Source organism: Lissotriton helveticus, chromosome 3_2 (genome assembly GCF_964261635.1).
Source record: "Lissotriton helveticus chromosome 3_2, aLisHel1.1, whole genome shotgun sequence".
NCBI classification, from domain to species: Eukaryota; Metazoa; Chordata; class Amphibia; order Caudata; family Salamandridae; genus Lissotriton; species Lissotriton helveticus.
In genome coordinates this window covers 419172217-419244305 of record NC_136062.1, presented here as the reverse complement: position 1 = coordinate 419244305, position 72089 = coordinate 419172217, and positions in this window count along the sequence as shown.

Below are 72089 nucleotides of genomic sequence, written 5' to 3'. Positions count from 1 at the left end.
GCACATGTTGCCTGTACCAGCCAGCACTCAAGATGGCCACCACCACCACCCACATGGCCAGTCCACATCAACAGTACACCCCCAAAAAACAGAAAAACAGCCAGAAATCACCACAATCCAATGCCATCCATGATGTTTACATCAAAGAGAGTGAGACCACACCACAGGCACACTCAGTCCATGCACCACCACCACCCCTGGGCAAGCAAAAGGCCACACCAGCAGCCCCCCAAAAACGACAAAAAACAATAAAATAAGCACAATCCCAGCCCATCCATGGCCTCAATTATGTTTAAATTCAAGAAGACACCCCACAGAAAGACTAGGCCCATGCAACACTCACCACCCCTGGGCAAAGGGCCACACCAGCAGGCCCAAAAAACCGACAAAAAACAATAAAATCTGCACAATCCCAGACCATCCATGGCCTCAATGGTGTTTAAATTCAAGAAGACACCCCTCAGAAACACTAGGCCCATGCAACACTCACTACCCCTGGGCATAAGGGATGAAAAGTAGGCAAAATAAGTGCAGGCCCCAGACACTGCCTCTCCTCAAAATGGCCCCCTTACACCCCAAGCACATGTTGCCTGTACCAGCCAGCACTCAAGATGGCCACCACCACCACCCACATGGCCAGTCCACATCAACAGTACACCCACAAAAAACAGAAAAACAGCCAGAAATCACCACAATCCAATGCCATCCATGATGTTTACATCAAAGAGAGTGAGACCACACCACAGGCACACTCAGTCCATGCACCACCACCACCCCTGGGCAAGCAAAAGGCCACACCAGCAGCCCCCCAAAAACGACAAAAAACAATAAAATAAGCACAATCCCAGCCCATCCATGGCCTCAATTATGTTTAAATTCAAGAAGACACCCCACAGAAAGACTAGGCCCATGCAACACTCACCACCCCTGGGCAAAGGGCCACACCAGCAGGCCCAAAAAAACGACAAAAAACAATAAAATCTGCACAATCCCAGCCCATCCATGGCCTCAATGGTGTTTAAATTCAACAAAACAGTTGTATCATGCACCCATAACCAACCCTGGTCCTACTGGATACTGTGGCTACCCACAATATAATTTATTTAATTTTCTGAAAAAGTTCAAAAATTGTACTTGCAGCAACTGTAATGCCCCAAACAAACTTACTTGTGAAAGTTGATTTCTAATCCAAAAGTGATCCAAAGACAGTCAAAAAGGCCTCAAATCCAAATATCCAGCAGCACCCACAAAAAGTAATCCTTCCAGCTCCAGATCCAAATGAAAGTGACCAGGAGATGGACAAAGCACTGGGAGGAGCCTGCTGGACAGGAACAGGAAGTTGGAGACTGTGGGGCACTTCCTTCCTCCCCCCCCCCCAAAATGGACTCCTTGCAAAAAAAAAGGCCATGCAAATGTCAACCTGAGGAGTGATTCTGATAAAAATCATAATTTTCTGAAGGTTTATCCTGTTTGCTGGTGATTTTCTTGTGCGAAATTGCAAAATCTCTATTTCGCAAGTGCGAGATTGTTCCTTTCCGCCGCAACTACGTGTTCGCAATTGCGAACTCTCGCGAGGTGTGCTGTGCAAGGTGGCAAGCCGCGAGTACGTATTCGCGGGCGACAAACTCCCGCGGGAACACGCAGCAAGATCTAAAATGGCGCATCACTCGCAAAGAAAAACAACTCGGCAAACGCTAAAATGACGGAAAGTGAACGCCGTGCACCACGCCGCGCGCCGCAACCAAGCAAAAAATCCGCCGCGAGCGGATTCACGGATTTTCGACAAATTCGCGCGCGTTCGCGGATTGCGAATTTGCCGAAAATCCGAAAAATCCGCGAGCGGAGCGGATTTTACGCCCATGCTTATCCGCATCTTCCTGGGATGACTCGAATCACAAGGTTGCGTGTGTTGTCACGTGTTTGTAATTTTGTTTTAATTAACATATCTGTTTGTAAAGATCTCAAAATTTCTGTGTGTTTTTGAGTCCAGTTGATTCTTTTAAAATCTGGTTTTATTAGATCATAGAGAGGTTTAATTCTCTCTGCATAATTTATGATGTAAGTTCTTCCGAAATTTAGGAAGCCTAGAATTGATTGTAAGTTTTTCAGTGTTCTAGGTGCTTGGATTACAGCACATTTCTCTAGGAAATTGTCGGCCAGGCTTTTGCCTTCACTTGATAGTTCATATCCTAAAAACAGGACTGTTAGATGGGCAATTCTTGACTTTTTAAAGTTGAATTTGTAACCCTCTGCTGCGAACCCAAGTATTATGGTGTTCACTCTCTTCAAGTGAGTATCCAAGTCATCATCTGTTAGATAGAGGTCGTCGACATAAGATAATGCCTCGTCATCATATGTTTGAAGTAATTCTGTTACTCTCGCTGAGAATAATCCTGGGCTGTTCTTGAACCCCTGGGGCAAACGACAGAAATTTTTTTGCGTGCCATTTATTGAGAACTCCGTCAAATATCTGCTCTCTGGTGCTATATTTTGACAAAAGAATCCATTAGAAATGTCTAATGTGGTTTTGTATTTTTTGCGCACTATGTTATTCATTAGTGCAGCACTATGCGAGTTTTGTACTGCAAATGTTTTGCAACATGAGTTAAGATGTCTGTAATCCAAAACAAGACGATATGAATTGTCTGGTTTGGAGACAGGAAACAAAGGATTGTTCATTTGTGAGGTGCAAGTTTCAATCACCCCCTGGTATTCAAGTTGATCTAGGATCTCTTTTACCTGTTTTTTTGCTTCTTGCTTAATCGGGTACTGCCTCTGTGCAGTAGGTTGTGATTTTAACTGGATTTTGTGAGGAGGAGAGTCCTCATCCCATCCCACATGATTTTTATATAAGGCAGGGGCTTGAGCTACTGCCCATTTTCTTGCAAGTGTATATTTTTTATGAATTGGAATATGGTTTGAGAAGGCAGGCATAATTATTTCTTCGCCATGTGGGCACTCCCTGACAAACTCTGGAGGCCATTCTCGTTCAGCTAGAAGGATGTCATAGCCCTTGGAGAGATTATCCCAAAATAGACCCCTTATTTTTCTAGTCTTATCCCCCTCTATACGCAATGTTATTTCATATATTTTATGAGGTTTGCTAACTCTGGTATCTGCAGTTTCCACCTGAATGTATTCATTCGTGTCCACTGTCTCCAGATGATTCATAAGGACTTTGCGAGCTATGCTCACTTCTGCTGCGCTGTCTAGCATTGTCTGAGCCCATTCTCCGTTTTTCAGCTGTGTCCTCAGTATTCTCGGCATTGTTAATTACTTTAATACTGGCTACCTTCTTTTTTGGAAATTGTAATTTTTTATTCAGATGAGCAGGTTCTTTGTCTTTGGACTTGACGTGCTCTTCCCTGTGTTCTGATCGTCCTCTTCTTTCCGATTTCTGCGAGGAAGTCGGAAAAGATTGAGAGGGACGTGTATCAATATCTTGATATCTATCAGGTTTTTTTATATTATCCCTATTTCTAAGGTTGTATTTTTTCACAGAGGGCTCCCTTTGGGGAGACTTGTGTCCTTGGTCCGGAGATCTTTCTCTCCGCCGAGGAGACCTTCCTCTGGACTGGAATCTTTTTTCTTTAGGATTGGATTGTTTATTTCCATCCCAGCTCTTTTTTTGAGTGTTTAAATTATTTTTAACAAATACTTTCTCAGGACTTTCAACTAGTTGGGGTTTCACTGGTATTCCACCCAAACTATCTCTTCCTAGTTCTTCATAGGATTTTTCTATGATTCTGGCAATTTCAGATGGTTGGTCTGCTATATTTGTCTCTTTTAACCTCTGGCGAATCGCCACATTTGCTGCTTCTCCCTTTATGTTGGCTAATAATATTGCAGAGACCTGCTTGAAGTCTTTCAGTAATTCCATACCGAGAGTTAAAGCAGGTTCTGGACCGTATTCATCTTGAATCTGTTTTAGCACATCTGGTATTACTGACATGGATGGTACACCATGTGTTTTTGTGTAAATGGAAGCAAAGACTGTTCCCCAAGTGTCACAGTCCTCCACATGTGGTGCGATTCCCATTGGAAGACAGATAGTCAGAATCCTATGTTTCTCAACAGGGGTGGTATCTGGAAACACCGCCTCTATTTGAGTGATTTTTTGTGCTAGCCAGAAAGGAATTTGTTCCCGTTTTGCGGGTACTTTACCTAGACAGGACTGTATGTTCTGTGGTGTAATTTTATTTGTGTTCCCCTGATGACTGGTCAGCTGTGGAATTTTGATTGCTGGTTGGATTGTTGAAGTCTGTATTACATATTGGATTAATTGTCTATGTATTTTTATTAATTGTTTTAGCTGTGCTAAAAGATCTGGTGCAGGCATTTCTTCAATTTCTGGATGTGGTGTGTATCCGGCTAGGACCGGCCACGTTGCTCCTGGTCTACCTAGTGGACCGAGCCTGGTGATGTGATTATTATGTTTTAGGGCGCCATTAAACAAGAGCAGGTGCTCTTGGAATTTGAGTGGTATTTCCACCTCCTCGAAAGGAGTGTACTCATTAGGAGGTACCTCTATTTTGTAATAGTGGAAGTCCTTTGTTACAGCGTTTGCTGCTGGAAAGTTTATCCATGAATAGAATACCTCTGTCTGCCGATATTCGTGTGCCTCAATTACGAATATGACTGTACCACCTCTTGGTGTCAGTCCATTTTCTATTAGTTTTAGGGTTATAGATTTCCATATGTTGACCGGGATGAGTATTATATCCGGGTCATTTTGCAGCAGAGTATTGTCTGCTACTAGGAGTTCAGCTGCTATTCTAACTGTCTCCCTTTCTTCTTCACTTTCTGTCATTTTACTGACAGGAAGGTTATTCTGTTTGTTTGCAGATCAGGTTTCTATGAAAACAAAGATTAGATGCACAATATTTTGGAACAGTGTATCCTTCAACGTTGAATAAACCAAGAACCATACATAGGAGTCTCCTCCTGCGAGGTTTGGCGGATATGACCTTTCACCCATTCCAGACGTCTTTGGAGTATTATGGGAAGAAAGGGGTCTGTGTGAAAAAGCACGACTGAGTTACTCTAATGTCTTGCGTTAGTTTTATCGCCTATCCAAACGTTGGGCGCCATGTAGTGTAGTTCCTATTATCCCAATAGGCTCTGCGCATTGGAATAATATCTTCAATAGTATAGACCTAGGGCAGAGGTTAACTAGGTCTTCTATCGACGATATTAGACTTAAAGTTTTGTGTTTGCCAGCTAGCTCAGAGTTCACTAGAAACTTTCTCGAATAGGCAAGGAGGAGTTTAACCTCCCTGGAGAGACAAGAAGGGATTTAGCTTCCGACAACCATAGAACATGACAACTTTGCTCTCCCCTAATCAAGAGTGTATCTCTAGAGTCGTGTGAAAACAAAAGACAACTTATTTTACTCAGTCAGTTCAGGGCATTCTTAGTTTCACCAGATTGTAGAGAAAAGGAAGAGACGGGCGTGTTCAATAAAAAGATGTTATTTATTGATCAGTCTCCTTTCTCATACAAGAGAAATGAATCGCTATTATTGTAATACTGATAGTTAAGTAAAGTGCATACAGTAAAGACAGAATTATAAAATAATACTGTAAAAGCATTGATATGGTTTCTGAGCCATATGATACTTTAAAATGGATAAAATAGATACATACATATATACATTTGACTAATCGTAGTCAACTGGTGCTTCTAACCACGCCTACCCCAGTGTACCTGACCTAAGCCTAATACGTGGGCGGGAGTAGATAAGTAGCAGTTTAAGTTAAGTTTGTTTTGCCAAGGGACTGACTCAAGAATTCTCTGCAAGGGGTTATTCAGTTCTGTACCTGAGATCTAGAATGATGGAGGGCTGGTATCTCTTTTCCCAGGTCTTGATATTCCAGCTGCCTGCGAGGGCTGCTTGGAAGCGCCGGAGCTGGATTTCTCAGCAGGAGAAAGGCAGCGTCTCGTTCTCAGCGCGTCAGGAAGGCGGGTCAGCGCCTGTGGGCTTCGCTCTCTGCTGGGCTCCTCGGTCCGTCTCGCTGCTCCAATCTCGTCACCACCGCATGTGTTTGCTTAAGGCAATGTCGGTAATATTTATACCTGAAAGGTGCCGAGATTGACGTAAGGATGGACATATATACGTCAATAAGGATGTCATATGAACGGGCTCGTTCGCACATTCTTTTGCTGAAGTTCTCTGTGAAATCAAAACAATGGCTATGGGAATTTCCCAGGTCGCTGTAGGTTTGATTTGTTTTGAGAACTCCGTATGCCTTATCAGGGGCTGGAGGAATATCGCTTGTCTAATTAGATTGCATGCGTTATGACCTAATCAGATAACGCGCTTCTGTGCCGTGGTGTGGCTTAATCAGATAACGGTTTTTGCACCGTTGCATGGCTGCTAGTTAATTATTAACCAAACCAGGGTCAGGAATAGGGGAATCGATACAGTACCTATAGGAATACATCACAGTTTCAATTACAAATGACTTCAGCTTCTCTCTGGAGCTTGTCATGTGCAGAAGGTCTCTCAAAATGGAGTAATAACGTCTCCCAAGCACGAATTTATTGTTTCATAAAAGAATAGAAAGAAACAGTTGTAGAACACAGAATAAATGAATACACTGTATACCATGTATTTCTGCTCTATACCCATTATCTTAATTTTAACTATAGCATTAGGATTAGACAGAACGAACAGCTTGGCAAAAGCGGCAATGCAAGCTTCTCGCATGTGAAAACATAGAGCAGCCATATTAGCCCTAGTGCGCAGAAGCGGCAGCTTCACTCCACAATAATGAATACGGCATGTCACGTGAGTATGACAGACGCATGCGCAATAGAAACCCTCGCGTAGCAGCAGCCATATTAGATGCAAGCGTATTATGATTAGCAAACACATAAGCAAGCTTCACTCGGACACCCCGTGTTGATGTAAAATATGCAAAATTAGTAAAACAAACATGTTGGTTATTTTTTTAACGTTATTCGAGGTTCATGAGTACAAGCAAGTCGCTTCATGTGCGAATCCTTGCTCCATCAGATACATAGAGATTTTTTTTAAATCTATGTGATTGATTTTTTAAATGTATGAGTTGCACTTAAAGTCATAATTGGTCTATTGTGTTTTTTGTATACAATTGTGTGTACTGTAATATAATATGTACAGTTTATTTTATGTATTTGTATGTAAATAGATTTGTTGAAAGTGTTTTTGGAATATTTGTAAATTATGCACCATCTTTTCCTTTTCATAAACAATAGCCTAATGAAAAAACAAAATAAGACTAATGAAAAGGTATAAATAAATAGAGGTACAAACATAAAGAAATGTGTTTGGCTAATGAGCATAAATTATAAACGCTTAGAAAAAGTACAGATCCAGGCAAACTTCGTTTTTTGCATCCTTAGAAAGGTGGGCATAGCAATATGTGGGATAGATGTGTTGCATAAACCACAGGCAGACTATTATGAAAGGCAGGGTGGATTATTCAGGAGTTTTTCTATGAATTCCTTGAGCAATTCAGTTAACAACCAGTGATCCACACTTATAAACCATTCCTGGCAACACTCACAGTTCAGAGGCCTGACAGGAGGCAATTGTACAAACCTGCTAGGGGGTCTACCTGCTGTTAACACCTTGGGCGTGGCCGCAATTTTGCGCCTGTGCCGTGGTTTTGGAGAGTGGACGCGATTATGAGGGCCCCCAGCCGTCATCAGCACACGCCCACCGTGATGCATGACGGCCGCGGGCCGTCATGAGCAAGGAAGGGGTTAAATGGCTCGTCGTGAGCGAGGCGACTCCTGTTTACACTGGGACAGCAATACTATTCTGTGGCGAGCGGAGTCAAATCTCTTGTTAATCCCAAAAGGAGATAAGTATATAGACATGTCTAGACGAGGCAGTCTGTATGGAGTTTCTTGGGAAGTGTGAAAGTTTTTCATGAAAGAGGGAACTGCAACCACCTGAGAAACTCCCACAAGACCAGTTGAGAATAGACTCGTGCCTAGGAGTCATACTAGAAGTGAGGCACGTTGTCCTTACTTGAACCCATGAGTTGTTGCTCAAAAAACATTCTGTGGGTGTTACAGAACTTTGGGACAACCCAGGAAAATACAAAGAACGTTTGCTGTGTGTTAACTTAGTCCTTACTTTTATTTTTAATGCCATCATGGATATAAATAAATCTGTTTTAAAAGCACACTATTTTTCCAATAACTATTTTTATCTTAAACTGGGGTATTGCTTTGTTATAGTAGTAAAAAAAAAATGTACTTCTGTCCCAATGGCCGTTTTTGAGAAATCCAAGTAGAGTAGTGGCGTGCCTAATTTTTCACTTGCACAGGCAATTAAGCCAAATATGTCAGTTCTTGTATTGTTATGTCTCCTGATCTGTACGTCAGAATTGCCTAATTTTGTGTGATTTTATTAATTAATAAGTGTTTTCTTTTAAACTAAATGACTTTCAAAATATTATCCAGTTAATTTCTTAAACTCTACGGTTGCTTTGGTTCGGTTGTTCATGTACAAGCACATTTCACTGATGTAGACCTTACTGACTGTGCCCACTTTCCAAGGGTAAGTTCATGATTCCTTGCTGAATCTAGGGGCATATTATCCAGGGTGGCGATAGGGAATTTTCGCCGCTTTAGCTGCCGTTTTCGGTCGCTAAGAGGCGATAATTCTATCACCCTAATAGCAAGCAGTCGCTAACAGCAGTTAGCGACAGCTTTTAGGTGATAGCGAGCGGTTTGGGGCCCGCTTTGTATGTTAGCGATAATTATCGCAAATGACATGCATAGTGGGCGTACCCAAACTGTTAGCGACTGGAAACAGTCGCTAACATCGCGATCGCCTATTAGCAAGGCAGGGGTAGCGATGGAAATATTCGCGCTAAGAGCAAATATCTCCAAATACTAACACCTGTCCAGACCAGTTCTTAGCCATGGTATCCAATGGGAGGTTGATAACATGGCTAAGAGCATTTCGTCGCTAATGCGTGAATATCACTGTATTCTCAGCGATATTCACGCATTTCACCGCTATCGCCGGAAAATGTATCGCTTTGGAGATAAACGTTGCTAATAGCACGTTATCTCAGCGATAAATTCCGGCGATGCTCAGCGATAAAAAAATCGTCGCTAAGCCTATTTAGCGATAAATATCGCTACTTGTTGGTAATATGCCCCCGTGTTCTTACTTTTACACATATACATTCAGGCAGTGTTTGGAGAAAGGTGCAGTGCTTACTCCCAGAAGAGTGGCCGCTCCTGCTGCATTAAAGCTGTGCACTGTATCAGATGTGGGCATTCAAACATACAAACAGAGCACCTTTTGGGTGATGCATCATTACAGAAGGGCCCCTGCAGTCCAGGCTGTGCATCCGATGCACATACCTGTGATTTGCATACCATGCATTTGATTCAGGAAATTTCTAATTCCATCTAGCTTCACTTGATGAAATTGCATGATTGTCCACAAATCACTTTAACTCCTTGTACTTCAGTTCCTTATGGTGTCTAAACTTGTAACTTAGAGAAACAAGAAAAGCACCAGGACTGAGGTATATAAAAATCTGTACATTGAGAATGTTTAGATTGACTCTATTTTCCAGGCGAGGAGTATGTATATCAGCACAGATGCTAACCTCTGAAATCCAAAAGGTTTTAGTGAGAGATTAGAATAGAAAAATCTCAAAACGCTACCTGCATAATTTAATAGTATCTAAGAATCATTGAACCCGTGGCCACTTGCCCACAGCAGGAGAATGTAATTAAAAGTCTATCCAATTTGCTCTGTGATAAAATTCAAAGGCATGAACTAAATTCCAGCAGAGTCCTTGGTCTTGCACGTCTGGCATAACAATATTGTAAAGGTCACTGTGTTCCTACAGATCCGGAGATATAAAGGTTTACTTGTTAGGTTCTCTTGGATTTCTTGTGCAGGCATTTCATTTAATAATGTTTCTTCTTTAACTAGTGCTGCTTGTACCCAAAGTTTCCAGTATCATTTGCCAAGGCTGGTGAAGTGAGATGGGAAACAGCCATTACAACGCAACTTTCACAATGCACTACCATTACAACGAAACATTTACAACGCAGAATCCATTACAACGCATGCCATTACAATGCATGCCATTACAACACAGATGCTATTACAACGCATGCCATTACAACGTAAATATGGGTAAGTATTTAATTTAATTTCAACCCCTACACATACAACACTTACCCTACTATTACACCCCCCTGGAGTTAGAATAGTAATTGTAACCCCTACACTATCCAACATTTACACTTCTATTACATTCCCATGAATTAAAATTAAAAAAATTCTTAACCATACTTACGTTGTAATGGCATGCATTGTAATAGCATCGGCGTTGTAATGGCATGCATTGTAATGGATCCTGCGTTGTAAAAGTTTCATTGTAATTGTATGCGTTGTGCATGTATGCGTTGTAACGTCATACACTCTGTGAGATAGACTCCTGAAATATTAAAAGGGTATGGATATCCATTTAGAATGGACCATGAAGCAGCTTTCTTCACACTGTCTTCGTCACAGATCATGATAAGTTTGATTGGAAACTTACGCTTGTGACAATGTGATTCCCGGCAGGTGTAAACCCATTTATGGGAGCAGATTTTTTAACAATGAGCGAGGAGATCTCTGTAGTAAGTCCACCAAGAAGGTGGTTAAATGGGCATTTCAGGGAGTGACTGGCCTTGAAACATACTACAAATATGGCATTCCCAAACTACAGTTTGCCCCATTTGCACGATAGGAATGGTAGGAGATTTACTGCAGTGTGGGGCTGATATACTTCACCTTCCAGGTCGGGAAAAAGAGGGAATTACCTCCACTTTTGCGCCATAGGAACATCACTTTTTTGACGGTCTTGTGCTGAGGCATATTTACAAGGCCATGTAAAGTCACTTTACATGGCTTTTCATGGCCTTGTAAATATGTGCCCCTTTTGAACAGAAAACTGCGCTAAAGGGGCGTTCCTTGGGTGTTGCTGTTCCAACGCAACACCAATGGAATCAGAAGAATTCTAAGTGTTTCGGTAAATCGTAAACCTGGCAATGCGTCAGATTCTAACGCCACCCCAGGGGTGGCGTTAGGGAGTCGCAACGAGGAGAAATGTTTCATTTTCTTTTTGGTTTTTTCTTTTTCTATGTGTGCTGTATTCTGCAGGACACATAGAAAAAGGAACTTGCCTGAATTGCTTAATTTTGTGCAGGGAGGTGTCCCTTGCTGCACAAAATCAATCAGACCCACAATGCAGAAACCTGTGCAAGGACAGGAATGTGCGTTATGTCCAAGATACAGCACATTCCTGTCATTTTTTGAAAGATTCCTTTATGCGCTGCCCTGCGCCAAAACCTCATAAATGAGTCCCTTGGGCAGGCTGCAGGTGAATATTTTTGACATAGAGAAAAACATATAAAAAGTGCATTTACATGAGGGTATCCTTTCCCTCAGTATGCTGTTTTGTGCCATATTATTCCACACAGAAGGACTTGAAACAAATGATTTTAATCACGTGATTCAGAGTGGAATTAAAATGGAAACCATCACTAGGTATAGATTCCTATAGACTGATGAATTCTAAACATTTGTTAATGTGTATGCATTTTGATAGGACTCTTCGAATAATAATAGTAACAGCACTAATATTACTACTACCACTACTACTACTAAAAACAGTAATACCAATAACAACAATAGTAATAATTATTATTAGTAGTATCATAATTATTATATTTTTTATTAACTCATGCACAGAGACAAGCAAATGAGCCAGCCATATAAGCTTAACAGAGACATTTTTGCTCTTCTACCTGATCTGAAAAGATCTTTAATCTCAAAGTCAGGTGTAACTACCAGGAAGTAATTACAGCATATAGGAGTGTTACAGCTGCTAGACTCTGCAAACTGTGACTCCTGCCCTGCCAAGAGGTTCTAATCCAGTCTTGGGCCTTCAAAAAGGGTTCTATAGCTGTCTCTGCCAAAAATCTATGCAGCGCCTGCTTTGTGGCAGTCAGAAAACAATGCATTTGCCTGCGACAGCAATACACTGTGGCTTTGGAAACGCAGCACCTTCATCGTAAGAAATTCGACGATGATGCGGGACCCGGGGCTCGACGATAACTCAGTGTGTTCATCGTAAGGTGTTCAATGACAACACAGTACCGAACTGCAAAGGCTCAGCGATGATGCAGTTTCTTCATAGTAAAGGGTTTGATGACAATGGAGGTAACTCAATGCGTGACTCAGAACAGATGCAGTTGCTCCTCGACCTCAACACATCTTCCGTAAAGACCTGTTTACAGTGTCGCCTGCATGGTTTCCGTATTTGAACCACGCTCCATTGTGGTTGGCTGGATTTTTTCGGATTTGACCCGGTCCAGCACAACCAGATGTATCCTGTTGGCACTTTATGCTTTTAAGCACTATATTTCAAATTCATTTCCAAAAAATTCAAAACTTCGGTTCTACTTTTGGATTTTTGTCGTTTGATCTTGTTTTAAGTGTTGCACAAAAACTTTACAAATTGTCTCTTTAGGTTAAGCCTGACTACTCTGTTCCAAGCGACCAGAGGTTAAGCACTTGTTAATGTGGTGGTCCCTACTTGGACAGGGTGTAAACATGAGACCCCAATTCTAACATTGGTGGCAGCTGTAGGATAGGACTTGTGTTTGTGCAGTGCCTTACAGTAATTTAGTGTACACTACCATCCACACAAATAGCATGAAAGGGGTGCCATGTAGAGACCCCATTTCAAACAATCCTCCTTCAGGATAGGGTTTAGTGGGAGGAAATACTTGATTACTCATGTCTGGGGAAGGGATAGCTTCCTTAAGAATAGCATCTATAATGGTCTCAATCGTTCCTCATGTTATTTTTATGTACTTGAACTGAGTCACAAGAAGGCTGGCAACACTTCCTGGTTTGAAGTGTTGGCAGCCATTCAGATCTCGCCCAAAAAATTGGGAGGGATCGCGCATTGCTGTGGCCACAGTTGTGTATCTGAGAAATCTTAAGATTTCTCAGCAACTACTGAATTTATTTACACTATTTAAGAAAAAGGTTGCTTTCTGGACTGAGCGCTACCTTTTTTCCAAATTTGGTGTAATTCCGTTCAGCAGTCAGGCTGTAGCCATGTCTAAAGTTTCCTTTAGAAATTAACTTGGAGAAAAAGTGTTTTGCCCCCCCCCCTTTTTTCTCTGCCCCGCTTGACGGACCACCCCAAAACTTTTATGACAACAGCTGTAGTGACTGGCGTATTAGTTTTGAATATTTTGCAAGGATTCGTCCAATAATAGCAAAGTGATTGGCAAATCAAAGAACACTCTTCCTATGGAAGCTACATACTAATTATAACTACCTACTGGTGACCGCTAGCTATATATATATATATATATATATATATATATATTCACTGAAAAAAACATAGGCCCCTTTGGCCAGGGTGGCAGAGGCCTTGGGGTTTGAAATAATATCGTACGCCGATGACACCCAGTTACTATTTAACCGCGGACAACATGCTGAGGCGGACAGACTTCGCTTTGCTACGGGGTTATCGGTGATCTCTAACTGGATGACTAACAACTGTCTCCAGTTGTACCCGACCAAGACGGAGCTGATGCTCCTAGGAAAAGCCTCAGAATTTTGGAATAGTGACTGGTGGCCGGCAAAATTGGGCTTGCCCCCTACGCCTAAATCTTGTGTTAATAACTTGGGCATTAAATTAAATCAGTCTTTAACCATGCAGGACCATGTGACCGCAGTATCTGGCGCATGCTATTATAGGCTTAGACTACTTAGAAAGATCCCCCCCTTCATCCCCCTAGAACACCGTAGAACAGTCACGCAAGCCTTGGTCCTGAGCCGCATCGACTACGGGAACGTGCTGCTGGCTGAAGTGGGAACCACCTCCCTGAAGAAATTACAGGTCATTCAAAATACGGCAGCTAGGCTGGTCATGAATCTGCCATCTGGCACCCCTTCGCAACCTTTACTGAGAAGGCTTCACTGGCTCCCTATAAAACAGAGGTCTTTTTTTAAGATCTGCTGCCTCACCTACTGTGCGTTGCAGGGGCAAGGCCCTGAGTATCTTCAGAAGAAACTGGGAAGATATATCCCCTCACGCTCTCTGAGATCGAGTTTCAAACAGTTATTGGTGGTCCCTCGGACCAGACTTCGCAGATCTGGGGGCATGGCATTTTAATGCCTTGCGCCTAAATACTGGAACAGTCTGCCGTTGTCCCTGCGAGAATCCCCCTCCTACCTGATGTTCAGGAAACATCTTAACGCTCTACTGTTCTAATTCTCTCCTACCTTCTGTGCTCCCTGCCTTTCAGGTTGTCCTAGAGTTAAGCGCCGAGATTCCCCCAGGTGATTTGTGCGCTATAAAAGAGAGACTAACGTAACAATTAGCTTTTAAAAAACCTTTGAAATTCACACAAAAAACTATAAGTTTTAGGGGTGTTATAGTTAGCTGGACATTTCACTCATACAAAACCATTGAAATTGCTCCTATATAGTTAGTTGTGCTAACTATATTTCGCGCACTAGCAATCCACTGCTGATGATGTCACATATTAGATCATTCATGACATGGTCAGTGACATCACTGATGACATCTCAAATGACATCACTGATGACATCATCCAGTGAATGTGGTTTGCTTCGTTATTTAAATATGCATTATATATATAGCAATTTGCATTGAAGAAGGAGTGGATATATATAAATAAATATTTGGATAGAGGATTTAATAGCAGTGTAATTGACTGTTTACTTGACCAATTTATAATGTCTCACTAAATATAGTGGATAGTGACTAAACTGTGTGAATATCTGTATCACTTTGTCAGTTGTTGTGTAAACTGATTCTACAGTTGGTTACTAGCTATGTGAAAGTCTATATTAGTTATTGATTAGTTAACTGAGTATTTGTATGGAAGTGTGAAAGTTTGTGTGGTTCGGTGGGGGGGGGGTGACTGTCCAAAGATGTGTGAATAGTTGATTCAGTAGATATATGAAGTTAAAACTACATGTTCTAACAGTTTGGGTGGGTGAATCTCTTTATGGGTGTGGTGATGAGCAAATATATTTCTCAATGGTACATGTCCAACAAACTAGAAAAATAAAAGGCAGTGTATGTGTCAGTTGTTGTATATAAATATGTATACATAAGACTCAATGATTGTGTGAGTGACTGTATGGATAACTGTATACTTGTAATAATGATTTTATAATTCACTAAGTATGACTTACGATCTAAATGAATAGATGAAGTGGTGTTTGTATAAGTGTTTTGCTAAGTAAATATGTGAGTATGGTCCATTGTTTGCATAAGTGAGTAGGATGACTTCATATGTGAATAGGATGTGGACTGTTGTTTAATCTCGATATAGGTGTATAAGTATTTTTGATAGTATTCTATTGTTCATTGACAGCATGTATGAGTGAATCTACAGGTAAGTGATTAGATGTGTGTATACATCTATGAATCACTGAGTGGATTTTTAGATACTTGCTGTGACAATGGATTCAAATATGATACTCTGTATTTTACAAAGAGTGATGAAAAATTTTAATAGTGTATGAAAAGGTGTATGTGATTGTCACGTGGATGATGTCATCAGTGATGTCATTTGAGATGTCATCAGTGATGTCACTGACCATGTCATGAATGATCTAATATGTGACATCATCAGCAGTGGATTGCGGGTGTGTGAAATATAGTTAGTACAACTAACTATATAGGAGCAATTTCAATGGTTTTGTATGAGTGAAATATCCAGCTAACTATAACACCCCTAAAACATATAGTTTTTTGAGTGAATTTCAAAGGTTTTTTAAAAGCTAATTCCTAACTATATAAGGCCTGAAACCTATGGTTTTTTCAGTGAATTTCAAAGGTTTTAAATTAGCCCACCAGGAGCCTCCAGTATAAGCCAGGGAGCTGCATTACAGAGAGGTGTAATGAGGCCACACCCTTTTTTACACCTCTCTGCAACGCAGCCCCTGGGCGTGTTTGCAGAGGGGGAACTAATTCCCCTTGCATACTGCGGGTCCCTGGGGGCCAACTAGCCCACCTGGAACCCTAATTTTTCTTTCTGAAGCACTAATCATACTTTCTATGGCAAAATTAACCCCCTCATTTTGTTCCTTTTTAAATTAAATGTTTTCAGACTTACCACTTCATTCCAATCAAGATGGCTTCTGGTGTGCCATACTTTTGTCATAAGTAAGACTGTTAGCGCTCTAGCTGTTCTTTAGAACACTCTGGGACATTCTGTCATTGGGCTATACTTGGGCTACATCTGGGTGCTATTTGGGCTACATTTGGGCTCTTTTGTCTCTGGTGGCCATCTTGGGAGACTGCATGTCAGTTTTTCATGAAATAGTAGAGGATTTGAGAAGACACTCAAAATGTGCCCTAATTTTTCTTTCTGCAGCACTAATCATACTTTCTATGACAAAATATACCTCCTCATTTTGTTCCTTTTTAAATTAAATGTTTTAAGAGTTACCACTTCATTCCAATCAAGATGGCTTCAGGTGTGCCATACCTTTATAATAAGTAGGACTGTTAGCGCTCTAGTTGTTCTTTAGAACACCCTGGGAAGCTGTAGTAGAACACACAGGAATCAACTGACAGTTTCTGTCCTTGTTGGTTGTACATGTTTTACTGAGAATGTCAGACTTCATTCTCACATGACTGAGAAAGATAATGTGAATTTACAGAAAATATGCTTTCAGTTTAGCTTATAGACCCCCTTCCAAACCACTATGGGAAAAGCATGAGATAATAGTTTTCTTTCAAACATGATTCATGATATTCCAGCAGAAGGGTTTTTCACATGGTAAAATCACCTTAGAACACACCACAATTCCTAAAATGAGTATGGTACCATCAACAAATGATTATAATGTAACTAAAGTCCTAAAACCTTCTATTAACTGCAATGCTTTTTTAATGAGGTGCTATCATGTATATTGGTCCCAAGATGGCTGCTTCTTGGATGAAGTGCTGACAGCCAATCAGATCTCACGATGAGATGTGTGGTTAGGCTCCGCCCAGATATATACATTTTTTTAAGTTAATTTTCGTAAAAACCCCTGGAGCAATTTTCACCAAATATAGAAAAGGCACTTCTGCGTACCAGTCCCTACAATTTTGCAAAGTTTGGTGTAATTCCATTCAGCGGTTCAGGCTGTAGCCTTGTCTATTCGTCCTATGGAATTTAACATGGGGGAAAATGTTTTGGGACCCCCCTTTTTTCTCAGCCCCCGCATGACAAACCCCCTCGAAACTTCCAGGGAAGAAGCGGAGCGGAGCTGGCCTAAATTTTGGAAATTTACACGCAAATTACTCCACCGGCGCCAAAGTTATTCCCAATAGAATGTTGCGGATTTCCTATGGTAGCTACGTCCTAACTATATATACCTACTGGCTATCGCCATATAAATTAAATGGATTACAAACATGGGCAAATACTCACCTTCACAAAGAGATTTGAATCCTTGAAATAAAACTACTCAACACAAAAATACTAACCATACTGGGAAAAATAACAAGCAAATCAGGTATTAGCGATGGGGAAGTACATCAACCCTCACAGTGAAAACTACTTTTTTAGAGGAAAGGAAACTGATGCACCTGGATCAACCCATGAAAAGAGGTAGGGGGATAGGAAGAGGAGTAGGCAGCGGACATGGCAGAGGTGATATAAAGTCTTCAAATGCACAAGAAAAACAAGAAGATCACAGATGAAAAAGACAATATCCCCTGTCCATAGTCTCATTTTAACTAAAATAGATCTATACAAGTAAGTAAGGAAATTAAAGTTAGCCAAAATACATGGGAACAAACAAATTGGAAATAAACCAATGATAATAGAAGAACAACAGGAACATACTGGACTGTCTATTGAACAGAAACCCGATCTTAAAACCATGTTGGACCTGATGTATTATCTCGGAGAAGACGAGATGACCGAAAAGGAAATACAACAGGAACTTACAATAGGAACTGATCAACACAAGTTCAGCAAGTTAAGGAGGAAATCTAAATACTACCCCAGCCTTTCACCCGGTAATAAGTTTGACATGTTCTCTGAGGCAATAACAAGAGAACTGAAAAAGTTAACAGAAACCAGACAACCAAGGAATGAGAATCTAACATGCAGTGAGCGTGCTGCTCTGAAGGAACTGATGAATAATGATCAAATTATAATCAAGCCAGCAGATAAGGGAGAACATATAGTCCTTCAAAACAAAAATGACTATTTGCTGGAAGGTTACAGACAACTGGATGACCAGAAAATATACATTAAATTACCATCTAATCCCATCAATCGAATGACTACAGAACTAGAAAATCAGCTAAATGAATGGGACAGCTTGATACTAATAAATAAGGAAGAACATCTATTCCTATTAAAATAACAACCCACAATGCTAACAATAAACTTCCTGCCGAAATCCCCCAAACATTGGTAAACCCCCCAGGAAGACCAATTGTGTCATCATGTGAATCAATTTACGAGAATGTATCAACTTATGTGGATTCATGTTTAGCAACCATAGCACAGAGTTTACGTTTTTACATTAAAGATACTGGAGATTTTCTACGGATTCAGAAACAGACTGGAATGAAAAATACATGATGGCAAACGTCGACGGTGTCTCCCTCTACAAGGTAATTGTACTCAAAGTAGGATTGTAGGCCTGCACCTACTTTTTGAAACAAAGAAATATAAGTGAACTGGAGCATTCGAAAATGCTTTTAAAGATGATCTAAATGTGCCTGACAAACAACATCTTCCTATTTACTCATGAATTCTTTCATCAAAAGTGTGGGACCGCCATGAGCATTTAATTTTCTCCAAACTATGCCAACATCACAATCGGATGGTGGGAGAAGGAAGTGGCATAAGGTCCAAAATATCAACAGGAACTTGACAAAATCATATTATAGGTTAGATATATCGACAACCTTTTTATAATATGGAATGGGAGCAAAATTGACTTAATGGAATATTTTGAGAAACTGACCCAGAACAACATTGGATTATCATGTACATGTAAGACAAGTCATTCAAATGTAGACTTTCTAGATACACATCTCTATATGGAAATAAGAACAGTCGCATCCACGTTTCAGAAAAAAGACATCTTCCAACAGTATACTACACGGAGAAAGCTTCCATCCCAAATGTCTTCTAAAGAGCATCCCTTATGGGCAATTAATAAGAATGCGTCAAAACTCAAATGAACATCAATTTAAAGAAACAATAGCGTAGAGGGAAAAGAGAGGACACAAAGAAAAAGGCCTTGCCACCTGCCTAGAAAAAGTAAGAAAAAAACACCTACTGAAACATTGACCTCTAAAAAACAAACAGAAAACACTGAGAATGAAAATCAGGAAGCATATAGGCTAATCATAAAGTACAGCAAGGAAAGCAAAAAGATCATAAATGCAATGCATAAACATTGGCACTTGATCAACCAAGATCAAGATATAGGAAAGCTGTTGGACAATCGACCATCAGTGACTTGCAAGAAAACTCAATTACTCAAAGACAAGTTAATAGGAAGTCACTTACATACAACGACAACAGCCACAACAACAACAACAAAAAATTGGCTAATAGATGCAAGAAAAGGGTTCATAAAATGCAACAGTTGCAAAGCCTGCAAGATTGGGGAAAATAAAAAAGCAGTAATCGACGAAGATGGAAAGACAATATCCATAAAACACAACATCACATGTAAGACTACACAGGTAGTCTATGTACTTCAATTCCAATGTGGTTTGTAATACAGTGGAAGCACTACGTGTGTGCTGAAAAAAAGAATTTTGGAGCATATACGTGCAGTTAAAAACAAAGATGCTACCTATGGAACAGCAAGACACTTGAATGAATGTCAAAATGTGGATTGGAGAACAATGCGTTACTATGGACTGGACACAATCCCCCTGCATGAACGTGGGGGAGATAGAACGAGAAAACAAAGACAACTTGAATCGCAATATATAATAAGACTCAAGACTAAGGCGCAGACAGGCCTCAATGTCGATGTGGAACTTTTCGAGCACTTGTAAATAATCATTGAGGGACTTGATTGTACTAAATCAGATACAATGATTTTGAAAAGTACTTTTGTAAACTGTTTCTAGTTAGTATTTGAAGCCATTGTACTAAACCATAATGAATAGAAAGCCGCTATGGCCTTATCATGTACTATACATTCTAAAAAGTCATTATCTGTATAGGCTCTAACGGTACAACACCGACACACCCCTACCTTTGAAAAGCAGATTTAAAAATCTGAGTACTGTTGGTCCCCGTTATGCAACAATCACTGTATCATGCAATGAATGAATAATTGATCTACAATGTGAATTGGTAGCATATATATATATAAAAAAGCCACCACCAATGGCGATACACAGGGACGGACCACAAAGTAGGTTTTTTCCAAAGTGCAGTGCTTTTTTAGCATATAGATTTTAGAAGTTTTGGGCTTGATAATGTCTTCAGAAATGGGATCATTATGTAGACATTTTTAGAATGCACAGCATGGAAAAGAGTCTTTAATCCAATGTATTAATAATATTTTAGCCAGAGCTTAAGCGGTTTGAACTGTCACAAGTTTTCCGCTGCAGTTCCTGGGCATTACTCTGGTCATGCTGGTCATTTCACTGTGTTGGATAGCAGATTTTTAGTAGTCATTTACTTGGCTTTGGCAAGGTCTTGTTACTATCTCCTGAAGGGTGTTTCTCATGTGTGTAACTTGAGAAAAGCCCATCCTGCCTTCTTTCTGGCTCCACAGCACCTCATTACATGAATTGTAAAAAACTGAGCAGTCTCATATTGTTTGAGAGTTCTACACCAGTTATGTCATCAGCCGTGTTCATGCAAAAATATCTATTAAAAGATAAATATTGTGCTGTTGCTGTAATGAGACCCAGCATTGCTATGCAGTATTGATTTCTACTTGAGGTACACCCACTTGTACAAATTCCAATATGAGGATGACCTCACAGGGTAGCAGTACATCATTTTTAGATTTCTGATAATTACACATTGTAGGCCTAGGTCACAAATTGTTAGTAGCAGCCAGGTCCCAATATTTTCGTAGATCTGAGCACAGCATGAAAACCTTTCATTGTTTGTGCTGTTCCTACCTTATTACATACCCTCCCGACAACTTTTCAGAATATACAAAATATACTAGTTGCAAGAAGTCTGATTAGTTCTGCAGTTTGTGCCACTTTGTGTTACTAAGTAACGGTTAGCTTCACTGGTAAGGTAAGGTAATTTTATTTGTACATGATTAATTAAAACCTTTACAAAAGGTTGGGAACATTGCTAAAAATAAATAAACGTTCATTTTGTGCGACTTTCTAAAACTTAAAAATGTAATTAATGTCAGTTTATAATCATCATTGCAATTAAAAGGTTAGATGCTTCAGGGCGCTATCGCGGAACAGTTTGGTCTGGCGTTTATTGAACCGCATTCGGTGTGCTCCTATATTTTTCTGCTACTAATTCAAAAAATGTTATGCCCGACAGTTCAATTTTGCTTTGGTTGGGTTAAAACACAGTTTGACCATTTGCCTGCATGTTCCAACACCATGTAGTTTAAAAGATGGACGTAATAATTTGTATCTCAGGTCCTTTAATTTGGGGCAGATGCGAGTTACATGAATTATATCTTCTTTGCCAGCTTTGCACAAGCGACACTGTTGAGGGCAGTTTTTTCTTTCTCAAGGCGGCAAGTTAGGGGCAGCTGGTATTACCCGAAGGCGTAATTTTAATAACTTTTGTCTTCATCTTTAGGTTCATTCCAGTGCTAAGGTACGGTTGAGGTTGCAGTGTTACATAATCGCCGAGTGTGATCCAGCCATGCGCTCTTTTAGATAATGTCTCCATATCCTCAATGGAGATGATTAGTGCTGAGTTTTTTGTGACTCTAGATGTTTGACAGTCCCAAGGCTCGGAGTGAATCAAATAAATAATCTCTGGCTGCGGATTTTTGGTGTTTGAGCAACTCTTCCCATTAGTTTGAATTTCAAGAGCCAATCTCAGTGCTGCAAATCTTGTGCAAGCTAGTAACATACGCACTCCGTCTTTCCAGTGTTTGTTTTAAAAGGCCAAATTCTAACCGAATTTGCGATGGAGAAACATATCTTCGTATATTAAAGATTACCCTGTATGAACTGGCTATCACTATATCCAATAGTGCAATGTCTTTACCTTGAAGGGGTTTACTCCCACATGTCAAGGTCGGCTGTAACTTTTCTCGCATTACTTGGAGCAAAGGGTTAAACGTTAAGTTGGGAAGTTTGACTTTGAGGATTTTATCGCTGGACAAGTCACAGTTCCCTTCCCTCGCAAGGACTCAAGTTGGGGTTTTAACGAGTTCTTGAGGTCCATAAATACTCACAAGTATTTGTAAGTGGTTTCTAAATCCAGCCCTTGTCCGTTTAGATGCCAATTGAGTTTCCTCTTTTTTCGGTAGTTCACTGCCATGATTTTGGATTTGGCAAAGTTTATTTGCAAGCAGTTTTTTCCGAAAAAGCGTGAGTTACATTCAAAAGGTGTTGGAGGCCGATCAGAGTCTGAGTTATTAGAACAAGGTTGTACGCGTACAGCAGATTGGACAGCTGAGTTTTCCCCAGTTTTGCTGCATGGCGACGGAGATAGCATTCCACCCTTCTAGAGGGAGAAGACATGTTACTTTACTGAAATGAGGTTGATTTTTAAAAGAGCCTCAGATCCACAAAATGGATGCTTCTGCCTCAGACACGGGTCTGACTCCCTGCAGCTGACTGAAACTCAGCCAAGGGGGCCTGGACAAAGGGTTTCCTGTCGCAGGGAGGTGTCCCACCTCCCCAGACAGGAGATAGTGGATTGTAGCAGGGAGGTTTGAAAGAAACCAGACACTGCATGGGGAGCACAAGGCTGCCCCTTGCATAATCCGGCCAAACCGGTTCTGGGGCTCACCAGCCCCCGTCCCAGCGTGGCCTGGATCAAAGGAAAGGGGTGTACCCACCCCCTTCCTGGGTCCCACCCATAGGAGGGGACCTAGCAGGTAATCCAGCCCCCTAGATTGGTATAAGAAGGGGAGCAGTGCCAATGCACTGCAGATTATCCTGATGAAACATAAGAAACAAAACTCTGGACCCTTCGACATCCTACTCAACGTAGAAGACTGAAGAAACTCCCTTGTGGTACAGGAGTGACCACCCTGTGCAAACAGGCACCATCCAGTACCTCGACGTCTGCTTTGTTGCAGTTCCTGCCGGAACTCGAGCGGCAGAGATCAAGGAGATCAAGCTTGCCTGCCTTCTTACAGCCCGATCCACAGTCCCTGCAGAGCTGAGACCCGTGGAGGCGACCGGAAGCGTCGGGCACGCCATCTTGGAAAAACGACAAGACGCTGACCGTGCAGCCCACGAGTGACCCTCGAAGCTGTACACCGGGGTTTGAGAAGCCCCAACCCTGAGCCACTCTTGCACCGAAGTTCAGCCCTCCACACTCGACGAGTGCTGCGTGGGGCCCTTCTGCTTCTTTTGGCTCAATGCGTTGGCCTGGTCACTTGCCAGCTGGCTTGTGGCCCCTGTGCCGACGAAAACTGAAATACGACTTGTGACTCTGGTTGCTCCAGATTTGCACCCGCTCCCCTGAAACGCAGTACCCACTTTGACCCTCCTGGCCCGAGTGAGAAGCAATCTTCCAGTTCCGCATGGATTGCTTTTGCCAAGTGTTGTTTGCTCCAATCTTGAAGCCGACAGCGCCAACGGTGAGAGCCTACGTGGGACAGCTCGTGACCCGCTCCTGGATGCCGCAGATGCCCCAGAGCCCACGTGGCAGCGGAGAGAAGCTCCTCGACAACCACCTGATTGCCCCCGACATTGCCTGGTTCCGTCCTGGTTCCACCCTGGTCACTGCTGAGTGACCCAGACTCTGTCCCCTCTGCTTTCAGGTACTGTCCCTCCCAATGCCATTACATCCATGTCCCCCCTTGTCCTCTTCCCTTCATCACAAGTGAGATCATCTATTACACCGCACAGAGAAGAGAACAGAGGCAGAGGAATACTGGTATGTACTGCCCCCCCCGTGGGTATGTGAGTCGTACCTACCCAGCATCACTCCTGTTATTTTTTCTTTCAGCCAACAGGATGATGGAGACAAGGAATGAGGGTTGCTCCTGTGGGGCTTGGGCAATACATCAGTGTTATTCATCACCGGCCGGCATTCCCAAGTGGTGTAGAAGTCGGCTTGCGGGATAGCGCTTCTCCCTGCCTACTGGGAGAAGAGTGTATGACCAGGAGGCTTGGTGCAGCATGGTTTATAGAGGAGGTACCCGGGTAGTTTTCAATGTTGGTGTAAACACCCCAAATGTCCCCACTTGACTGTCACCTGAATGACATTTTGCAGTTTTTGTGGGAAGGATATGAGAAACATCTGGTGGGTACTAGGTCCCCTTGGGTGAATTTGGCTGATGTGGAGGATTTGGTAGCATTTGCGCAGTTTTCATCTTTCCTGCCCTCTGGTGAGACCATTGTTTCCTTTGTGGGTTTTGCTGTGACTGTTAATAGCCTTGATTTCTCCTCCCTGCGAACCTATGGAGGTGGGGGATATTACATTTATGACATTCAAAGTCATGTTTCTGGTGACCATCACTTCTGCTCACCACAGTTGTGATTTGGGGGCTTTAATTGCTAGAGAACCCTTTCTGTCCATTTCAGATAATGGTGTTGTTCATCATTTCGATTCCTCTTTTGTGCTAAAGAAGAATCCCAGTTTCATAGGCACCAAGAAGTGATTCTTTCAGCTCCTTGTGCTGAGGCTGATGCTTGCTCGGGGAACCAGTGGTCCTTAATGGATGTGAAGAGGGATTCGCTGGTCTATGTAGATAATACTAAGCCGTTGAGAAAGACATACTCTTCATTATTTCCTTATGGCTAGAGCGGTCGACCGCGAAGCTGGGGAACCGTGTTCGAGTCTCAGCAACATCCTCTGATTCTGCGCAAATCATTTAATCTCCCCGTGCCTAACAAAAATGAATGTGTCCATTTGTAACGAAACTGTAGCGCTCTGATACCCGATTTCTCGGGTCTAGTTCGCGCTATATAAAACTCAAAAAAAAATGTTCATGTGGTGCATCTTCTTGGTGTGTTAAGGCTTGGTCTTTGTCCATCGGTAGGTGGATAAAATAGTTGATTTCTCTGGCATATTATTTGTCCGGGATTCCTCCACCAGAGGGATTCAGGGAAGTTCCACCCAAGGTGTTGTTGCTACCTAGGCAGAAATGAAAGGGTTGTCCGTCTCTGAGATTTGTAGGGCGGCTACTACGACTTCTTCCATTACCTTTGTTAGACATTACAGGTTGCGTAATGTTTATGCGAGAAAAACAATTTTGATAGGTGGCTTGCATTCTGGTATTTCGTAAATTGCCCAATTACACGTATGAATGAATCACTATAGTGTGCTGCAAATTTGTCTTGGTATCCTTCTCTTTTTTTCTTCTTTCCTTAACCCCTTGCATGCTGATGACGGCCCCCAGCCGGCATGCACTACAGTGCTCGTGTGCTGATGACGGCTGGGGGCCGTCATGACCGCACCCGCGATCGGAATGTGCCGCACAGGCGCAGAATCGCGGCAGCATGCAAGGGGTTAAGAATGCCAGGTTGCTCAGCTTGGGTATTTTTACTTGTGATGAAGAGGACAAGGACAAGAAGGACTTGAGGGTAATGTACTATTACTTACTGGTAATCTTGATAACTCCTGGTCCTGTTGTCTTACTCCTGGTCCTGTTGTCTTCATCCCATTCATTCCACCCCTCACCCCCCCTCCCAGCCGGCTGGCCATCATATGGTCAGAGCTTGGTAGTTCAGGAAAACCTCTGCTTAAGTATCCTCCAATAGGAGGGGATGGGGCAGTATATACCAGCATTCCTCTGTTCTTTTTTCTGTGTGGCGAGTTAGGTTATCTCACTTGTGATGACTAGGTTGAGGACAACGGAACCAGGAGTAATGAGGATTACCGGTAAGTCATAAGTCATTCATTGGCACCAGTATTTTCATATATTCATGGTGCCCCAGCACAGCCCACCTCAGTGAGATAGCTTACACCATGCATTGAAAGTCTGAAACACGGCAGATTGCTACTTACTACACTGTTTGAAAGATTTTCAAGTTAAAGGGGGGCAATCTTTGTGGCATATCTGAATGGAAGCGCAATTATGAAATGGTATTAGAAGTTGCCCCACCCTAAATGCCATTTATTTGCTCCAGCCTGTTCATATATATTCATGGCGGCAAAGCACTGCCTGCCTCAGGCAGACAATTCACACCGTGAATTGCAAAGTTGGTAGCACAGCAGGTTGCCTCTTGCTACACTGTTTGAAAAACAAATGTTGTAGAATCATTTTGGCAGCATGACTGGTCGTGGCCAGGTCAAAGTTGCAGAAACAATATAAAATGCAGATTTCATCAAACTACTCATGGGGCTAGAACACGATTATGGGTAATTTGACACTGCTGTGGGGAAATTTAGCATGTATATTAAAAGCACGTTTACACCAGCCAACTGGTGAAAACTGCCTTTTTGCACCGATTATTGATGCAAATGTCACTGCAAACTTGTTTGGCACCAGTACAAAATTACCCAGCAGCAGGTCGATTTACATTATTTGGCCTCACCTATTCTAGCTCAACCTCCCATGAAATACTTTTGTCGCATTAGGCATATACGAAACATTCTAAATATCCAGCAAAAAATAGCACATTTCAGAATAATTTTCATTGTTGGACTTTTGAGCTGGGAAATACTAAAAACTTTCTTTTCTTTCCTCTTCTGCTTCAGAAAGTTAACGCACACACAGTGACAAATCCTGAAAGAAAGAAAGAGATTGACAGCAGATTCAATAACCTTTTGAGAAAAAGGGGCTAAGTTGAAGGCAATGGAACGCTGAGAGACAGATGAATTGACTTAAAGTAATCAAAATAAAAATTGCTGCCTGACAGACGCAGAGCTTTGAGGACCTTCCATTGTGAGCTGTTTGATGGGTTTTTACAATGCAGTGCTTGAGAGTTATGCTCTGTGATATTCAGTGGTGACAGTGTGACCCGCCCCTCCCTTGGCCCTCCCAGATGGTATCGGTTTGTCAGTCGAAAAGCAATTGTTCTGCTGTCTTGGCAGAAATGAACTTGCGAATTCGTCATGCGGTCCATGGTTGGTTTTGGATCTGGCACGTTTTTAAGAAAGACTGCCTGGTCTGCTGACGGCTTCTGAGAAGCGGAGCTCTGGATAACACGGGGTTTGGGGCATTTCTCGGGAACAGAAGGGTGAGCTGGGAACACAAGAGGCCATATGAAAGTCTGTCTGTAGGTGCTGCTCAGCACATCAAGGGCTGTCCTAGAAAACAATGGCCCAGATTTACTAAGGGTGTGCGTTGCCCTTGCTTGACGCAAGGTGACTCAAGGGCAACGTAAGCCCTGAAGGAGATTTAGGCACTCATTTATGAGGCCGTGCGTGAATTTTACACTGCCGGTGTGTCACTTTTTGTGACGCACCAGCAGCGTAAAAATGTGCCTTGGTTCACCATATTTACAAAGTGACGCATCTAGGTAGATGCGTCACTTTGTAAACCCCTGCGCTACATTATACCTACGCCAGGTCTAATGTATGCAGGGGGTGTTCTGACGCAAGACAGGGTCATAGAAGTGACGCAGTGAAATCTATAAGATTTCACTGCGCCACTTCTAGGACACAAATGCGTCAATTTCTTACGCCTGCCTCACAGCAGGCGTAAGACTGACGCAGGCCCTGTCACGTGGGGCTTGCCCCGTGTGAAAGGACACATTGCTGGAGTTGCGTCACTTTTGTGACACACTCCAGCAATGCATCAATTTTGCGCCATACAGATACATCAGAAATACTGACGTATCTGTAACTCCTTGCGCCATGATGCGTCATACTGTAAATATGATGCATCATTGGTCTCGCAAGGAGAGTGCAGTGAAAAGTGACGCCACGCAGTTTTCACGCAGCGATGCCCCTGTTTGTGGCTCTGCATGGCATGTTAAATCTGCAATATTGCTAGTCAGAGCTAGTCGTTACCTTGCTTTACTCAGTGATGGGAACGCGTTCTATGGTGGAGCATGGGTAGCCCAACGCACTGACCCATGGTATTAGGCACAGTCCCTGATTTATTAACAATAGTAAACCTGGAAATGCGTCAAATACCATGCCTGCCCAGGGGAAGTGGAACAAGGAGAAATATGTTAATTTCTCCTTATTATGTCCTCTTTCTGCAGGGTGCTGCATTCTGCAGCACACATAGAAATAGGAGAGAGACTCTGAGGATTGTTTTTATACAGGAAGTTTTCCCTTTGTGTATGAAAACATTCTTGCCAGCAACACAGGCCCCTTGCAACCTGGTGCATGGGTAATTGGCACATGGCTGCCAGTAGTGCGCCAGCGCAGAGAGTGTTCAGGAATGTACCATATCTTAGTAGATATGACACATTCCAGACTTCTCCATTTGAACATAACAGCTGTGTAGTGTTCTTTCGAATGTTAGTAAATATGTCCCGTAATGATAGAGTTCTAGGTAAAGAAGGGAAATTATTTTGAGGTGTGTGGTAACAGGCCAAAACTCAGCAGATGCCCCATACACCCACCTCTTGACTATGCCACCTCATTTTGAAGTAGGGAAAGACTGGCTCTCCCTTTGGAAACACCATTATAGCTACCACAGAACACCATGCACACTGGAATCAAAAAGCATGTTTTACTGAGGACAGGGCTGTGGACACTCGGGCAGTTTTATTATTTTTTAGGTCTACACAGCCCATAATTATTTAGAAGAATTACCACAGCTGTCCTCCCAGGCAGTGCCACACATACAACAGTGCAAAACCAAAGCGGATGATGGACGGAGTGCTGAAAAATGCAAGCACTCACCCCTAGTCAACTGATCTGGGTGTAATCCATCATCATTCTTTAGCTCACTCCGCCATCCCAGTTCAGACATGGCCATATGCAAATCAGGCTGACCCTGTGCCTCATGGGAACAGTCCAGCCCGAACTGCCAAGCCATGTCTTCCCTAGACCAGAAACAAGCATCCTGGGACCAGTCTCTGGCTGATCAGCCACCATCAGCCAGGCTAGCTTAAATCCAGCGGCAAAGTAAGAAAGGCACCCACGTCTGGGCATACCCTGCCAACTTAGGGCGAACAAAGCAAAACCAAAAGCAAAAACAGCAGTGGCGTCTGGTATGGAACGGGGGTGGCAGAGCAGGGAGCGAGAGGGGAGGTGATAGAAATAAAAATAATACTTACCCCTTCTGCACGGCTGCCGTTTCCCTGTTTATCTTCCTTCATCTGTCCTCCCGGAAGCAGGAGGCACACAGACTTCTTAAAGTTGATCAAGATGCTGCTGTCACCCGCATGGCAGCAGCATTGTGATTGGCCTGAGTGCCGTGGTTCGGCGCTCAGGCAGGGACTGGGAGCCTGTGCATGTTCTCCACCCAGGCTGTTCAATACAACCCGGTAGAGAACATGCTAAGTGCGCATGACTGTTTGGTCATCCAAGACGTCTCTCACACTGTCATGCACACTTACATGCCTACTACTACTCCCCCTCCTCGCTGTGACGACAACCATGCCCCACCCCAAAACTGGCTTCTGCACATAAAAATAAAATGATAATAACAACATATTATTATCATTTTATTTTTATTTTTTTCAATTCTGAAAAGCACTGAGGAAAGGCTTCTCCATGTTGGAGGGGGAGCGGTCACTGATAAACAGCTTGCATAGAATCACAGACAATCTTTTCTCCATGGTGCAGAGATGTGTGTCATCTATCTGGCATAGGATCTGCACTGGAAGCATACCTTTTCGGTACATAATTTTATGTCTAGCCAAATTCTGAAACATTCTACATATTCAGTAAAAAATATAAACCACAAAGTAAAATTGCTTCTCTGACATTTCTATATTTGGTTGATTATACACACAATTGATACATTTCATTGTACCATGCAGCAATTAACATATACAAATCAATAACGAAGGTATTGAAATCTATTATTAAGCTCACCCAAATAAGGACACATTTGTTACACTGTAGTAACCAATAACTTCTGGCTACTTCTCTCTTATGGCTACTTTAGTGCTACAATCGTTATTGGTTACTACAGTGTAACAAATTTGGTATGGCTACCCCAAGTCCTTATTTGTGTAAACCTCTTGATGAATTTTAATGCTTTCCTTACTAATTTTTATGTGTTAAAGTAACTAAATATAGCAATATCAGATAAAACACCTTTTCTTTGTGGTATATATTTTTATTGTACCTCTGTCAACTCCCCACTACCCTCGTTGTATTCAATTTATTTTTTGTCAGCCGGTTATACTTACATTAGTGGGTGAGTGAGCATGGCCATTTCTCAGTTTTTCCAGTCCTCAGTACATTATTCGACATATTATATATGTACCATGCAGTACAGCATACATGGAATGTGTAAAATATTTTGAGAAATCATAATATACGATTTGTTAATGCCTTATTTTTAAACTTCAAAGTCTGGTCTGCCTATCTAAGTAAATTGGGTTTTGCATAAATAAACATGGGTATTGCACTCATCTACCCTAGTTGTATCCAAGTAATGTCCCATTGAAGCAAAGTAGTAAAAAAACACACAGCGCTATATGTGCTGAAAAAAGAGCACCATTTCAAGTAAAATTCCTAGCATACCTTGCCAGCAAAATACTGAACATAGCACTCCCAACGCCAGTTAGGAGAAATGTCGCAGCACATCAGAGACATTAATGTATGCTGGACTTGGTCTTGACCTTTTCTGCAGAGTCATCCACAAACTTTTGCCTTCACTCTCCTGTATTCCACACCCATTTTGGTTGGCCCTCTGGACTACTAACCAGTGCTAAAGTACTATTGCTCTCTCCCTTAAAGATAGTAGAATTGGCTTTCCCCAATTTGCACATTTTATTTACTTGTAAATCCCTAATAAAGTGGTAACACATGTACCCAGGGCCTTACAATTAAATACTACTATTGTGCCGGTAGCACTGATTGTGCCACCCACATCAGTAGCCCTTCTAAATGTATCTCAGGCCTGCTGTTGCAGCCTGTATGGGCAGGTTTAAACTGCTATAGCAACCTGAGAGGTAAAACCTCTTGCCAGGTCCAAACTGCCTTTTTAATGCATATAAGTTATCCCTAACACGCCCCAGAAGGTAGGGCGTAGTGCATTTAAACAGTGAGGCATGTACGTTTAAGTTTTACATGTCGTCATAGTTTAAAAAACACCTAGATACATTTTTCACTACTGCAAGGACTATCTCTCTCATAGGATAACATTGGGTTACTTTATTACATTTAATAATTGATAACTTTCAATTGTAAACAGGTGTGCAGCTCAAGATTGATATCTAAAGAATTGCAATTTAAAGTATTCTTTAATGGTGAAGTCAGACTTGTAGTCACAATACCAAAAATTGTACTTTTAAAAAATTGGTATTTTCTTGTCCCAACCATTTGATGCCTTCAGCCTGTATCCTGGGTCACATTACTATCTGTAGCTGGCAGTTGATGTTTGTGTATTACTACAAGAGAGTGAGACAAAAGGGAAATAGGTGTTGAGAGGATGGGCCATTTCTGACTTAATAGGGTGTCGGAGCTGGCACCTATTGCACTTGCAAGTAATAAAGGCCCTGTTAGACTAGACTTTTTGCTTTTTGACCTTTTTTTACCCTGTTTTTGTTGGTTTTAGGACTCTGGGCACCTTACCACTGCTGTTCAGTGCTAAAGTGCATATATGCAGTGCTAAAGTACATTGTATTACGGTTTAGTGTTTCCATGACTGGCATATCTAATTTACTGGTAAGTCCCTAACATGGTGCACTGAGAGTGCTAGGGCCTGTAATTTAAATGCTGCTGGTGGACCCGTAGAACTGATTGTGCCACTCACACAAGCAGCTTTTCCAAGGGTTCTCAGACCTGCCACTGCAGTGTCTGCATGCAGTTTTTACTGCCCTGTTGACTTGGCAAGTGTGCCCACTTGCCAAGCCCTAACCATCCCTTTTATTACATCAAAGTCACCTCTATGTGCAGGGTGCAGTGTATATGAACGGTAGGACATATACTGGTATGGGTGTAATGTCCTGATAGTGAAATACAGTGTATTTCGCTTTTTACTATTGAAAGGCCGTCTGTCCCATAGGATAGAATGGGACGTTCTTTGTAACATCTTACAAGTATAACTTCCCATTGGGACGTGATAGAGAACTTGAGTTTAGTATGCCTGAACTCAGAATGTAGAATTGTATCTTTTAGTAAAGATGATTTTTATGTTCTGTGTATCAAAATACCCCCTCTTGCTTAGCCATCCGGTGTGCCTCTGCTGGGTTGTGGATGGACTGTCTGGCTTTATAGTGACAGGAGCTGGGGATGTGCATTCTCTACAGAAAGTCACTGGGTGGGGTCCAGGTGTGTCCTGCCTTTCATGGATTAGAATATGCTGAATAGACCTGGGCTGCATTTAGAGTAGGGGGAGGAGATTTCCTTGCCCCTGAATGGGCCTTGTCTGCTTTGGACAATGCCATCTCCACCTCCTGCCAGGAAGCTGGGTCAGAGAGGACCAAACTGGTTTGGATTGAGCACAGACACTCTCTGCCCAAGAGAGCAAAGAGAAACGGAGTATAAATATTGGGGCCCAGATCCCAGAAGTTTGGAACTTGCTTGAATCAAGGAATCTGCCAAGAAAAAGAGCTGGAACAACTTCTAGGAGGAGTACTGCCCCTTTGCTGTATTCTTGATATGTTTGGTTGGCCTGCAGTCGCTGCTTCTGCCTTGGGATGTGAAAGGACTGGACTGAACTTTCTGCACTTGTCACTGAGTATCACCAAGGGCTTTGCATAGAGCTTCCTCCGGTTCACGAAGTCTCAGGGAAAGCAAATACTTCACTTACTTCTAGGTACCGCCTCTTGAACCACGGGTTTCAGTTGCCATAGAGGGGTAAAGCAGCTGTCACCATCGCCGACACCGCTGCTGGCTCCTTGTCCTGAAGATACCGCCACACTTTGCACCACAATCCTGGTCTCACCAATGACAACATCCTTGTAACCTTGTGTGTTTTAAGTGAATGTTTAAGGTTTTTTTTACCAGCAGTCATGTTAGCAGAGTGGTGGAGAAAGGAGGCTGGACCTCCGAACAACTTGCAGGAAGTTCGCTACACAGGACTTACAAGAAGTACCAGGAGGGTTTCTTGTCCCCCAAGATCCCTCTAGAGCCAAAGGGACTTCATCCTCCAACTGGTAGTGCACTGGGCGACATGTTTGCAGAGTGGTGGAGGCATGGAGCATGGCCTCTGACACTTTTTCAGCAATCCTGCTGTGTGGGACTTACTGGAGGTAACAGGAGGGGTAGTTGGCCCCCAAGGGCATCCTTGGGGGCCAACTATTCCTCCTATTACCTCAAGTAAGTCCCATACAGCAGAATTGCTGAGATCTGATATTATTATTATTATTATTATGTTTCTTATATAGCGCCTGAATCGACCCCCGAAGGGGTATCTCCGCGCTTGCCTTGGGAACCCGTCCTGGCTTTTCCCTGTGAGATAGCCCCTACAGGGCATCCCCAAGGTGAAAGCCAGGCATCCCGCCGCAGGGGGGCCGTTGTGGAGATTAAGCAAGCTTAATGCCCAGAGTTGCAGAGTGTGAACCCATGATTAGGTCAGGCACCGAAGCGAGAATTATCGAGTCCATGGACATTTGAGCTCAAGACCCTGCCGCGTCGGGAATTGAACCCTGGTCCTGGGTCTGACCTCTGCTTCAGGGTCTGCCTGCTCTAACCAGTGAGCCACACTTCTCCACCAGAAGAAGGGTGTGGTCTGATAGCAGACCACACCCCCTTTCTCCACCACTCTGCAAACGCACCTCCTGACGCACTACTGGAAGGGGGATTAAGTTCCCTTGGCCAACTACCCCTCTTGTTACCTCCATGCTGAGAGTTTTTCACCCTCTTTCTCCTCTACTCTACAAATGCCCCTATTTGGGGATAAAGTCCCCTTGGGGCTTGAGGGTCCCTGGGGGCCAACTAGACCTCCTGTAACCTCCAGTAAACCCCACATAGCTTCATTGCTGAAAGGTGCTCAGATGCCACGCCCTCTTTCTCCACCACTCTGCAAACGCACCTCCTGCCGCCCTGCTGCTTGGGGGATGAAGTCCATTTTAGTCCTGAGGCCCTCAGGAGGATAGGGGACCTCATCCCCCCACCAGCAGTGCACTAAAAGGCCCATTTACAGTGTATTGGAGAAAGAGGCATGGCATGCGACCACCTCTCAGCAATCCCACTGTATTGAGTTTACTGAAGGTAACAGGTGGGCTAGTTGGCCCCTATGGACCCTCAGCAGCTAAGGGGATTTTATCCCCCCAACCAAGAGCGCACCAGGAGGCATGTTAGTGGAGAAAGGAGGGGGCCTCAGTGATTTGCTGGACTTTTTTCCCTGTTTTTGAGGAATGTGGGGCTGCGTAGTCCCCCTTCCTAAACCATTCTGGGCCCCAGGGACCTATCTCCTGTGGCCTGACTCTTTTTTTTTACGGAAGAGGGGGCGTGCAGCCCCCTCCCGGGCCTATTTCGGCCTCGGGACCCTAGGGCCTGCCCCTTTATATATTATCATTATTGTTATTTTTTTAAAGGGAGGGGGCCACACGGCCCCCCTCCTGGGAACAATTTCGGTTCTGGGGACCCCGTCTCCAGGGGCCCAGACATGAAAAAAAAAATATTCTTAACAGTGAGGAGGGCAAAAGGCACCCCTCTCATGCCATCTTCGGCCCCGGGACTCCATCCCCAGGTGCATGGGTATCCCCCAAGGTCCCAACCAGCATTGCTTTTTACACACAGGGAGCTGCTGACATGCAGCTCTCTGTGTGTAAACAGCAAAGTGTGCTCTACTTCGAACAAGCAAGAGTACAATGCTCTTGCTTTTTCAAAGAGGAGCACACTGTTTGCTATAGGATGATGGGAGCAATGTCCTTGGCGCAATCTGGGACATTGCTGGAGCCAGCCCTGGAGGGTGGTGGTCCTCAGGGCCATTTATGGATCCCATCTTCTGCAGAACCCCGGAGAGGCGGCGGTTTCTGGGACTGCATGGGGGGTGGAGCCCCCCATGCTCTATATTGTCATATAGCCCTGGGTAGGTGGAGGTCCTGGGACAGCAGGGCGAATGGACCCTCACATTTTAATATATTACCCACAGGGAGTTGGCGATCTTCAGGGTAGCGAGGAGGGGCTGGAGCCCCTTCATGCATTTTGATTTGCATTAGCCCCCGGGAAGTGACAGTCCCCGGGGCTGCAGAAGTCAGCGCAGCCCACACATTATTATTTCAAAATGCCCCCGGGACCTGGCCCACCCAGGGACATAATTAAATGAAGCGTGACTCCCAACTAAATGTTTTTTTTTATGTTTCTTGGGACCCCCGCCAAGATGCCCAGATGTCAGGGTGTTTCTACCCTGCTCCCTTATCTTTTTTTTAATGTTTTTTCTTGTGACTTGGTTATCACCTCCCTTAATCAAGAACTGCATGTCAGTAGTTTCAGAGTAACTTGGATGTGTGTTAGCTTCTGGAGGGATCAAGGAGGACTTTCCATTCTCAGCAACCGCCTGGGCTGTGGCACCTAGTGCTGGTGCGGTATTATATGTGGCAGGTCTAAATTTGAGGCATTTGTCTATAAAGGTGTCCTCCTCCTCACTCTTTGCCTCAGTCGTATCCCTAGATTTCTTTTTACCAATAGGCTTTTCCTGCTCTGTGTCCTCAATCTCTAACAATGTGTAAGATCCTATTGTTTCAATCCCTTGCTTCATCCGTCTCGCCTGCCTCTCGTTGTCCTGTGTGCTTATCCATGGACAAACCTTATCACAGACCTTTAATGCAAATTTCATTGTCTTCTTTTCCTTTGCAACCTGCTCCCAAAGATTCAGGGCCTCAAATTATGTGGGACTGGGCTGGGGTCCTAAATCATACATTCTCCTTCTCAAGTCTTCTATTCTTGATATGTTGAAAGTACCACTAAGTGGGAACCATAATTCCCCAACTTTCATTGTGTATTTATAACATTGGCTGAGCCACAAATACGTGTCATTTCCCTAGCTGGTATGCCTTTGGGTGGAAATTTCTCTACCTTATTTGCATCTATCTGTTTTATCTGACAATATTCTCAATCACTCTTTAGTCCAAACGCACACTCTCTCTGCTGAGTTCCCGATTCATCAGCAAATACCAGGGCATCTCAGTTAAAGGTCAACCTATCACAGCGTGGCATCAGCATTTGCCAGCCATTCCCTGCGTGACACCTTGTGGCGTCACAACCCGTATCGTGTTGGATTCACCTGAACTTTACCCACCTTTCTTACTGTTAAAAGTATGTATGCTTCTTCTTACAGAAATGCATACGATACAAAGAATAATATCCACTACGTACAGTAGTGAACTCTTGACCTGTAAGAGTCTACTGTACACGGCGTGCTTGCTCTCATGCGCTTAGGAATGAATAAAAGTGGAACTTTTTTTAATACATTCGCACAAAAGAAATAGCATGTCCTTATCCTGGTGTAACTGCAAACACCTCACAATACACCTCATATTAGCAGCTAATTTCAACAACTCAACAAATGTAACTTTTGTACCGCTCTACATGTTATACCTTATGCTTCTTTCACATGAAATAATTCATAAGTTGGCATCTTCAAAAGTTGAAATAAATAGTAAATAACACAATAACCGATATATGATGGATAAATTCAAAATCCAACCACTGCATTACACCACAACATTCCAAACTACAATTCTCAACATGCACCGCGCTACTCCTCACTTCTCATTCATTCTTCACATGCACATAAATTGCTATTCATACTTACGTCATTCTTCCCTGATTAATGCAATAGCCACCTTGTTTTCAGGATTCAGGATTGAGTTGAGCCAATTTGAATCGCGGGGCAAAACCGCCTTAACCATCAAGGTGGAGTAATAGGTTATGTGGTCAATCTATCTCATTCAAGTTGGCTCAGTTTTACCAGACCGATCCAATCAGAATCATTCTCTGCTACCAGATATGTCAAAGTGCAAATCTGTGTATCCTTTTCTTTCCCAATGCACTCCAACGGCCTGGATTGGGAGCATGTAGGGCCAGATGTAGGTAAATTCAATATAGCGAGTCCTTAATAGCGATTTTTACTGAATCGCTAAATTGAATGTAGGTAGGAATCTCAAAAATATTTGCGATTCCTTAATATTCCTTAATTGCAAATTGCAAATTGAGATTCGCAATCAAGGAATACCCTCCTATTCATTCCTATGGGCCAAGAAGCTCATAGGAATGAATAGGATTTGCGCCCACAATTTGCGAGTAACCAAGAGGCACTTTCAAATTCCGGGCCCAATTTCAAGGGTGCAAGGGTTCCAAAAGGACACCCTGATGCACCCCTGAAATTTACATGTGTGCACGTGTGGTGCATATACATGCCATAAGGGCATGAATGTGTGCCACATGGCACTTTTAAAAAAGCAAAAAAGTGCTTTTTTTAATGGAAATCGCAAATTACCACCAACTCGAAGTTGGTGGTAATTAGCAATTCCTTAAGGCTAAAGTGCACTTTCTTTTGTGCTACTTACATTGCCTTTAAGGAATCACAATTTGCTATTTCTTAAATACAATCGCAAAATAAGGAATCGCAATTTTTGCGACTCCTTATTTTGCGAGTAGATTTAATCTTACCTACATTGCTCAGACCCAAAGTGCGATTGCAAAGGCTGAAATTCTGTGAATTTTGGCATTTGCGGTCCCTATTTGGCTTCCTACATATGGCCCGTAGTCCCTTACTGGACTTTGGTGCTCCCCGCCTACTTGATTAAATCAATACATTTGAAAAGGCTGTTAAAATTCTCAAGAAGAATGACATTTAAGGACTGAAGGTTTAAAATGTACTCAAAGAATATAAGTATATGTTAGAACTGGGGGTCTCTAGTTGGCAGAGGTAGGTACCACTGTCCAAATAGGGACCCCCTTGCTTCTAGTCAGGGTAAGGAGGAAACACTCTTTAGATAACCTCTGCTCACCCCCTTGGTAGCTTGGCACAAGCAGTCAGGCCTATCAAAGGCAATGTGTAAAATATTTGTACCAACACTCACAGTAACACAGTAAAAACACCACAAACTGAATCCACAACAGTTTAGAAAAATAAAGGTATTTATTCTAAACTACACAAGACCAAAATGATAAAAATCCAACATACACAGTTCAAGAATATGGTTGCAAAGTGTTCTTAAGGTTAACGATAAAATGATCACAGTTGCGTCATGTTTTAGCCACAGTACCTTTGTTTGCGATAAAAAGTTTCAAGCACAGAAGCTGTAGCGGTAGAAAACAAGCCATTCGTTACTCCTGAGACCCTGGGGAGGCGTTAGCGACAGGACCGCTGCAGCACTGGACGTGTTGCGACAAATCCGGTCTGTATGGGGAGGAAGGCAATGACTTGTATAAATTCCGGTGCGTAGGTACCGTAGGAAGTTTTCTCTCGCAAAGGCACGATGCAACAATCTCCAGGGATTAGCGACGATCTTCTCCTCTCGCGGCCCCTTAAAGTGATGGCTCTTCGACGATGTCCGCAGCGACGTGAAACAGCTCGCAAAGCGGCGGTGCGACGATCTCACCCAGTGATGACAGGCTCTGCGACGATAATCGCAGCTATGATATTTTTCCCGCTAGCGAAGGGTGCGACGTCTCTGGCAGCTGCAACAGGCGCTGCAACGATCGCGACCTTCGCGGAGGCGGGAATTTCCTCGCACTGACGGTGATGCGCTCCGCAATCGAGCGATGCGATACATTTTCTGTAGCAAAGTCTCTCAAATCTTTGTTTCCAGCTTCTCCACACAGGTACCACTTCCAGAGGCACCACAACTGGCCCAAGCACTCTAGGAAGGACAGAGCTCTCTCAGCAGAGCTCAGGGAAGCTGGGGGTGAAGTCCTTTTGTTCCTGGGACTTCAAAACAGGGAGCCAGCTCACAAGAGGCCTTTGGAGATTCCTTCAAGTAAGGGGACAAAGCAACAACAAAGTCCTTCCCCTCTCCTAGGCAGCAAAGCAACTGCACGTCAGTCCAGCATCTCAAAGCAGGGCAGTACTTCTTCTTCAGTCTTCCAGCTTTCTCCTTGGCAGAGGTTCCTTCTTGATTCCAGGATGATCTAATTTTCTGTAGTCAGGGGTCCAGTACTTATACCCCTAAAAGTCTTTGTTCCCTTCATGCAAGAGGGCTCTGAGCCCGGGCTGTACCAGTTCTGGGTGTTCCTTGAGCACTTTGTTCCTTCTCCTTTTCTTTATGAGAGAGGGGCAGGGTCATCAGCCGCCCAGCAGGAGGTGGAGCCAGCATTGTGGAAAGCAGGCACAGCCCTGTTCAGGCCCAGGTGCTAGCCCCTCCCACCACTCTAGATTCAGCCCAGGGATGGCCCACTCAGACTCTAGGAGCCAACCAGCCCCTGCCCCTAACAAACCAGACAGTCAATTCACAAACAGGCCAAGGCACACAGGAAGGTCAGACAAGAGAACAGCAACTGTCTAAAAGTGCTGTTTTCAAACACAGGATTTAAAAAACACCTTTCCTAAAACATGTGTTATTAAATTCTGAGTTCAGGGATAGTAGACTTGTATGTCCTGTCCCTATCGGAAGAAGTGCTGGTAGCCACTGTAGCCAGCATTCCCCATGATAGCCTATGGGGCAAGATAGCCTTACAATAGTAAAAAACGAAAATGGCTGTAATTCACTACCAGAGCATGTCACCTGCACTAGTACATGCTCTACCTTTCACATACACTGCACCCTTCCCAAGGGGGTACCTTGGGCCTTCCATAGGGGTGACCAATGTGTACAGAAAGGGAAGGGTTAGGTCTGGCCAGCGGGGACACTGACCAGGAGGACATGGCAGTTCACGGACTGCACACAGGCACTGCGGTGGCAGGCCTGAGACACCATTTTAGGGCTACTCATGTGGGTGGCACAATCAGTGCTGCAGGCCCACTATTAGCATTTGTTACCACCAGCACTGGCACACTCAGTGCACTTTACTAGGGACTTCTTGGTGACACAAATATTCCAATCATGGATAACCAATCACAGTAACCATTTACACATTGAGCATTTGCACTCTGACCCTGAACAGCAGTGGCAAAGTGCCCAAAGCATCTAAACTAGCAAAAATTTATTCCAGCACAGCATCAAAAATACAGAAGGTAGAGGCAAAAAGATAGGGGGAAACCACGCCAAAGATACCAGGTCTAACAATATAGAAATGCATAGCCTGGACCATCAATCAATTAAGTGTGTAAGCATATAATCAGCAATATATGAAGGACTCAGTAAGGTTCTATAGACAATCCAGCTAAGATTCATCATCTAAGAAAGGGGAAAAGCCAGTTTTTTCTAGGACTTTAGCCAAAGAATTCTGTACATTTACTGTACAAGCATGTGGTTCACTGCATATGCACCAATGGGGAACAAGCTAGAAGAAACTTTTTACTGCAAAATACATTTGAGCCCACAATTCTTTACTGCAGGGGGCAACAATAGTGATCGTGTGATATGTTACATTGTCACATCCAAAATAGAAGGAATTTAGCATGAGCTTAATTTCTCAAATGTTAAACACTACGAAACAGAAAAACAGATCCCACACTGCCTTGGTAAAATACTAGAATTTGTAGAAGTTTTGAATGTGTAGAAGATGATCTCACTAATGTGGCGGTAATTATGCCACTTATTTGTGGCAACTTGTGTGGGCCACTGACACATCATAGTAGGCCTGTTGATACAGGCAGGTTGAGGGGCAACCAACACGTTACTAGGCCCTTTGATGCATGATTACTCTGGGGACAGTGGTGTCTATCACTTGGCGCATTGTAACAAGCACCAGGGTAGGCAAAGTGGCACAGGAAACTGAGTACACTGATGCATGCACTCTGTAGGGCTGCTGATGTTGGTTAGTAGACCCATTTAAAGATGCATTCCGTTGGCCATGTTTACTAGGCTAATTGTTGCACGCACAGTTTGAGGATAACGACACCTGGCACTAAGCTCATTGGTGCACGGCCACTGTAATCTCAGTGATGCCTATTACTATCCCCTAGTCTGCATGCATATTGCAGGACCACTTATGCTTGCTACTAGGCTCATTGATGCATGGATTTTGTAACCAATCAGTGTCATTAGTAGTCCCATAGATGCAAACAGCATGGGGGGCCTTTCACAGGTGCCTCTGACGCCCCTCAAGTGTTGTCGCCGATGGCCACTACTAGGTCGAGCCCCATTTATGGATGCATTATGTGGGTGCACTGGAGCTCCTTACTAGATCCTCTAAAGAATGCCTTCTGAGGGGTCACCCATATCTTTTACAAGCCTCATTTATGGATGCCCTCTTTCAGTAAGCTGTAAATTGTCACCATCTGAACCTGTAACACCTACCACAAACAGCACACACTATAAAAACGAACCTACTGCCTTTGCCAATGGTTGGTTAGAGAACTAGCCCCGTTCTTTTTAGATAAGCAATCAGTCCTAAAACACTGCATCTATATAAACCTTTTCTAAAGTTATAAAACCTAAAAGTAATACTGTAAACCGTTGTTTGCTTCAACAAAAGCCCTTCAAAACATGCCAATTTAATGTTCTACCCTTGACACCTAATTTGCAAACAGAACTTTCCACAAAATGAAATAAAATATTCGAAAAGTATTTTTTGTGCCTCCTGGAACTACAATTTGAATAATTAATAAAACGGGCTGGATTCCATTTTCTTGTGTTTAATGTAATGTTTACTCATAAATTATTCCTATAATATGGGATGACATACCCTTTTCCTACATGGGGCGATGAGGTCTTTTGCTGACTTTCTTCATCATTTATTTATACTCTGAAGGGTTATTTTTATCAGACAGCAAAAAAGTAATCTGTAAAGGGGCACTGGGGGGGGGAGGTGATTAGATTTCGGTCCTAATTATAACTAGAATGAAAGATCTCCTGGCTGCACCGACTTGCTGATTTCTTCATTTCCTGCTCAATTACCCTTCTCTGAAAATTCAGCTTTCTCTGCATTTATTCTCTCCTTCAGTACACCTAAAGAGCTTCACATTGTCTATTGTCTCCTAACCAAGACTCCTGTAACCGACTACATTTGCTCATCAGTGAAGCAAAGATAAATATTGGAAACTCTCAAACATTTTGTGACTCGACGTTCAGTCAATTTGGCGCCTAGACCTGTATTCTAAAGATTGTATTAACAAAATGGCTTCTTTTTTTGGTTATAAACATTATTAGGAAGAAAGATTTAGGGTTCTGTTAGGCCTGGCATACTTGGCGTGGTCCTCCCCGAAACTCTTTGACCTCACCTGTTTTATCTAATTAGTTTTTCTTGGCATTAGGACTCTATGCACTTTACCACTGGTAACCAGTGCAAAAGTGCTGGTGCTCTGTCTTTCAAACATGGTAAAATTGGACTACACCAACTTGGCATACTTAATTTACTTGTAAGTCGCGAGTAAATGCTACTACCAGTAACCAGGGACTGTAAATGAGTGGGCCTTTGGCATTCATTGCGCCACCCACTGAAGTAGTTTTTTAAACATGTCTCAGGCATGCCACTGCAGCCTGTAGTACATTTTTAAACTGACAGGTCATCCTGGAAGATAAACCCTTTTGCCAGGCCTAAACTTCTTTTATTACTTGTTAAGTCAACCCAAAGGTAGGTCCAAAACGTTCATAGGGCAGGGTGCATTGTTTTTAAAGTAGGAGATGTCTGCTTAAGTTTTACATGCCTGATGATATCACTTATACCATTTAATAAATGGTAACCAGAGATTGGGAGCAGCTAAAATATCCTGTTTACTAAAATTAATTGTCATTTAAAATACTCTTTAATGGTAAAGTTGGATTTTAAGTCCCAATTCTGAAAATGCATCTTTTAGAAAGGTATCATTTCCTTGCCCTAACCATTTGCGGCTCTGTTGTTGGGGTTTGTGTATTGCCTCCAGACACTAATACAAAGGGGACTCGGGTGTGGACAGGAAAGTGGTATAGATTCCCACTTGTATCTTTCAGGTTGTCGTATCTATGTACATAAGTAAGCAGGGACACTTCAGCATATATATCACATTTTGTGAATTACAGTTTGTTGGCACTTATTTAGATACTTCTGAAGATGATTCTCACAACCCCCCGTCAACCACAGAATGAAAATATAAAGTTGTGTATCCAATGTCTTGTAAATAAGTAATTTTTAGTATTTAATATATACACTGTGTGACTACATAAACAGCCCAAACCCACCAGACCTTGAAGTAATTTGCAACCATAAATCTGGTAAGAAAAGGCTCACCAGCATGTTTGACACTTGTCACGTAGTTTCACTTCAATATGCATGTTGTGTTTTTATGTGTGTTTTGCAGTGTCACCCTATGCATCACGTGAGCTGTATTTGGACCACTACCAATTCAGCATGTTGGATGGAAGCATTATATCTAATTATGTACATGTACACTAGGGGGCATATTTACAATGCCCCTGTGCACTTTTATGCTCCAGAGACACAGTGTGTTGGCCAATATTTACAAGGCTGCGCAGAGTCATACTGTGTGGCTTTTCGTGAACTTTTAAATATGGACTAAGGGAATGCCTTCCTATGCTTGCAAGGGGTGTTCCATGGGTGTTACTGTGAGTGTACACACTCAACATCCATATTTTTTTATGCTGCCCCTTATTTACAACATAGCGTAAATCTGGGACTGCGCCCAAACAAATGCCTAACCAAAGGCGTAACGAGGAGAAATGTTTATATTTCTCTGTATTTTTTCACCTTTCCGTGTGTGCTGCATAGAACAAGGATAACACCTCCTTTGAATCTTTCTGTGCAGGAAGGTGTCCCTTTGTGCACAATAAGAATCATGCCAACAACACCACCCTTGTACCATGGTGCAAGGGTGCCTGTGCTTGGCTGCAGTTTGTGTGGCGGCACTGTCAGGAAGGACTGGAATGCTCCGTAACTTGTAGATACGGCACATCCCTGCCCTTTTCATTTGATGTAGTGCAGCTGGAAGGCTTCTGGGGCTGCTCTATGCAAACATCTCGTAAAATGCCCATAGGTCGCTATGCCCAATGAAGGAGAGGTAGGAAACACCTTTCTTTCCTAAATGTAATAACAATGGAACCAGTAACACAATTCAACTTGGGATTCGCTGACAGCCCTGAAAAATGCCTCATACCACCTTATTGCCACTTTGAGCAGGCAGAATCATGTCAACACTTCCCAAGGACGGTGGAATGTCCAACACCCGATTGTGGCTGACACATAGCCGGACGAGTTGGTCAGTGTCCGCACCCTGCTACCAAAATGGCAGGCGGTGGCTGACCCCGCAAGTTGGTGACTGCCTGTGTCCCAGGAGGAGTATTGAAGCCACCAGAGCCTCCACTGCTGGTGATGGAGCCAGTGGAACCCAGTGCTCTACAAGACAAGTGGAATGGCCCCTATGAGTTATGTCCGACTTACGTCAAACTAGGCACCTTCAAGGTATAAATATGCCTACACTTGCCATAGCAAACACACGGTATATCTGAGCAGCTCGACTATCTACTTGCCCGACGCAGCTCGCTACAGCAAGTGCTGAAGGAAGCCGATCCTCCAGCTGATGCACTGACAGAGAGGCTGCCTTTCTCTCACTGAGAATCCAGCTCCAGTGTTTCCAAGCTCTCCTTGCGGGGAGTTGGGAAAAATGAGTCCCGAGACAAAGATACCAGACCTCCTTTATTCTAAACTAAGGTATGGAGTTGATTAGACACTAAGAGAAATCTTGGATAGATTCTTGGCAAAGAAACTAAACCTATACTACACCACACTTACTTCTTCGCTCGTGCTAGACTTAGGTTAGGTACATTGGAGTAGGCGTATTTTAGAAGCACCATTTGAGTACTTTTAGCCTTTGTTATTTATGTATGTATTTATCTATGGTTTAAGAAACCATACAATGCTTTTACAGTATAATTTTATAATACTCTTCCTGCTGTATGCATTATACTTTGCAACCAGTATTACGATAGTATCAGTTCACTTTACTTGGATGAGAAAGAAGACTGTTCAATAAACCCTTTTATTGAAAACGCTCATCTCTCTATTTCTCTGCACCTCTGATGAAACAAAGCATGCACAATTGACTGAGTAAAATACCTATCTATTGTTTCCATGACTCTGAAGATCAGTTTCATTCTTGAGGAAACAAAGTTGTCATGTTTATGCGGTTGTCAGAAACGAATCCCATCTTGTTAATTCGAGAAAGTTTCTAGTGACCTCTGAGCTAGCTGGCACTCACAATTAAGTCTAACATATTCGATAGAGACCTAGTCGACCCAAGTCCTACGTCAAATCTATAGGATATATTATTCCAATGCGCAGAGCCTATTGGGAATATAGGAACTAGACTACATGGTGCCCAACGTTTGGTAAGGCACTAATTTAGCGCTAGATACTAGAGTAACTCAGTCGTGCTTTCCACAGAGACCACTTTTTCCCGTAACATACTCCAATAGACATCTGGAGTGGGTAAAAGGATAAAATGTCCGCCATTACTGAGTAGGACGAAAATCCTATGTATTAGTTTTTGGTTTGTTCAACGTTGAAGGATACAGTAATCCAAAATATTGTGCACCTTATCTTAGTTTCCTTGAAACTTGCTCTGCAAACTTTCATTAAACAATGTTGAAAAACGACAGCAATCACGCAACCGGTGGAGCTGCAGCTGCAGCCCGACCGGGTTTTAGACGTTACAGATTTCCAAGAAAACGACCCGGATGCTATAATCATCCCGGAAAACCTAAGGAAAACCATCACTGTAATGCTTATAACAAATGGTCTATTATCAAGAGGTGGTAGGGTAATTTTTGTTATAGAGGCACATGAATATCGGCAGACAGGGGTATTCTATTAATGGATTGTCTTCCCTGAAGCAAATCCAGTAACACATGTGTTCCACTTCTACAAAGTAGAGGAACCTCCAACGAAATACGTTCCTTTCGGGCACATTGAAATTCCACTACCTTACCAAGAGCATCAGCTTTAAAGGTGCCCTACAACATCAAAATCACATTACTAGGCTCGGTCCACTAGGTAGACCAGGCGCAACATGGCCGATACTAGCCAGCTATTCACCACATCCTGACATTGAAGAAATGTCTAGTGAAGAACTATTAGTACAACTAAAACAACTAATGAAAATACATAGACAATTGGTTCAATATGTCATGCGGACTCTAACAGTCCAACCTCCTATAAGAATTCCACAACAAACCCCTCACCAGGGGAACACAAATAAAATCACACCACAGACTATACAATCAGTCATTGGTAAATTGCTCGCAAAAAGGGAACAAATTCCATTCTGGATAGCTCAAAAAATTACTCAAATCGAGGAAGTATTTCCTGATAGTACACCTCATGAGATACACAGAATTTTAACAATCTGTTTACCAATGGGGATCGCACCACACCTGGAGGACTGCGACACTTGGGGTACAGTCTTTGCCGCAACCTACACAAAAACACATGGAGTTCCGTATATGGCAGTGATACGAGACGTTCTGAAACAGATTCAAAATGAATACGGGGCAGAGCCTGCTTTAAATCTGGATATGAAATTACTGAAAGATTTCAAACAGGTCTCAGCTATATTATTAGCGAATATTAAAGGTGAAGCAGCATCCTTGGCAATCCACCCAAAAAATAAGGGAAACAGATATAACTGAGCAACCATATGAACTGGCCAGAATAATAGAATAAACCTACGTAGAACTAAGAAGAGATAGTGTGGGTGGGAAACCAGTTAAACCCCAACTAACAGAAAATCCTGAAAAGGTCTCTATTAAAAACACTCTCACTACTCCTAAAAAGAAGTGGGACAATACTAAACATACTTCTAATGAGAAGCGTTCTCAGTCCAGAGGTAGGTCTCCTCAAAAGGAGCCCTCTGAAAAGAGGTATAACCTTAGGAACAGGGATCATTTGAGAAAACCTGACAGATATCAAGATACTGATACACGTTCCTCTCGTACATTTCAGACTTCCTCACAGAAATCGGAAAGAAGAGGACGGTCAGAATACAAGGAAGAACGTGTGAAGTCAAAAGACGATCAACACGCTAGAAAAAATAAGAAGGCCCAATTCACTAAAAAGAAGGTAGTGGGTCTAAAAATAAGACATGCAGAGGATCCTGAGGACACAACTCAAGAACGGGGAGTGGGCCCAGACAATGCTGGACAGCGCAGCAGAGGTCACCATAGCTTGCAAGATCTTGGAGGATCATCTGGAGACAGTGCACTTGAATGAGTACATTCAAGTTGAAACAGCTGATACTGGGGTTAGTGTACCCCATAAGTTATATGAAGTAACGCTCCGGATGGAGGGGGACGTAACTAGGAAAATAAGAGCACTCTTTTGGGGGCAGCTCTCTAAGGGCTATGACATTCTTCTAGCTGAAAAAGACTGGACACCAAAATTTGTAAGGGAGTGAAGACATCATTATGCCAGCCTTCTCGAATCATATTCCAATTCATTTAAAATACACCTATGCCAGAAAATGTGCAATAGTTCAGGCTCCAGCATTATATAAAAATCATGTGGGATGGGACAACGATTCTCCTCACCATAAAATCCAATTTAAAACTCAACCAACTGCACAGAGGCAGTATCCAGTAAAGCAAGAAGCTAAAAAACAGGGCAGGGAGATATTAGATCAACTTGGATACCAAGGGGTGATTGAAACATGCACCTCGTCCATGAACAATCCTTTGTTTCTTGTCTCCAAACCAGACAATACATATCGTCTAGTTTTGGATTACAGACATTTAAATTCTTGTTGCAAAACTTTTGCAGTACAAAATGTACACAGTGTAGCACTGATGAATAACATTGTGCGCAAAAAATATAACACCACATGAGATATTTCTAACGATTTCTTCTGTCAAAACATTGCACCTGAAAGCAGGAACTTGACCACTTTCTCAATTATAGGGACACAGTTCACTTCTGTCGTCTCCCCCAGGGATTCAAGAATAGTCCAGGGTTATTTTCAGCCAGAGTAACAGAGTTACTACAAACGGCATTATCTTATGTCAATGACATCTATCTAACAGACGATGATTTGGACAGGCACTTGAATTTATACCATTTTACCTGGATTCGCTTCTGAAGGGTACAAATTTAACTTTAAGAAATCAAGAATTGCCCACCTCAATGGCCTTTTACCAGGATACGAGTTATCAAGTGAAAGCAAAAGCCTGGCAGCCAACATTTTAGAAAAGCGTGCGCTGCTCCAACCTCCGAAAACGCTGAAAAACTTACAGTCAATTCAAGATTTCCTAAATTTCGGAAGAACATACATTCTAAATTACGCAGAGAGGTTTAAACCTCTCTACAAATTTATCAACCCTGATTTCGAAACTACTAATTGGACTCAAAAAGACACCGAAATTTTGCGTTCAGTGCAAACAGACATGTTAGCAACAACACATTTGCAAACATGCGTAAACATACGCAACCTTGTAATCAGAATAATCCCAGGAAGATGCAGATTTACGTACTTAACCATTATTAGAACATTGGAATGTTGGGAGCTCCATTGAAAACATTGGAGTGGTCCGGGCTTATAATGGCTGGTATAAGCCTGGAGCTCCAACATTCCAATGTTTCTTTGTTCACAGCTCTGGATGTGAACGAAGGCTTCAGGGAGCCTGAGGGAATTCCAATCCCCTCACGCTCCGATAAGGCCTTTTTTTTTTGTTAGAACATTCTGCCCTCTAGAGGCAGAATGTTCTAATAGCCTTATAGCCCTTCATAGCTGGGCTATACCGGCTATTAAAGTCCCTTTCCCTTGTCAAAGAGAGGGCCTTTAATAGCCAGTACAGCCCTCTACGGCGGGCTACAAGGCTATAATGAAGGTGAAAAAGTACCAATTGCTTACAAATCACACTTGTACACACAAGCTGAAATGAAATTCACTTCATCAGAAAAAATTCTGACAGTGGCCAAACTGCAGAAGCAAAAGAAAGAGCTCTCGCGCAGGGTAAGCGCATAATGGTCGTTACTCCTGTACCTGCCTTAGAGGCAGTGACAATAGCAAGCATTCCCAATGCTAAGGCTTTTAATCCAAGATGGATACAATGGGTTAACTCTCTTGCTGCAACAGACGTTGAATACGTTTTTGACCCCTACTTAAAAATACAAGAGTTTCTACAATACGAACAAGAATCTCCTCTGCCCACTGAGATTCTGCCTCTATAACAGTACGAATGTATAATTTATATAGAGGGATCAGCACAAACCGCAATTGGGGGAAAACAAGCTTATAGTGCTGCGAGCACGATCGTTAAAGGTTGCTGGTGCAATGGTAAATTCCGACCTATGGTCACGAAAACACAGTCTCTCGGAGACTGTACAGGTCAGCGAGCTGAACTACAGGCTTTCAAGATAGCCCTTGAAAATACTGATCGCGAATTCCCCATACTAATAGTGTGCGATTCGGATTACTGCGTTCAATCTTACAATGAATACTTGCTGCAGTACTGGGTTCAAAACAGTTTCAAAGATGCAAAAGGTGGCACAATCAAGCATAATTGCTTTGGGAACAAGTAGTTCAATTACAGAAAGAACTACAAAAGACTCACGTGATCCATACACTGAGTCATCAGCGTGATGGCGTTCACGTTGCAGGGAATTTATTGGCTGATGAAGCCGCGAAGGCAGCTGTGCAAACAGCTTCCATAGCTGCACTCACTCGTTCAAAAACAAGAATAGACAGCGAAATAATGCAGGCTGTCGCTGCTTCCAATAAAGACAGCGGTAAAACGTTACCAAAAGGCTTTCCACTCAAGTACTCATATATAACTGATGCAAATAATGTCCATTTTGCTCAAAACCCTGGAGTGTGGGATAGAGTAATTACAAACATGGAACACAGATTAGGAATAATCTTAGCAGCAATGAAGGGTTCGCCTCTGCACATGCAGGTGTTTCCGCTACAGTGTCATTATTAAAACAAAGATACTGGTGGCCGCGCATGAGGAAACAGACCACAAACTATGTTTTGGAATGTGAAATCTGCCAGTAAATGAAAGTTTCAACAGTGAAACGCCCGGCGCAGATGCCCCTTTGTATTTCAGATAAACCATTAGCATGTGTTTACCTGGTCCACTGTGGTCCCTTACAAAGGGATGGTAACTACAAATATATCATGGTCGGAGTGGATTCATGCTCAAGATTCATTTGGATGTGGCCTCAGCGCTCGGCTGACGCCCGAACTATTATAAAATATTTGCGAGTCTTATCCCCAGGGATTCCAAATAATCCTGATGGAATTCCAACAATTGATAGAACTGCCTCTGGCTATTTCATCAGCTTTGATACGTTTTCTGAGGATCTCAGTAAGCCTGAAACAACGCCAGCAAATAAAACTTTTAAAGATCATGTAACAGAACTCTTTCAGCAACTTGAAAAAACTTATTTGGTTTCACCATGGGTTGAACTTTGGATTGTGCTTGCCATACTTTTTCTCCTACTTTGGCTAATCATGGTATTAACTTTGGGGATGCTGATAAATGGACAATATAGTAAAATGGGCACAGCAAGTAAGAACATCAACTTGCTCCTGAAGCCACACAAATCATCTCATTGTGAACAAAGAGACTTGACATCAGTAAACATCACAGCCATTTCTATACATGGTGGTATAGCATGGGATAGAACTGATTACGACATTTATGCTGCTGAAGATTCCACATCAATTTAAGGTTTCCTTGAGCGACTTTGTTTCACAAAGCACGTTTTCTGATGATTGGGACTTTGAGACTGTTAATAATATGATGTCAGGTTTAGAGATGTCTGCTAAATTTAAAAAACACGAATACTTAGAAGGTTCATCAGATTATGCACGCTGTATTGTTATAATCACTATGGTCATCATTACTTGCACAAATCTGCAAACCCTAGAAATGTTTATACTTTCAATCAATGGGAACATTGTCCAACGCCACCAAAAGGTAGCTAAAAACATTCTATGAAAAATGTCCATACTTCTCAGGTTTTAATACCACAAATCCGGAAACATTTTACTTTAGAAATGTTAATAAGGCAGGAATGAAAATTATGTTGACCAATAAAAAGCAAATTTATTCAGCAGCCTTTTATGCCCAGCTGTCCTCGTTAGGTTTCGACTTTTGGAGGGACAACATAGAAACAAAAATTGCCTGGGGCTCAAAAGAATGGCAAGTGCAGGGAATAGATGCTTTATTTTGAGCCTGCATTATTCCTGAACAAATTATGTTTTTAAACAACACTGTTCAACAGACATCGTGCCTTGGCCTGGCCAAGATAAAAGATTTGAACAAACCGTCTATACCTACACCTACACCTGATAGCAAAAACACTTCAGAAGGAGGGATCGACGTGAAACCTATTTTACTTAAAAACAGAACTGATCTACACTTACAGAGGTTAAACAACACTTATCTTTACTTAAAGATGGCGTTGATTTAAGGGACTTCTTAACAAGGTCCGGCAAAACGACGTCATAAACGTTTCATACACGCAGGTATATATGCCATTTATAATGAAGCTTGGAAAGAGACACAGGCAGAGACTGCAGAAATAATACGAGAAATTGATTGTATTAATTTAGAGAAAGCACTCTCTGTAGTTGACAATGGGCTAACAACCCTGTCATCCAGAATTTATTCTTTGGACAGCATAGTATCCTCTGCCATTGACATAATGGAACAGGACTTGCTCATGCTACAGCATGGACAGTCACAATTATGTTCTATAATGCTATTAGGCTGTACTTTGCAAAATCTTCATTCTGGATTTGTGCCATGGCGTCTAATCAACACCACGTCATTATTTTCTGTATTTAACCTTACAGCTAAACAAATCACTTTGGCACAGGAAGGAGCAGACTATCTGGTGCTAAGAATGGAAAAACTTGAAAGATTACCATTAACTGTTTCGGAAAAGCTTGTAACAGAATGGATTATACACAGGATAATCACTCTGCCTGTCACAATTTTCAACTTTAAATACTGTTTGAAACATATACTAGTTGCCGTGCATGAACAGTTGGGTAAGGAATACATAAAGTCAACCTGGGAATTACCATACACACACAGATGTTGGAGTGGGGGAAAAGAGGTATTTCTTAGTGGTAAACTATGCAAACGTGCACTAAGTGGTACACTCTTATGCCAGGGTATTAATTTACACGGGCCTGTGAGGATTCTTCGAACAACTTATCCTGCCACCTGCAAGGTTCTCCAACAGCAGTGATAGATCCAATTTTTAGGCAGCTTTCTAACGGGAGCTATATAATGTTGAATGACCACAGCTGTTGTGGAATGATACCAGGAATAGCCTATCTCGTAACAGTGTCAGCCATGGTCACTTGTTGTATCCAAGTATTCTTTCCTAAAGCTAAGACAGACAGGGATTCACTGCTATAGCCTTCACTGTACATCTCTTCTATTCGAATTGATACTCTAGGCAGAATGAAAGCCATTCTTTCACAAAAAACTGTGCCACTGACCTCGTCCAAAGAGACGTATGAAATGCAAGTTGCCAGGTCCGCTGCAGAGATACATACCCTTTTATCCACAAACTGTCCAATACATTTCTTAGCAATATTAGGTCGTATCTTAAACATGTCTGATACCAGTGGTATTGTACATGTATTTAAGACAGTTTTTTCGGGACTGTTAGCACCTTTTCCAAACTTAGTGCACTCTGTGTTCGGTCGCCTGTCTCTCATTTTGAGACTCGTAGCAGGAATACTATTCTTGTTCCTTCTGCTCCGATATGGCAAGTCCGGTCAGCAACGAAACCCAGATTACCATGGAGAATACTCTCCTGGCAATGAAGTGTTGTGAGCGCATGATACAGATCCGGGCCTGGCTTGTCTAAGAGACCTAGATACCACGTGGTTCCTATCATTCCGACCAATCTGGCAAGATTGCATCTTACCTGTTCTATGATGCCTGCTATGTGGAGAAGAATGCGTGTTGGATGTCTGTCTAACACTTCCATCAGCATGCAAACGTCTGTTGAGACCCTGCTTGGTTCGGTAACGGCCCATGCATCATGTTGTCCCCAGCGGCTACCAATCCTGATGACGGCATTCATTGAGATCTCACAGACGCAATCTGCTGACAGTGAGATACGTGGATCGACAGGCACACAGGTACCACCTTCATCTCCATCTCTGACAAATATTGCTAACGCGACTAACGCTGACGTCGATGCGTTACATTTTTGTGCTATCGGTTTACGTAATGAACTTTTCCAACTTTCACCTACTGTGGTAGACGATTTCTTTGCCAGCTTAGAAGATTTGCTGTTTTCTCCTAACAACGAGAATGATTTTTGAAGTTAGTACACCTCGTTCTTTGGGACTCTGTATTCGACCTGCACTTTTCAAACAAACACTCCAACTTTAAGAACTCTGGGGCTTAATACCAACAACTAGCGATAATTATCGCTAGGTTGGCTTAGCGGCAATAATTTTATCGCCGTGTAGCGACGATTTTTATCACTTAGGAGCCTTGATATTATCAAGGTTTATCTCCTAAGCGATAAAAATCGGCCGAAATGCATGAATATCGCTGAAAAGTCAGCGATATTCATGCATTACCGAGCAAATACTCTTAGCCATGTTATCCACCTCCCATTGGATAACATGGCTAAGAACTGCTCAGGGCAGGTGTTAGCTTTTGGAGATATTCGCGCTTAGCGCGAATATCTCCAAAAGTTGTTAATAGGAGATAGCGATGTTAGCGACTGTTTCCAGTCGCTAACATCTTCGCACGCCCACTTTGCATGTCATAAGTGATAAATTTCTCTGATATGCAAAGCGGGGCCCAAGATGGTCGCTATCTCCTACTAGCTGTCGCTAACTGGTGTTAGCGACAGCTAGGTAATAGGGAGATAATTTTATCTTGGCTTTTAAAGCCAAAAAAGCGGAGATAAATCCCTTGATAATATGCCCCTCTATTTTTTCTACGATTTGACTTTTCCAAAATTAAACTTTTTTGGCACACATTGATCTGCTTAAAGTAGAACTATTCTTAGTGAACAAGAATTCTTTGAAAGACTTCCAAATGACAATATTTGACCTTGTCCACAACCTAAACAGTTTAAATATTCTGTCATGGAATGGTCTCGATTTTTTTTTCTGTATTTAAGAGCCAGTTCATAAATGTTATTTCATGACTCATTCATTTCACACTACATGCTTTGAATGAAAATATTGCTTTTTAAATGCGTACCGCACATTGCTCACCTTTCATGTACAGCCATTTTGAATGCATTTTTTGTATTTTGGGAGGGATTTTTACACATCTTGCTTTAGATATGTTTAAAGATGATTGGAATTTAGTAATATCGAACGTAATAAAGTGGAGTAGGTGTTGTGAAGCATTTTGGAATCAAGCAAAAATTACCTATTCATGCCCTTATATAGCTATAATTCATATTGCCCTTATATAGGCATAGAAATCTTACCCATATTTAGACATAACCCATCCAGTCCAAATACAGGCATGGCCACTTCCACTAGTTCTAAAAAGGCACAACGATTTCTTGGAAAACTCAACTTCAGCAGTCAGGGACATCCCCTTACTTAAATATTGATTTGTCCTAGAAATCATGGCGTTTTCAAAGAACTACCATTCCCTTGGGGTTCTTTGGTGATGTTATTATGTCCGACTCTACGTCAAACTAGGCACCTTCAAGGGAGAAATATGTCTACACTTTCCATAGCAAACACACGGTAGTTCGGAGTAGCTCGACTATCTACTTGCCTGATGCAGCTCAATACAGCAAGTGCCGAAGGTAGCTGACCCTCCAGCTGACATACAGACAGAGAGGCTTCTTCTCTCTTGCTGAGAATCCAGCTCCAGTATTTCCAAGCTCCCCTTGCGGGGTGTTGGGAAATCGAGTCCCGAGACAGAGATACCAGACCTCCTTCATTCTAAACTAAGGTATGGAGCTGATTAGAGCCTAAGAGAAATCTTGCAGTGATTCTTGGCAAATAAAATAAACCTATGCTACCAACCAAACTTACTTCTTCCCTTGTACTAGACTTAGGTTAGGTATATTGGGGTAGGAATATTTTAGAAGCACCATTTGAGTACTTTTAGCCTTTGTTATTTATGTGTGTATTTATCTATGGTTTAAGAAACCATACAATGCTTTTACAGTATTATATTATAATACTCTTCCTGCTGTACGCATTATTCTTTGAGACCAGTATTATGATTGTAGCAGTTCACTTTACTTATATGACAAAGAAGACTGTTCAATAAACCATTTTATTGAAAACGCCTGTCTCTCTATTTCTCTGCACCTCTGATGAAATGAAGCATGCATGATTGACTGAGTAAAATATCTATCTATTGTTTCCACAACTCTGAAGATCAGTTTTATCCTTGGGGAAAGAAAGTTGTCATGTTTATGCGGTTGTCAGAAACTAATCCCTTCTTGTTCATTCGAGACAGTTTCTAGTGGCCTCTGAGCTAGCTGGCACTCACAATTAAGTCTAATATATTCGATAGAGACCTAGTCGACCTAAGTCCTACGTCAAATCTATGAGATATATTATTCCAATGCGCAGAGCCTATTGGGAATATAGGAACTAGACTTCACTACTTTCTATCAAGAGCAGGATGGGTAAGCGGAAGGCATGGTCCTCTCTCCTACACTGACCCTGGAGCAGCAGGGTGACTATTGCCAGTTGCTTCGGCAGTGTGCCACCCTGTTATGCCTCACCCCAGGTGTCACCCATTGTTGCATGCATGATATTGACACTGGGGAAATTCCACCTGTAAAGCACACGATTTACAGGTTGAGAGGCAAAGTGAATGCTACCATCAAGCAGGAAGTGTACAAGTTGTTAAGCTGTCCTTGGTCCAGGTCAGTGGTCTGGGTACCCAAAGCTGCTGCACCCGGTGCCCCTCCAGAACTGAGGTTCTGTGTGGACTACCATGGGCTCAATGATGTCACGAAGACTGTTGCCCACCCCATCCCCCAAGCTGATGAGCACGTTGATCAGCTAGGAGCTGCCAAATTCCTCAGTACATTTGAGCTACCATTTGGGTACAGGCCAATCGCCTTGAAAAATGGAGAACAGGAGAGGTCAGCATGCTCAACACAAGAGGAGCACAACCAGCTCCGGGTTGTGCCCTTTGTGTTGAAGAACGCTCCTGCCACCTTTCAGTGGTTGGTCAACCAGGTCCTGATGGGCATGGGGGATTTCAGTGTTGACAGCCTGGATGACCTGGGAGGATCATTTGCACCACCTCTGGGAGGTGCTGAAGGCCCAGTAGAAGGCAGACATCTTTATCCAGGAGAGTGAGAGCCAGGTAGGGCAGGGGTCTCTGGTGTACTTGGGGCACCAGGTAGGAAACAGTCAGGTGGTGCCCCTTCAACCCAAGAATCATACCATTCTAGCTTGGGCACCCTCCTCAAGACCCAGATAGAGGTGAGAGCCTTCTGAATTCTCACTGGGTGCTACCACAGAGTTGTCAGGGGGTATGGCACCATTGTTGCCCTCTTGACTAAGCTGACTTAAAGGAAGCAGCCCCGCCAAGTGATCTGGACTGAGGCATGCCAGACCGTTTTTGATGGCCTAAAGCAAGCCATGTGCATGGCGACCGTGCTCAAGGCCCCTGACTTTTCCAAGGAGTCTATGATGCAATAATCTGATGCCTCAGATTATGGTGTGGGAGCCTTGCTGTCACAGCTAAATAAAGAAGGCTTAAATCAACGCGTAGCTTTCATCAGTAGGAGGCCACACCCTTGGAACAGAGGTGGAGTGTAATTGAAAGGGAAGCTTTTGCTGTGGTCTTGCCGCTGAAGAAGCTAAGACTCTACTTGTTTGGGACTCACTTACGGGTTCAGTGATGTATATCGTACACACCAGGTGATCATCTGTCTAGCTGTCCTGGTGTGTCAACTGTGAGTTTCACAAGTGGTCAAAAGCCATCTAGCTGTCATGTCTGCATTTACTACAATAATCACATCTAATACAGCCGTTCAATAGGTAGTCAATAAATACTGTCAAGCAAACTAATAGCAGCTCTCATTATACCTATGTAGTAAAGATTCCCTAGAGGCAGATATAGAGATTGTACTGCTTCAAGCAGATTTTCGGATGCTAGACAGTAGCATCAACTGATTGAGAGGGCAAAAGGAAAGGTCATTCTGAAAAGGGCAGGCATTTCAATGTAATCTTTTCTCGTTCAGGGCCACTGGGGAAGGTCTGGTTATTCCAAAAAAGAAAACAAAAAAATTACCCTCACAAACTGAGAGAAATCTCAAAGCAGGTCTGATTTTTGTTTTTCAATAACAGTTTCCGGCTTTGCTGTGCAGGCTCATCAAACATGCCAACAGCTCTGCTGACGGCAAGGGATATCCGCCTCAATGCTGGGCAACGATAAATGTCTCTAAGGAATACATCCACCTGCTGACCTGGTGAAATGGAGTACAGCCAATTAAACCCAATACAAGCACCTTCATGTTCTGCCAACACCACCTTCTGTTTGCCCAATTTTTCTGCTACTGTCTGCTTTACTGCACTTTCTTACTTGTTGCTATTCACCATTCATCATTCTGAAGATATCTGGTTCTGCAGCATATTATGAAGTCAAAATGAATTGAATGGAAAAGAAATAGCCTGGGCCATAGAATTTCTTTTGGCAAGAAGTTTCAGATGATCTGAATCATCTGAGTATCTTATTCTTTCCATTGCTCTCTTAGTTTCCAGGTGAAATGAAAAATGTGTTTTACATAATGTGTACATTTATTAGATGTTCTAATCACCAAAGTGTGGGAATTTGTTCTGAAGACACGTTTTATTATATAGGTTATGGTCAATATTTGCAATGTATAACCACCCATGGCCTGGCCATAAACACTGCATGGAAAGACAACACAGTAGTACCCCTCGTGAAACTAGGGGGGCCAGCTCGAGCTGGACATTCGGATTCACACAATCACTATTCATGTAAAATTGTATGGGTGCTATATTTGCAATGTTAATTGTTTGCATATTCATTAGTTGTACTGAAGACCCGCATCATTGCCACCCTGGGGGACCCATTTATGCACTGTAATGAAGCTATGATGGTTTAGATTCAGGTATTTTAAGACCTAAACCTTTAACCTGCTTTCTTTTTATTTGTATGGCGGTAGCTCGAGCATGTATTACCAGGGAATGGATTAACATAGACCCCCCTTCTTTTTTTAGTTGGAGGGAAAGATTATTATATATGTATAATATCGAATCTGCTATATATAGACTTAAGGGGGTCAAAAGAAGAGCTCTGGGCGAAAAAATTTGGGAGTTTATAACTGAATGGATCTAGACATTGTTTGATGCTGTTTATGTTTGAAGTCATATGCCTTTGTTTTTTTCCACTTATTTCTTTTTTGTGCTAATATGTGATTGACCATTGCTGTATATCCTTGCATAAAACAATAAAATAAAAAAAATAAAAAAATAAAAAAAGAAATGAAGTTATGAAAAGTCGCTAGACAACGGCAAAGGTGCCACTGAGTAATGTTTAAGGAACTGTACCAAATGATTATGATGTTTTCACTATTTCCAAGTGCTGCATCTTTAATGTGTTACTCTACATAAAGCATGTTTCTTTTATTTGCCAAGTATCCATCTTAGATTCCAATGTTCTTAATTGCACATAAGTTTCTGCAACCAATCAACCCATCCTTATAGCCATTAGATGATAAATTAGTTAAAGAAAGACCTATAATCTCTATCCCACAAGTGTCTCCCAATAGTCAGGACCTCATTTAGTCTCGTGATTTACAGGAATCTTACTTATTCATTCTCTTGGGCGAATGATGTGCATTTATGGTTTGATATCCCAGACATGTTGCCACATATTGTGATCTGAACAGAATCATTTCCCACTTTGTTATTGAGCTGTAATCTTGATTTGTTTTGGAGACACTAAAATGTAGAGTATTCTCTGTGGAGGTATGATTTCTCTTTCTCTGATCTGATCAATTAAGTGGGTAAAAAAGCGAACGAAAAGACAATGAATATTTTGTAAACAATGCACGAGAGGAACACTACAACTACGTGAGTAGGCACCAATACAATATCTGAGGAGTTGATTGATTGGACGAGAACTACTATAGTTAAATGAAAGAGTTAACATTTTTCTTGGAACTATTGCACACCTTTATTTAGGAACCAACTCCTGTTTTGGAAGCTTACGAGTCTGTCAAGTTACCGCATCCCTAATAAAAAATAAAGGAAAGTTAAACACAGCAGAGGTATTGAATCTGTTTCCATTTCCAGGCAATGCAGAGCATTGGAGTGAAAAGGCATTAACAGGATGTATGTAATAACACTCAGCTCCTCTTCTGTAATGTAGAAATGTATACAGTTCTGTAAAGCATCTGAGTTATCACGGCAGACCCCAGGAGGCTTGGCGTTGACCAGCCCCTGTGAAGCATCTGCAGTCCTTCCCAATTTTAGCTGCTTGCAAACACTTCTGTCATTTCCATTAATGCTGGGGCCCGCTTGCCTGCTTTACATTATGTCTGGATGCGCCTGGCTGCTGCTTTTTTTCAGCAGATTTATTGTATTTCTATTAACTGCTGGCTTCCCTGGAGAAACTTTAGTGAACAGGATGTATGGAAAGGTACTCTGTTGCTTTTACAGATCCAGTTCTTATTTATTCAGCACTGCCTGATATATGGCCTTCAGGTCTCATTCCTTCTGAATTTAAATCACCTCATTCCTTTCCAGAAAACCTACTGGATTTACCTTGATTTTTGCCTGAAATGGTTTAGTTTCCTGTCCTATTTTTCCTTAGCTTTTCCACGGTAGCCCTTCCATCATCTAACACACAGACATTCTGTGACACACATACAGTTGCATCACCAAAATAGAATCGACCCCAGGCCGAAGCAGAGCTTGGTTGGAGTAGATTTGAGCCTGTGTTGGCAATAGTACTAATGGAGAGGGTGTAGGTGAGAGAGCACAAATCTGGGAAAAAATGTATAAGTGCACCATATTTACAAGCACGTAGTTAGTTAACATATGCCTTGCACCAGAGTGTCTTATATTCAGTAGTGAAATGTATAGAGTGTTTAAGTAGGGTAACAATAATCATAACAGTGTGAGATTAATGTAGAAATGTTGGAATGAATATGAAAACCTCACGTTCTCATGTTAAAGGAATCATGTAAGAGTTGAATGGAACCTTGCAAACCAGTTATATTGTGTAGGCCTCATGGCAATTCACAGAAAATCTAAACATGCTGCTAAAATAATGTGAGGTGGGGTTAACGTGGTTCTTCCAAAATGTATTATCGAATTTAGTATTGAAATATGCCTTATAGATGTGTTGCTTTTAGAAACGTATGTTAGTTAAGAATGCTGTTTAAATCAAGTTAAATGTTTTCAGAGTGCAGGGACCCGCTTCATGTAAATCAAGTAGGCCCGAACTGATAGGGATGCTCCTTTGATCTGTAATGTGCTCGTTAGAGGAGAAGTCGAGAGGTGCCAAGTACAGAGCTTTCCATATGCTTTATGACCTATAGATATGGTGGAGCCTGGAATTTGAGGCCCACTGTAGGACGGCCTGTATGCAGGTGCGAGGGGTCCTAATCAGTCGAAATGAATGGAGCTTTGTTCAGTGGCGCTTGGCGCAGGCCTGTAGGAGTCTTCAGGAATTTCAGGGGATATCGGCGCACTGGAGAAGAAGCCTGGGAACCAAGGTCAACTTTAACGAGGGTCTTGAAGAGTACCATCATGGAATTTACCGCACAAAGATGTACCACGTGAGGGGCGTCCCAAGGGGCGTTCCTATCGGAAATGTGATTTGATATTAGGGAAAGCGACCCGGGAGGAGAGCAGAGCAGATGATTTTGGGAGCCTAAGGAAGCGGATGGGTAGGCAGATAGACTGATCAGGAGAGACCCATTATCAGAGAAGAGACAAAGAGAAGTGCGTGATCTTCTTAGGAAGTCACCACGGCTGACACCTAGAGGGGTAAAGATCTTGTTAAGTAGGGATGTCACTTAGAGTAGTGTAGGGACAGACTAACCTGAATTTTCTTTTCTGTAATGACTCTGAGGTTGCAACTTGTATCCATTTTGGCAACTCTCATGATTTTCGAACTTGTACTCATTATTCTGTTTTGTAGACTCAGATTGTTCAAAGAGTTTATGTTCATAGTGATACCAGTTTACCTTCTGAATCTCATTTTAAGAAGTTTGTATCTTCAGTTATCTTTGACTTTATATTAAATCTTTGAAACTTAATCCTGGTCAGTGGTCATTTAGAGTGGTGTAAGTTCTTAATTGATTGACCTATTGTTAGATTGCCTTTTACTCAATGACAGGTACCAACGATCCAGTCGACTTGGTTTGGGATCTGGTAAGGTAACTAGTAACCAGTAATCCCGCGTTAACAGTTGGTAGCAGAGGATGGTTATCTTCTTGAGGAAGGTAATCTAGAGAGGTTAGTTTACCCCAAGGCCCCTAGACATCGAGAGACGAGCAGCGGAAGAATCGTGAGCCGAAGGTGCAGACGGTGCGAGAAAAGCAGCAGTATCGGAGGAGAGTGAGTATAACAAGGGTCATGTGTGAACAGATTGCGGTGTTTTGTGTTGTATTTGTATTGTAATGTCTTGCGGAGTTGAATGCCTGTAGTGTGAATGAGAGAAGGTTGTGAGCGCGCGCAACCTGGTAAACTGGTTACCTGGTAAACGGGTGAACTGGTGAAATCTTAAGTTCAGGCCAGAGCTTAAGTGGTTTGGGTGTATCTAACATCCCGAGTAGTTGTCGACCGCAGTACGGAGGTCACGAGGTACCATTGACCGCCGTGAGACCGAGATAGGGGGAGTGTAAGAGTGAACGTATGAGTAACGGACGCTGGTCGAAAGTTACTGTGTGTGAGTAACCTATCAGAGAAGGCGATTGTCTGGAAACGGAAAGACATTTCGTCAAGTTAAGGTGACAACTACAGAAAAGACTGTGGGCGTACAGTCAAGAAAGGTGATCGCTTGGACGGAAGTAATCATTTTTCAGAGTATGAATGGGACGCGTGCATGACCGAGGAGACGAGCTGAGAAAGGAGGGGAACTGCTGCGAAGGGGGACGGGTAACGTCGGCTAGAGCCGCGCTGTGATTGAGCGGTTGGTGTGACGTTAGCTGGAGCCGCGCTCTGGTTAGGCGGCTAGAGTGACGTAAGAGGAAAGCCGCGCTCGGATAGGCCAGTTAGCGAGAACAGCACGGTGATTGGTGGATTGTCATCAGGAAGTAAACAAACGTGGAGAAAAGAGAAATCATGAAGTGTTTTAAGTGTTTGAAAGGGATTTTTAAAAGAAAAAGAAGTGAACATTATTATGGGGAAGAGGCTCCGCCGGAGGGTACACCAGCTCACTATATGGCAACGAATGTGGGGCTGCATACCATATTATGGATTGGGGCTTGGAATAAGCTTACGGAAGGGGGTGAGGAAATGCAGTTCCCGAAGTACGGGACGTTTAAGTTAGAGGTGTTGCATCGGCTAAAAGCAACCATGTCCTCATTGAAACCCTCGCCTAGACCAACACAGTTTGAGGCCCTTAATGCATGGATTAGGGCTGCACACGACAGGAATTTGAACAGGCGTCAACAAAGACTGACGCGATCGGTAAGAGCAGTGCGAGATTCCAAATGGGACGAGGAGGCAAAGAGATGGAGGGTACAGGCTATTGAAGTAGAGAAATTGTATCCCATGAGGGAGGTGGGAGGAGGAGGAAACCTCATGGAAGAGGACGAAGAAAGTGAATCGGAAGACAACCTGATAAACAGGTTGCTGTTAGATAGACCACCTCCGAGAGTTGGGGAGATTGAAGATAGGGGACTCGCAAGGGAAGGTGGAACTGTCATAGAGGGGTATACACCACTCCCCGTATCAGAATGGACACCTATCAAAGGCGAGGAGACACCTCACAACAACACTGTACAGAGCGTAGTGGGAAGGTTTGTGGTGCAGAAAACGCCAACCACCGAAAGGGCTGAGTCTGTTGGATTGCCAGACGCTCTTCAAGTGCCTGTTACCATAGGACCTATAGTATCGATCTATAACTCTGAGAGAGATAGAGAGGAAGAACAGAGGCAATTGGATAGAGAAAGGATTGAGATGGAAAGGAGGAATAATGTGACAAATGCATGGAAACAATTGCCAGGATCGGTAACGTGGAATACCCCATTAGACACAACTGTAGGTCCCAATTCAGGACAGGGAGGTCCGAGAGGACCAATGGATCTAAGGGGACCGCGACCAAAGTCCTATACAGAATTAAGAGCTGATTTGAGGGAATGGGATGGGTCCGCGGTAACCCCGAGTAACAGGTCAAGAACAGAACCAGAGTGGGAAAACAGAGGTAGCGGGACTGTATCTCATTGTGGGGCCAGCGAAAGCAGTCAGGGCCGAGAAGGTCAAAGTCAGGAGAACAGAGGAGTTACATGTCCGATGAATGGGAGGGAACAGCAGGAGCAGAATGGTAGGAGTATGGAGTGTGAGGAGATGTCTCGCCTCATGCAAACCGAGGGAGACCAAAGAACGCAAGAGTACAGGGATAGGTTTAGGTGCACTCATCACGCACCTGGGGAAAGTGTACAGCACTGGCAAAGAGGGAACAGTGAAAGGTCACGTCATACATCGAGTGATCGGAGGTCACAGATGCATGAGGAAGAAAGAGGGAGTAACGGAATATCTTACCATGCATCCCGTGAAACCAGACAGGATGGGGAACGCGGGGCTATGAGGCGCGAAGGAGTGTTTCACCATCCACCCCGAGAAGATGGAAAGGCATGGGACCTAGAGAGATGGGAGCAGGGGAGGACTCCCTATAACTCACCAGTGCCTAGGCGCAGGACTAGGAGCTGGGACGGGAGGGATGTGGAAGGAGCATCTGGAGCCGAGGTACTAAAGGCTGCGATAAAGGTTAAAAGGCTTGATGTCTCCAGTCTCAAATCCGATCTAGACAAGATTATAGAAGGGACGGTGCCTTTAGAAAGGATCGATTTGTACGAACAAGATGAGCTGCTGTTCATAGCGAAGGATACTACTAGGAAAGCTAGAGCGATTCATGAGAAACTGACTAATTTGGCAGACAGGTATGCTGTAGATTTATCTAGGACAAGGGCATTGCAGAGTAACCACAGATTGCAGTACTCAGACCAAGACCTAGATGAGAAGAGAACTACTGGACTAAAAACACACATAAGAGAGTTGGTATCAGGAATAAGAGTGTGGAGAGAACTGGACAAATAGGAGGAAAGGTGGTCGAAAAAGGGCACAGTTAGACGAAGTACAAATGTGATGACCCCCGAGGGAAGGGTAATGCAGATGGAGGCATTCCCTTTGCGAGAGATATCGAATGGGAACTATGTACATGTACCATGGAGTAGGGGAGATTTGGCTGCATTTACCAACTCATTTCCGAAACTGAGGGAAAACCCAGTAGAGTGGTATAAGCAGGTAGAAAGGTTTGTAAAGATCTCCAAAGTGTTGTGGATTGATTTGAACACCTTGTTCGACATTGTGGTTCCAGGGGATTTGTGGGTAACGTGCAAGATTAGTGTCCAGTGGCCAAATGAAGAGCCTGAGAGGAATGCTAGAACTAATGGACCATCGGACAGTGTCATGGAGAAGTACGAAAGAGTAATAGCCTGGTTAAAGGATAAAGTGCCTCCACAAGATATAGATTGGGTAAAAATAGACCGAACAAGGCAGGAACCCAAGGAGACAGTTCACGAGTTTTATGAGAGATTGCTGAAAATATTCAAACAGTACAGCGGACTCGATGTAATGGATCCCAAAGACATAGGGCAGTTTGTGTCAAAGTTCGTTTTGGGGCTGAGACCAGATATTTGTTTGATGATTCAACAACATTTAATCTGTTGGCAAAACAAACCACTAGATGAGATCCTGCGTTATGCGAGATACTGTAGTGACGAAATAGATTCTAAAGCCAAGAATCTAAAGGAGAAATTGATGGTGGTACAAATGCAGTCAGCCGGGAAAGGCGGACAGCAGAAACAGGGAAAGGGGACTATGGGACGGAAGTCAAATGGTCAGAACAGGGATAATGAGGAAGGCCAGAGACCTAGGGTAGACTTTGCCACTCTAAAGAAAACGACAAAGTGCCACCAGTGTCATCAGGTGGGACATTGGCGACGCGAGTGTCCCTTTAACCCTGAAAATGGAGAGCTAGAAGTAGAAGAGCAGGTTCAAGTAGTCCCAGCTCCAAAGGTGACAGTTACAGGAAGCAAGGGGGCCAAAGGGGGGATGTCGGCTCCACGAGCCCAGTTCCCACAGCCACCAAAAATATCGACAGGGGGAAAGGTCTTCAAACAAATGCCTCTCTTTATCGAGGAAGAAAAGTGTTATTATATTGATCCATTGACAGGACAACGTGTGAGCAGTGAAGAGGACTGTACCCTCGGGGCAGTCCTAGAGGTGGATCAGAGAGGGCCGTTTGTTGAGGCAGAAGTGGCAGGGTGTCCTACAACGTTCTTAGTGGATACTGGAGCTACTCGATCAACTCTGAGATCGGCGGTGGTTCCAGACTTGCCGATGTCAGGGGAAACGATTCAGGTGGTAGGAGTCGCAAACAAAAGGCTGACTAGTCCCTTGACAGAACCAGTGTCTGTGAAGATAGGAAACCATATGAATGAACATCAGTTTGTGGTTTGTGACTCGAGTCCTGTATGTCTGTTAGGAAGGGATTTGTTGTGCAAATTGAACTGCACAATATACTGCACCCCGCAAGGAGTGGAGGTACAGACTACAGACGATGATGCTACTTTCAAGGTGGCCAATTCAAAATCTTGTGTAGAACTATATCCTACTCTGACAGTAGAAGATCTTCCCCAAGACTTACGAGATGCAGTGGCGTCAGAGGTATGGGATTTCACAGGAGAAGAAATAGGACTGATCAAAGGGGTAGAACCAGTAAAAATACTGGTAAAACCAAATGCCGAGTTTCCAAGAACACCTCAATACAAATTGTCCCAGGAAACGATTGCAGGAATAAAACCTGTGATCGAGTCGATGATTTAACAGGGAATACTGAAAGAAATCGTGGGTAGTCCTTGTAACTCCCCGATCATGGGTTTGCAGAAACCTAGTGGGAAATTCAGGATAGTGCAGGATTTACGAAAAATTAGCAATATAGTTGTTTCATGTTGTCCCGTGGTACCGAATCCATCAGTGATACTGTTTCAAATACCATGTCAAGCAGAATGGTTCACAGTGATAGATCTTTGCCAGGCTTTCTTTTCAATCCCATTGGATGAAGAGAGCAGGTATCTTTTCGCTTTTAAAATGGAAGATCGCGTTTTAACATGGTGTCGAATCCCACAAGGATTCACAGACAGCCCATCCATCTTCAACCAGTTGTTGAAGAAGAATCTCGAAAATCTAGTACTGCCGCAGAATTCGGTTCTGGTCCAGTACATAGATGACCTACTTGTTGCGTCAGAAACTGAGGAAGCTTGTAGAGCTGATTCCATTGCCTTATTGAACCATTTAGCTAAAAATGGACACAAGGTATCTCCGAGCAAGTTGCAGTATTGTCTGACAGAAGTACAGTATCTGGGGCACCGGTTACAAAAGGGAAAACGCAAGGTGTCCCCAGAGAGGATTGAGGCGATAATGAAGATGAATGCGCCTACGACACAGAGAGAAGTTAGAATGTTCCTAGGGATGGTGGGTTACTGCCGACAGTGGATAGTTAACTTTTCACTGAAAGCGAAACCCTTGCAGAAACTGACGCACAAGGAGGTGAGTGATCCGGTACCATGGGATGACGAATGCCTAGTGGCGTTCTTGCAGCTGAGAGACGACTTGTGTCGTGCTCCGGCTCTGGGGATGCCCGACTACGAGAAATCATTTTCACTCTATTGCTGTGAGAGGGAGGGATGTGCTTTGTCAGTCTTGGCACAGACCCACGGAAATGCCCGTAGACCAGTTGCATACTTTTCGGCTACATTAGATCCGGTAGCCGCAGCGTTGCCCGGATGTCTCAAATCCGTTGCTGCAACGGGTGTCAGCATTGAAAGAAGTGAGAGTATTGTGATGGGACATCCGTTAGTGGTGTATGTACCGCATTCTGTAGAATTGTTAATGACCAGGACGAAGACGCAGCATCTGACCAATAGCAGGCTCACGCGCTACGAGCAAGTTATTCTTGCCGCGGAGAACGTGACCCTCAGGAGATGCTCTGTCTTGAATCCTGCTACTTTAATGCCATTACCTACTGTAATAGAAGGCGAAGGATGTGAAGACCACGATTGCCTTGATGTGACTGAACTATGCACGAAACCCAGACCAGATATTGTGGATGAGCCGTTGTCTGACCCTGATGAGATTTATTTTGTTGATGGCTCATGTTTAAGAGACGATACTGGTCGGCTGAGAGCAGCTTATGCTGTTTGTACCATTACTGGAGTTGTGGAAGCCGCTTGCCTGGAAGGAGTACATGCCGCACAGGTAGCAGAAATTATTGCCCTAACTCGTGCCTGCATAGCAGGAAACGAAAAGAGAGTCACCATATACACTGACAGCCAATATGGTTTCGGTGTGGTTCACGATTTCGGGCAGTTGTGGTCTCAGAGAGGTTACATGACCTCCTCTGGTTCGCCCATTCGAAATGGAGAATTTGTGCGATTATTGTTAGAAGCATTACAAGGTCCAGTTGCCATAGCGATAGTGAAATGTGTAGCTCACACCAAGAATACAGACTTTGTATCACAAGGCAACAGGTACGCTGATGAGGTCGCACGCTATTGTGCGGAACAAAATTATTCTTTCTCAAAAGTGGAAATTGATGGTGCTGAAGAAAAGACAGAATTAAGCATGATGTTAGAGACCGTGGATACCTGGGAAGATTTAAGGGTAATGCAAGAGAACGCACCGGAAACTGAGAAAAAGGCATGGGAAATAGCAGGTTGTGTGCGAAGTGAAATGGATTTTTGGGTTTCAGCAGACGGGAGGGCTGTAATACCTGAAGAATTAGCTAATCCCATGGCAAGAGAAATACATGGTCCAGTACACCTAGGAAGAGACGCTTTGATGAGAGTGTTTAGGCAGACTTGGTATTGCCCTAAATTTAGAAAAGCAGCAGAATCAGTATGCAAGCGATGTGTTACCTGCCAACAACTGAACGTAGGCAAAAGGACACCAGTCACACTGAGTCACATTGGGAGGTCGGGGGGGCCTTTCAATAGAATGCAATTAGACTTTATTGAAATGCCAAGAGTTAACCGCCTTAGGTATGTGCTGGTGGTTGTATGTATATTTTCCAGATGGGTTGAAGCGTACCCTACACGTAGGTGCGATACACTCACAGTGGCTAAATTGTTGCTCAGGGAGCTGATACCGCGCTTCGGGGTGCCTGCCTCTCTGGAATCGGACAGAGGAAAACATTTTAACAGCGAAATAGTGAAGATGTTGTGCTCCACATTAAAGATCGATCAAAAACTGCATTGTAGTTATCGACCAGAAGCCTCAGGAATTGTGGAACAAGTGAACGGCACTCTGAAGAATAGATTGGCTAAAGTAGTGGCATCCACATCTTTGAGTTGGCCAGATGCTCTTCCTTTAGTGCTCATGAGCATGCGCAGCACACCTGACAGGAGGACAGGTCTCTCCCCACACGAGATTCTGATGGGGAGGGCCATGAGACTTCCCACGGTTACAACTGCTGCCCTATTGAATATTACAGATGATCTGATCTTGGATTATTGTAAAGGACTGTCTGACGCCATCCATTCTGTGTCTCTTCAGGTGCATGCGGCTGAAGTTCCAGCATCAAGGAATCTGTGTCATGATCTGAACCCAGGGGATTGGGTGCTGGTCAAGAAGCACGTCCGGAAGAACTGCCTAGATGTACGCTGGCGTGGGCCCTTTCAGGTAATCCTGATCACGAACACCGCGGTGAAGTGCGGGGGGCTGCCAAATTGGATCCATGCATCCCATACTCGAAGAGTTCCAGCACCTCTAGAAGAAACAGCTCCTATCCCAGATGAAAGTCCAGAAGTGGAAGAAGAGTCACAAGAGGGGATCGGATCAGCTGAGGGGGTGTCGGAAGAAGTTGGGAACGCATCGGATCCAGAAGAAGAGAGAAGACAGCACGGCAGTGAGACTGAAGACGCAACTGAAGGAGTGAGCAGCAGTGAATACGATTCAGACACAGATCAGTACCAGAGCGATAAAGAACCGAGTGTGAGGACGAGAAATAGGAGAATAAGGCTTGGAGCTGCCACTTGGCCGGAAAGAAGAAGGAGGCTAAGTTTAAGGTCGGCTCAGGAAGAAACTCTTGCTCCTATATCCGAAGACTCGGATCCAGAAGAAGATACCCAGGATCAAGCCCAGGAAGGTCCTAGAAGGTCAAGGAGGGTGCGAGTGCCTAGTAGAAGATACTCTACTCCTGATTGGACCTACCTCGTTGCAGATGTCCGTGGGACACAGAACCGGGAGGGTCAGGGAAGTGAACCTGATCAGAACTGATCCGATCATTACAGTGCAAATACTGTTCCTGCTACCGGGGGTGGAGGCCGAAAGGTTGCTGACACTCAACATCGTCTACCCTCCTCTCCTGAGCGGGATAAGAAAATTGATTTTAGAGACAGTTGATTTTCCAGTTTGCTGTTCACGATATCCAATATTGGAGGGAACTCTTCTTCGTTTGGAAATGCTTGAGCGAGTAGTGGAAGTTCTTGGAGCGCTCATTGTTTTGGACTAACATCTTGTTGCAAATGTCTTCAAAGGGGCGTAGAACTGGGAAAGTGAAGAAGGTGATCCTGGTCAGAACGGACCCCTTTGTAACAGTGGATGTAGAACTGATAGTACCAGGAGTGGAGATTGAAAAGACATTAACTCTTCATTTTGTTCGTCCTCTTGTTCAGAGCGAAATAAGAAGAATAATCCTAGAGACAGTCGAATTTCCATGTTGCTGCAAGGAATGCCCAATACTTGAGGGAATGTTTCTTCGGATGGACATTTATGAAGATGTAGTGTCACTCCTTGCAACGTTCATGAATTCTGATTGATAAAAGACTTTTGAATAGACTTTGTAAAAATTGCTGCAAGATAACCTAGCGCCGAGTGGAAGAAGAAAAAATGGTAGGGGTTTCCTTTTAGAGGATGGAGAAGGGCTAGGGTTGTCTATTTTCTACAGGACTTTAGACTATTTTGCGGAGTAAATTGTCAGCTTCCAAGTGTTCAAAAGAAAGACATTGTTTGAAAGAAAGTCTTTGTTCCGAGAGAAGGAGAAGTTGATGCTGGAAGAACATCCAGAGCTACACTGTTTGAGAACATGGAGGCCGGCAACCTGAACCGCAGGGCAAAATGCATAGTGGGCACACTCTTAGGAGTAGTGATTTCTCTTATAGTTTTAGTGGTCACTGTCTCATACATAGTGGGACATGAGAGAGATGCAACTGCAGTCAAGGAAATAAAGGGAGTGACAACACAGGGAACCACTACTGTAAATTATAAGGGAAACATCAATGATAAAGACAAAGCGTTGTTAGATGCGGAAATAAAAAGGTTACACACAGACGAGTCACAGGGAAATTTCAGGTCAAATGCTTATGCCAAATTACTTTACGAGTACATTGATGTCATGGAGGCGAAGAATTGCTACGTTTGTATGCAGTTACCAGCTTCTGTGGATGAGGGTATCAGATACCATCATCTTCCATTGACATATGGAATCACATGCAGTTTGTTGTTGAGCATATTCTATGGACGAGAAGGATTCGAGTATTATTTCTCGAATTTCGACTCGACATTGCCAGAGGTTCCAAATTACAAGCATTTAAATAAGTGGGACTATTACAAGAGTGAAGACAGATTACAGAAATGGTTTCTTCCATGGAGAACGTTAGACACATCACATGCCCGAAGAAATAATTTGACTTGTCAAATATCAGAGATTGAAAAGAAGTTTATAGGACAGGTGGATACTCGATACAGAAGGCAGAATATTCAGAAAGCTTCAGGACAATGGGAGACAGATTGGACCAAGGAAGAAAGAGAACATCAGAGGAAGGGTAGTAAGGGTCCAATTGCCTTAGATAAAGAGAAAAGGGGGAAACTATGTATACACAGGAGTTACTCCTATTATGAGAATTTGTTTGTAGGGGAAGTTAGTTGTGAACATGCTTTCCAGTTGGAGTATTACTCCAAGGACTTTTTGAAAGAAATGCAAGCCATAGCAAATGTATATTTTGTGTGTGGAAGGAATGCCTATGTGAGGTTACCAGATAATTGGTACGGATCATGCTATTTAGCGATTGTCTTTCCCAAAATATACCATGCCGAGAATTTAGAGACAACAAAGAGAGGAAAACAAGCTAGGGGGAGAAGAGATCTTGCCGCTGAAGAAGTGGTTGGAGATGTATTTGGGGTGGTATTTCCCTTTTTGGGATTGATACTGAATGATATTAAGCTTAGGAGGCTAGCTACAGTCGTAGATAGGCTATCTGCCAGTACTGCTAGATCACTAATGCTGGTGGAAGGTGAGATGCAATCGATCAGGGCAATGGTTCTTCAGAACCGACTTGCTTTAGACGTTCTGTTAGCTAAAGAGGGAGGAGTCTGTAAGGCTTTGAAGGTCCAGGAGTGCTGCACTTACATTCCGGACAATTCAAAACCTCTAGAGAAATACATACGAAACATCACTGCAATTCACCATGAAATTGAGGATCTGGCAAAGGTCAACGTGTGGGAAAAAGTAGGTCATGGAATGGGTAAAGTTGGAGGTTGGTTTGCCAACCTAGGAAAGGGTATCGTTTGGTACATACTGAAACCAATCATCATAATTGTGATTTGTGTGATCACTTTGTGGGGATTGGTGTGTCTGTATCAGTGGTATAGGGCA